The 72089-nt window shown below is 40.5% G+C and overlaps 2 protein-coding genes across 2 annotated transcripts; both read left to right on the top strand.

The window, feature by feature from the left end:
• The first annotated feature begins 50682 nt into the window (after positions 1-50682).
• On the top strand, positions 50683-54971 carry LOC121848133 (interleukin-6-like). Its single transcript, XM_042332291.1, has 4 exons — positions 50683-50793; positions 52299-52412; positions 53467-53613; positions 54180-54971. The coding sequence occupies exons 1-4, from the start codon at positions 50698-50700 to the stop codon at positions 54363-54365; spliced, it is 543 nt and encodes a 180-aa protein (XP_042188225.1). The 5' UTR covers positions 50683-50697; the 3' UTR covers positions 54366-54971.
• Positions 54972-68502: 13531 nt separating this feature from the next.
• il6 (interleukin 6 (interferon, beta 2)) lies at positions 68503-71763 on the top strand. The gene is made up of 5 exons (XM_042346972.1): positions 68503-68518; positions 68611-68813; positions 69806-69922; positions 70367-70513; positions 71575-71763. The coding sequence occupies exons 1-5, from the start codon at positions 68503-68505 to the stop codon at positions 71761-71763; spliced, it is 672 nt and encodes a 223-aa protein (XP_042202906.1).
• Positions 71764-72089: the final 326 nt, after the last annotated feature.

Below are 72089 nucleotides of genomic sequence, written 5' to 3'. Positions count from 1 at the left end.
CAAAAGAATGAAAGGGTAAATAGAAAAAATATTCAAAGGAAGTTTGGAATGTGAAACTTTATATCACAAAGAATTGTTGAAGCAGGACCTATAAGTTGTTTTAAAGGGGAAATAGATAGAGAATCAGGGTGTTTGCGTGGTTGGGGGGGGCGGTGGTGGGTGAATATGAAAGAGCATGGTGAACGCTTGCAGGAGAGTGGCTTTATATAGAAAGCAATTAACAGCTGAAACTGGTTATCCGGAAAGGTGGTGGAGTTTGGATAAAACGAACAGAAGGTGAATAGTTTATGGAACCTTCATTCATTATACAAATTGTATAGAAGCTTATCATTTTCAAAACGCTGTTCATAATTTTCCCCATTTCATTTGGCTAAATCCTGCTCCTCCTTACCTTTCTGTTGGAATTGGATGGGTGCGATTCTGCATTCTTTTCTGAACTGGCCATCTGCTGATGAAAGGGGATAACTATTATTATTGTGCAGTAAAAAAGCAAAGCTGTCAATGGCTAGACTTGCTGCAAACAGACAAAACCACATGAATCACGATAGAATCTATCAACATACATTTTAACTCAAACTGAGCTGCCTGTAATCTGACTCAGAGCTTGGAATGAGTTCAAAAAGGGCCCTTGGCAGCTTCACACACATTTTGATGTTTTAGCTGCTTGAACAATGGAAGGTAACTTCTGGCTAATAAACCTTTTTGTAATTGTGAGCTTTAGTTCCTGTGTTACGTAATGCTAAACTTATCCACACTTGTTTACTGTCATCATTTTAACCAGATATTGAAGATATTATTAGGCAAGACATCTTGTGGAAGGATTCTTTATATGTGAGGTAAGAGGTAGTGTCTTACCTACTCTAAGCCAGATCTGTCTGTCAACTGAACACAAATTAGCTCTGAAGCAGCTTTTACACCAGCTTTGCTCAGCACACTGCCCACCTCAGAGGGAGAGAAGGTGAGCAGCATCGAGGGCGAAGAAAATAGTATAATGTTTAAGGAAAGAAAGCAGAGGGTGCATGTGCAGTAACTATTTTCCTTAGGGGGTGAAGTAATCGGGTCTCTTGGAGCTTAACTGGCTCGAAAGTGACATGCTTTGGCATAGAATGTTAAATTACAGCAATTATAGTATAAAAGTGGGCCATTCCACCTATCAACTCAATCTTGGAGTTGATAGGTCAAATGGCCCTCTCTTGTACTGTGATTGCTGCAATGAAATTCTATCCTAACAATGAATTTTACTCAATTTATTACTTGTTTTGGGTCAGCCGGGTCTGACACATTGGGAAACCCATCACTATGCCTCCTAAGCATGGGCATATCACACAGGGTATACCACACAGTCATCGCAAACCAGTAGCATTAATTAAATCCATCTTCTTATTCATTATTTTGAAATTGAAAATAAGATCTCTAAATTCAAAGCCNAAAAAAATGTCACCGCTTTAGTTTCTTGACCTTTTCTTGGATATTTACAGAATTCTTTTTCAGTGGAAAAAAGACTTGAAAGACAAATACTGGTGGCAATCATAAACTTGAAGTTGCAATTAACACAGAATTTATGACTAAAGCATTTTAGACCTCATGATCTCAGCCTTAGTTGCCACTTGTGAAAAAACAATCCATATTCTGATAACCCGATGCGTGAAGAAAACTATTTTTTCTAACAACCTTTTAACTCTTCCAATAACTATCTGGCGATTTTGGTCCTGGTTTACGATATACCAAGCAATAGGAATAAATTCCCTCTTCAATCTTTTCTCCAGAATAAACTGTTTTGTAGCCATCTCCATTGCTGTGTGATACTAATGTTCCATTAAAATAATGTTCTAGTGATTGCTTTATGAGAAGCATAAATAACTGAGTGTAAATCACACTCTCAGATCCCCAAAAGTAATCATGCAAAACCCCACTGTGCAAATTACATTGATGTCTTGAATTCCCTCTGAACATCCTATTATGTTTCATTATTCTAGCAGTGAAGCTCAAAGTGAAAAGTTACAGTTATTACTTGATGCTTTCCATGAGCAACCACTACAGCTTCATGAATGGTAGATTAGCTTCACGCAGCAATGTAATTTCCACACACCGCAATGCAGTTTCCAAAGCATGACCTACTTCTGTTTGAATCATGGTACCATGTGCTGTTGAATCATCCATAACATAGCCTGCTACTGATCCAACCATAACATAACAATGACAACGAAAAATGACATTGGTATAATGTCTTTTAATTAGGAGGACCCTCAAGGGGCTAGACAGTCAGGGATTTGGACCTGAGCAGGCGGTCGGGTTCATAGGGGGGTGGAAGGCAGGAAGAGTAGGGGCAGGAGGGTGGCTGAAGGTGCGGTCCAAGAGGAGGGTCTTAAGACGTGCCTTGAAGAAGGCAGGAGCAAGGCAAAGGTTCTGTGGAATGGAATTCCAGAGAATGAGGGCAGAGAGGCTGAAAATCCGACCCCGATGGTGAGGCGGGCCAGGCGGGGGATGTGGAGCAGGCTAGAGCCTGCTGAGCGGAGGGATCATACAAGTTGATAACCTGCTATTGGTTCACCATAGTATAGTCTGCTATCGATCCACCATAGATAACATTGTTTTTCAACCAATTTTTAACACCAATTTGTTTCAGATTGGCAATTGATAAAAAAATATATTTTTGTTTGAATTTAATTTTTAAAACTTGAATTTGCAGATTTTTGTTATTTATGATTGCGCAGGTGAATCCCAAAACCCACTTGGCTGGTTCTGTAACTAGCACACTCATTGTATTCTCAGATCCAAGTTTGCATGGATGTGGGTTTCAGGGTGAACATCCATTCTTGGAACCAGCGTTTTAACCAGAAGGATTTCCCTATGCGTGCATTAAGCAGGTGTTCGAATATAAGATCCCATTTTCACCCACATTTACCGGGGTGAGGGAGGGGGAGTTTTCACATTTTTTACCCCATTTTTCTCCCATTCTCTCTTTTCACACACCTTCAGCTCTGGTGCCCAGTCAGAATTGTCAAGCACTTTAGGACATCCTCCTGACTTCAAAGGCTATATAAGTACAAATTGTATTGTATTTTAACAGAAAAAATAGTCTGGAAAAGGGACAAAAAGTACCCTATTTTTTATTTTATGAATAAAATACAACTTTAATGGTCTTGAACCACAGCACTAAAGCCTTTCAACTTTCAATGTAATACAGTAGCTTGGTTTAATTTGATTATTTTAATCATTTTGTTTCCAGCTATACAGAAATAGCTAGCAATAGGCATTGAGCCAACTTTGCCAAATCAGGAATAAATGTTTTCTTAAAATTCTGTGTTGCAAATGCAGATAGAGCCCCAGAGACAAAGCACTCTTCCTCTTGACATCTTTGCATTCCTTTAACTTTATACATAAATTACATTTGAGGCAACAACTGAATGAGAGAGCGGGTGTAACGCAACAGCTTTCAATTTCATTTCCTAGTATATTTAGGCTCTTGTTCGGAATTCAATCTAAAACCTCCTGCTCATGTCCTTTTAAAGAAATCTTGAAATAGTGCCATGATCTAATCTGGCTGTTTCCTGACAAAATGGGTGAGGGAACGTCACTGAATGCTGATGAGGCTAAGAGAATGTTATCCCAACATAGTACTCTTCTCTACAAAGAGCCAGACGATGTTGGTTCAGTTTTTTGGAAACAAAATTAACTAACTAATAAAATGAAGCAGAGGCATTGAATCAGTTGTTTTACACTTTGGGTAAGAAGGTTTTGGTGTGAGCCCCAACTCTGGAATTTGAGACTTAAAGGAATGAAATTTATAAACTTTTAAGATATTCATTGTGCAGCATTAGTTATCACATCAAACGTTTAACGTCAGAAATGTACCCCCCTAGTCTGGGCTGGCAGTACTGAAGGAGGACTGCATTGTTGGACGTACCATCCATTCAATGAAACATTAAACTGAGATCCCTTCTGCAGTTCAGTGGTACTGTGAAGATTCCATAGCATTATTAGAAGAGAAGTTTCTCCTGGTATCTGGGCCATCAGTCCTCCAGATAAATTGTTTTTTTTACCTCATGGCTATTTGTGGGATTTTGTGCAGAATTGAATAGCAGATCAAACTATGGTAGGGTATCATACAAGAGAACATTTTGCCCCAGTTCTGATGAAGGGTCGTGGACCCGAAACGTTGACTCACTTTCCTTTCTCCATAGATGCTGCCTGACCTACTGAGTGTTCCCAGTGTTTGTTTTTGTTTTCAGATTTCCAGCATCTGCAGTATTTTGTGTTTTGTTTACAAGAGAACAATTTTGTTTTTTCTGTCTTAAGTCCTAAAAATGGAAGCTCACTTTCACACAGGATCATTTATTATTCTAGAAAAGACACACTGTTATACTTTCTCAATGTACTTTAATTGGTCTAGACATAGAGCCTTGATAAAGAGAATTTCGCATTGGGAGGACATGTGAAAACACTCCACAAAATTTACTGTAAAGTGTCTATTTTTTAGTCAAATATGGCATCCGATTTACACACAGCAATATTCCACAACAACAATAACAACAAAATTACATTTGTATAGCGCCTTTCACATGGGGAGGAAGTCCCAAGGCGCTGAACAGACAGAGTTACGGACCCGAGCTGGGGGTCGGGATGGGGGAGGGTGGAGGGCAGGGGTGGGAAGCAGGGAGATCAAAAGCATGGTTGAAGAGGAGGGTCTTGAGGTGGATCTTGAAGGTGGAGAGGGAGGGGGCGAGATGGAGGGACTGCGGGATGGAGTTCCAGAGGGTGGATGCAGAGTGGCGGAAAGCCCACCCGCCAATAGTGGGGCGAGCAAGGCAGGGGACGAAGCAGGCCGGAGCCTGCTTAACGGAGGGAGTGAGCAGGATGGTAGGGGGTTAGGGGGTCGCAGAGGTCGGGGGGAGCAAGACCATGGAGAGTTTTGAAGGTGAGGACCAGGATCTTGAACTATATCCTCTGTGTGATGGGAAACCAGTGGAGTTGGGCGAGAAAGGGGGTGATAGGGTCGCGGAGCCTGGTGCGGGAGAGGACACGGACTGCAGAGTTCTGGATGATCTGCATCTTGTGGAGGGAGGAGATGGGGAGGCCGACAAGCAATGAGTTTGCATAGTCGAGCCTCGATGTAATGAAGGCGTGGTTGAGGGCTTCGGCGGCCTGCGGTGTGAGACAGTGTCGGAGCCGGGCGACGTTACGGAGGTGAGGGAAGGCAGAGCGGATCATGGCGCAGATGTGGGGTAGAAAGGATAGTTGAGGGTCAAACAAGACCCCAATGTTCCAGACTGGCTTAGTAAGGTGGAGTGTGCAACCATGGACGGTGATGCTGTCAGCGCTTGAGGTGAGGAGGCACTGACGGAAGCCAATCAGGAGAACCTCAAAATATAATCAGTAACATTTCCACAAACAGCCAAAGTGGGGGATCACAGGTCAGGACATAGGGAGAAACTTTCTACTTCCCCAGAACTTCAATGAAGTGTCAGGCTAGACCACATGAGTTCTAAATCTTCATCATAAGGTTGCCTACCTACCTCTTTCCTGGAAAACCAGTTTTAGAGGGGTGCATGTGCACAATCACAAAAACAAACAAAAAATCCACCTTTTTTGAGAACCAAACACCTAAGAATGAGCATTAATGGGATTTTCAGCTGTGCTAATGAGCTGACTGTAGGCACTGCGGGGTGTATCAGTGAGGCATATGGACAATGTTCTGTGTTGTGTTAGCCAGTCTTGCTGCTGGGCCACTTTAATTGGTCTCAGTCTCCCTGGACTGGAAATGGGACTGAAAAATAGAAAATATAACAGCTGTGGGATTATTCTATTTTAAGGCTCAAAATTACTGATTCCTTTCTCAAATCTCTAAATGGGCTGTATTTAATATGAAGGATCATCACGGTAAATGTCTTGTTAAATGTTAGAACAATGTAACAATGTAATCTGTAGCTCAGTGGTTAAAGCACTCGCCTCGCAAGTGAGAGACCTGGGTTTGGTTCCCAGTAGGGCGAAATCTTGAGCAAGTTTCTTTACTCCATACGCCTGATAATAATCCCTCAAGAAAAAAACAATAATAATTTGGTAACTCAATATACGACTCCACCTTGCGCAATTGGCTGCTGCGTTTCGCCCACAAATATACAGTCAATTCACTTTACATTATATTCTGTGAAGCGCTTTGAGACGTCTGGAAGTCGTGAAAAGCGCCATATAAAATGCAAGGATTATTATTATTAATGTTAGAACAGTAATAGAAATTACTTCTGATTTCTATCCAATTTCCAAAACTGTACCAGAAGTAAATTTTCACCTCGTCCTTGAAGTACTAAAAATAAATTGCACAGATAAAGTACACTGGTGGTGCCTGAGGTTAAATCACATTTGTGTTCCCACCTTGAGATCTCTGAGGGACAATGTGGATGGCACTTATCCTACCATTCTTACGCAAGGGCACATATACATGCCTCACTCACATCAAGACTCCAGGTGCCTCACATATCTCGACAATCTTTACTGTCTTGTGAAAGTAATCATGGAAATAACCTTTGGAATCCAGGATTATATTATTGTCTCATTAATGCAAGATATCACGTCATCTTAGCCCTGCTGAGGGTTTATTGTCCTTTGCCTCAGACAGGATGCCAATGCTACATCAGCTAAGCTTCCTCCTCCTACCTCCCTTCTCGTGTACAGGAGTCCACATCATTCGGACTGCAAAGCACCATCCAGATGTCTTACAATACCTGCATTAATTGACTATTTGGAATTTACAACAAAGGCACTTCTTGGTGATCTTCCTATTAAGATTAGAATTCGTTGGGAATGCTGGAAATTCCTTATTTTGGGGGTTTATATTACCCTGATCCATTTATATCTGAAAGTGTTATCCATGATCAGTGATATTTGAATAAAAAGAAACAATTTAAAATGTTATAACATTAATCGTTGTTTTTAACATCACATTAAAACCACAGCACTTTTAAATCCCTTCAACACTGAATCTTTTTGCCACTTTGCTAAACATGAGCAGTTTCCAAAATCCATCAATCACAATTATTTCTCCTCCTGTAGAGTTGTGGTACTGAATATTAACAAGTGTAAGTGGAATAAAATATGCAATAAAAATAACTTTTGCATATCAATAATAATTTTTGAATACGCTTTGACCTTTGTTTTATTCTTGACAGTGCACAAAATGTTAATTCTTTTCTCAAATCACTAAATGGGCGGCATTTAACATGAAGGATTATCACAGTAAATGTCTTGCTGAATGTTACAACAATAACTTCTCACTGTGCTTCGGGTTAATTCCCAGTTGTGTCATCTGATAACATTGTAGGTAAAAAAAACATATTTTTGCAGGGAAGCTATAAATTTCTCTCATTTACAAATGATCAAAGTCTAATTTATGATATTTCTAAATGAGTTTCCTTAATGAGAAATCCAAGTTGTCCAAATGGAGACTAATTTGTTGGAACTACAGCACATCCCCTCATGCCAACTTGTGGGAATGCTACTCAAATGCATTCTACTTTCGGAGCAGATTTGATGGGACTTCTAATATCTTATTAAGAATTTCCATTAAGGCATCGTGCAGGGCAGACCTTAGTGAGTTAATGATTTAGTTATTCTGTAATTTATTGTCTTAGCAGTATCTTTGCAGAGTGATTCTTTTGTGATTTACTCTTAAAAATTGTGTTACAGTTATAATAAAATCATGACACGTGTTTGGATTTTAGTTTGCGGGGCTATGTCTCACAGGTGCTCTATGTTTGGATCAACCTAATGTAAAAGAAATCTATTCTGTGTACTAAATACACAATCACTATATTTAACGGCGAAGTCCTTTGAAACACTTTGAGACATTGTTCAGACGTGAAAGGTGCAATATCAAATGTGAGGATTATTATTATTATTAAATCTGCACTGAGTCCCTGAGAAGCCGCCAATGCAGGTATTCAATTTTTATTGACTGGCAATTAGGCATATGAATTTACAGAAGCAAAAGACACTTGCAGTGGGCAGGGAGGTACACAATCACAATTAGGCACTGCTCCATTTCCATGGCAACTCTCAATCCCGAATGTTCCCTATCAGATTCCAAACCTCTTGAAAATATTGCAAAATCTTCTTGAGCACTTAATTCTGTTTTATAATTTTCTGCAGATTTACAACAATGTTAGAATAATGCATGGAGTTCAGAGTGCCACCCCTCAACTCCCTACCATCCTGGGTTTTCAATGCAAGATAGGAAATCTAAAGAAAGCACTCTTTCCCCAGACTAAACTAAGCTATAAGCAGGCACAGTACAAGTGCTTTCAGCTCAAACCTATCAGTCGACTTGCACTGGGAGAGTCATAGCTTCTACTTTTAACAATGACCTTGGATTTTTACTGGAAAATATTAATGTCTGACATTACTTTTAAAAGTACTGCTTTGAAGCACTGCAGCTAAGCCTTGCTTTATGTTAAGCTTCCGCTGTTTAATTGGTGAAATGGTAAAAATCACTGGCACAAAACAAAGAGGCATTTGAAAAATTCTGACATCCCTGGAATACCACACCTAATAATAATAATTTGTATTTGATATAGTGCCATTCCCTTTACAATGCCTCTGAGCAATTCACAGAGTTTCTATAACCCCTGTAAACATTTTCTGGATACAGTGGTTCCACATTTGTAGGGAAACAAAGAAGCCAATTTTTACGCAAAACAATGTCCCACAAACATCTGTGAAATCAATAATCATTTTTTTATCTGGAGGAATATTGGCCAGGACGCTGGGAGAAACTCCCTTCTCTCCATGGGTTCCTTCAAGTCTTTCCGCCTTATTACACTTTCGAGACGTCTCAAAGCACTTCACAGAATAATAATAATAATAATAATAATCCTTGCATTTGATATAGCACTTTTCACATCGGGAAGACGTCCCAAAGCGCTTCACAGAACACACTGTAAAGTGAATTGACTGTATATTTGTGGGCGAACGCGGCAGCCAATTGCGCACAGCAGTGTCCCACAAACAGTCGTGGATTGAGTGACCAATCTTTTTTGTTGAAGGAATTATTATCCCTGAAAAAGTGATCCATCAATCGACTAACAACCGGGTTCCTACTTACTGCAAGTAACTGCTAGGAGTTATACTTTTCTTTCGCACAATTTCCTACCGCACATCCTGTGGGGTGAGTCACAGATTGCTCCAAAGACCAAGTTCCATGATAAGACAGGAAGCATAATTCAACTTGGAGGGAAACTGCATTCTAACCCCTAGAGAAGAAACACTTTGCTACCAGCCAGTAGCCCATTTAACTGCCTGCTGATAAAACGTACCTGACCAAAGCAAGCAAGTCGAATGCTTTACTGCCTTGAGATTCAAAGACACAACTTTTCTGGTTTGCAACATTTGCATCAGCACCTATTCATAGAAATCGCAACAAATTCTGTCCAGAAGAAATTATATGATAAAATTTAACAAAAAAAAAGGTTTTGGATAGAAATTCATACATTCACTCCCTCCCTCACCTCGTCTAAGAGACTTCCTCTCAACATGGAAAGTGCTACATCACTTTTGAAACGTCTTAGTGGCATAATACGGCGCTATTCCTAATGCAAGCATTATTATTATTTATCAAACAAACTTATGGACTGTACTGAAACAATAAATAGCATAGTGAATTACTTGACCTGCAATCTCTTAGAGTCAAAACCATATCTAATGAATGTTTAGTGATGACCAATGTTGCCATTTGACAGTCTACACTAACTAGCTAAAAGATACAAAGGGGATACTCATTTTCATATAAATATCACAGTCAATTATCCACGACTAATCAATATATTTTCAACAAAATGGGTCAGTTCATTGAAAGTGCTTGTGTAGTTTGCAAATGGTGAACGTCAGCAATTTTGAGCCTTAAAATAGAAAGATCCCACAGCTGTTATATCACAACGGCTGACATTCTGGAAATAGCTTTACTCTACAGCACACTGCTCACTGCTAACTGGGGCATACGATAATTTACAAGTGCACAAGAAACCGATTCTGAAAGAATATAAAAGCCTTTGGAAAAAAGCCCAAATTAATACACATATCATCAAACAAAAAAATTGAGTTTTAAAAGTACACAACCATAAAATACATTAAGTTAAGAGGAATTATTGTTATTGCTATGTCTTAAGCAGGGTGCATTAATATTTAAAAAATAATAGGTGATATCAATTGTGATCCATTATAATTTAGTTTCATTTCTATAAATATGTTACGGTCAACTCTGTGAAATTAAATATATGTAATAGATGTGTATTTGGTAATTTTCTAGTTAGTCGGTTATCTGCTTTCTAATCCTTAAGGGATTTATTATTTGGCAATTAAAACAAAATCACTGGTGTGGTGATATTACAACTTCCTTCTGACCTCACCAGTAGGTAAATATCATTTTTACTTAACCATAGTTATGGAAATACAAGGGTTTTCTTTTTTAAAAAACTCTATATTTTTAGTATTCTTATCTGTTTCATAAGGTGAAGGTGTTGTGAATGCAAAAGCTTTTCTATTTCTGTCAACATTGCACACTACCAAAATAAGGGGTAAAACAGACACATAAAGAGCTACATAGAATGAGATGACACCGAAACAGGGCTTTTGTCCAACTGGATACTCAACTTTACCTCATCAAGATGCATTTACCTAAGACTCAAAAGAACATTCCTCAACACATCACAATATACACCAACAGTCATTCCACTGTGTCTAAGTGAGGTTGGAAGTAGGAGTAAATTACGGGCTGTTCTGTGCAGAGAGATCACATAACCATGACTCCTGCTGGATTGACACTGTCCATCACATAGGACAGTCAGCAAACAGAGAACACTTTCTCTACAAGCTGCTGGATTCTAAACCAGGCTTCAGAAGTCAATAGTGCTAACCGCCTGTACCTCGCACCCAATTAGTGATTTAATATACGTGATACGTTATAAACTGGGAAAGTGTGCTGAGAAACTAAGCCACTTGCAATATCCAATATCTATCAGTCACCTGTCAGCATAATCTGATATATATTTACCTAAAAATATTTGAACATTGGCATTGCTTGAGACAGTACGTATAACAGAGAGCAATAAATTCATTAAGTAGTTAATAACTATATTCCTCCTGTTTCACGTTTTCACGTTATTTCATCCTCCTATTTGGAATGTCACTTTCCATCTATTCCTAGCCTTTGACAATCTAATGTCACTCTTTTAGAGTATATAAGCATTATGGACTAACCACTTCTCCAGATTTTCTCCCCTAATGTTAAGGAAAGCACCTCACCTCCATCTGGTGGTTCTCCGCAGATAACCAGACTTAGGGAAACAAGTCCTCACCTAGGAAACCACAAAGGAAAAACTGTCTCCACTTCGCTGTGTGGTATATTAACACTGTGCCACCAACTGCCCTCTTGCTTTACTCTTCTTTTAATTCTATACGATAACAGACAGCAGCAGAGTCTTGCAGTACAAGTCATGCCAGAAAATGCAATAAACCTTTCTGTTCTTTATTATCTGAACTCCTCGATTCGTATCCTCCTGGGTATCTATTATTTCAAATTTAGCTCTGCCTAGTCCCCACCGGGTTACTCTCTAGCCCTGAACAACCAGCTCTGCGGTGTTGCAGCCACAACAAACCGCAATCAGCTAAATAGTTTTTTCAGCAGTAAGTAAACCTTCAGGATTTTAACCTCACATTACGTATAAAACATAAAATGCTAGACGAAAAAAGACCAAGGTCCATCTAGTTCGCTTTCCACCTTTCTGGCAGTCACATGCACATATGTCCCGAACTACCTTTGTACTATCTCCCATAATGTTATTTCCTACTAAACGATTACCAAGCGAACAATTAAACTTTGCAGGCGAACTTTCACACACTGCTTTTACACAACAATATTTTCCGTTCTTAATGCATCAGTGCATTACTAGTGCTCCATTTTTAGAATAGAAAATACCTGTACAATGTTAACTTTCATACTTTCCAGTTGCCATTTAACACGGGTTTGTCGAACAGCAATTCAGTTCTAAAGGTTTTGATTCCGTTACCAAGCATCACCCACAAACACACCCTTTCTAAATATTGACAGTGAACAATGTTGACAGTCAGCTTCCTCCTGCATATTCCACAATATCTATCAATTTTTATAAAAGCACACAAATAGCAAAATAACACAGCTCCTCCTGTGAAAAAGCTCAGTCCTGGTACATTAGAAGGTTTCATTAAAGTACAGAGCTGTATAGTTACCATATCTGCCTGCTTCTTCCTGAAATTAAATCCATTTTTTAGTAGTGAAGGAAGGTCTTTTATCCTCTGTTTTAAATGTCCTTGTTCCTTTGCATTTCTGCTCCATTTTAAAGCAGCTAAAAGTCCCACTTCTGGGACACAGAGACTGCCAGGAATATCATTCTGCTGAGCCATCCTCTCACAGCCCGTCACAGATTTTCATTATTCGTTTCTCCACAGCAATGTATTTCAGTTTATAGCCGAGCCCACTGGGTTCTGTTTGACAAGCTGCTGTGTTACCTACTCCACCCAACCATTTGCTTCTATTATGCATATAATCTGCATTCTGCATTGTACACCACATACTGCATGAGGTCATCTACAGGTGCAGGATGTCCCATTATGCACTATTTCCTCTTTTCCCACAGTAGTCCTCCTTTCCCCCCCCCCCTAATCCCTGGTGGCTCACGTTTCAATTTCTGCTCCACACTAGTCAGAAGGTTATAATTCACATTTAATAATTAAGAGAGGTGATTTTTGTGTAACACACTGAAAACCTTTCCGGTCTGGCCTAACTGTGTGTCGACAATGGAGAAAAAGATGCTTAAAGTATAAATATTCAACTATGAGCCATATTCCTGTTGAAGCTTGACAAACCCAGGATGAATTTCTCAAACATAGCATTGCAGGTGGAAAGCAATTTGATCTTTATCAGTGCTCCTCAAACCCAGAGCATGGCTATATTCTGTCGTGTTTATATATTCTATCTTTCCTCTGTGTGATTATTATTGTTCCAATAAAACTTAAACATTACAGTTGATGTTAGCAACTTTAAAAATACATATTTAATATATAGAGTCTTTGCTGTTGGCTGTGGGTGTATTGGGCATCACTGAGACCAGGTTACTGTATCTGGCAATAAGAAATGATAAGTTTTTCTCCAGTGGAAAGCCAAAACTAGTTTTGAACTACTATGTCTTCAGTACTGAGCAATATGCTTATATATACTTACCATTTGTTCCTTACCTCTGGCCCATTTCCAAGTGGCTTCTGCTGCCTCAGTCAATGGCAGGAAACAGAATGAAAATTAGCCATGCGAAGTAACCCTCGGCATCAAACAAGAGGACAACCTGAATGCTGCAAATCTGAAAGGGTCATGAAAATCTGGAACTCTGTTCCCCAAAAGGCTGTGGATGCTGGATCCATTCAAATTTTAAAGACTGAGGTGGATAGATTTTTGTTAGGTAAGGGTATCCAGGGATATGGGGCAATGGCGGGTAATTGGATTTGAGGTTCGGATCAGCCATGATCAAATAGAATGTCAGAACAAGCTCGAGGGGCTGAATGGCCTACTCCTGTTCCCATGTTCCTATGTTCATAAATACAGTGAACCCTGACAATGTACAGAACATTGTTCGGCACATTTCAGGTACGACCCTTTATCAGTACGCCACTTGAACTTTGATCCATTTAATGACTGACGAACTGGATTCACAATCTATGGCATTAGTCTGTCTTTCTAAGCATTAAACGACAGTTTGATGTGTGCTATAAAGCAGCAACACTTCAGAAGATGTCTAACAAATTTATTACAAGATGACAAAGGGGTGGTTTTTAATCAATTCTTCCTGGAAGATAATACAAGAATCAAATAAAAATTTTGGAGGTACTCCACTAGAGAAGTTTACTTTCCTACATCACTATGGGGTCAATTTTACGATATTTATTAACAGGATTTCCATGTGCTGCCATGAGGGAAAATCCTAACTGGATCTATTTTCAGAAGTGGGTTCCCTCAAAATTGACATTCAGCTACAAGAAGAAGCCTACATTCAAATTTCTTAGGTAAGAAATCATAAGCCTAAAATTCAACTTTGTCTGAGCCTGTAAGACAATTTTGTCTTAAAATTTAACATGGCACACAATTGGGTAAAATTCTTCAATTCAGTCTTAATTTGGATGCTGATTTTCTTAAAACCAAAACAAACTAGGTTCTTAAAACAAACTAGGTTCCAAATTAAGTATAAATTTAAGAATTTTCCTCAAATCTCCACAATCTTAAATTTTAAGATAAAATGCTCTTACATGCTACAACAAGGTTGAATTTCAGGCCTCATTTTGGTTTTGAAATACAGCAAGGTTGGACCCTATATTCTGTGTCTCCTCTCTTCTGGCTCTGACCTTCTCAACTTGTCTGGCTTCTCTCTCAAACTCCTTGAACCAATCTATAACTTTGCTGTCTGGTTCAATGTACAGCTTTCCTTTCTCTCTCACATTCTGTCCCTCACCAATATCATTTTCCTTCACCTCCACCACATTGCCCACCTCCACTCCTATTTCACACCCAATGCCACTGAAACACGTAGTTTCCTTCTGCTTAGACTTTTGCAATACACGCCTCACTGATGTCCTTAGTTTCACCATTCATAAGCCTCAACTCATCCAAAGTTCCACAATCCACATCTTCACCAGAACCAAACACAATGCAGCAATCACCCCAGTCCTCACCAAGCTCCACTGGCTCCCAACAGATTGATATCAAGATTCTTACCGTCACCTTTAAATCCCTAACACCTCTTATCTCTCCAATTTTCTACCACACTCCTCTGATCGCCCCGTCATCTTGGTAACTTGGGCTCGCTGGGTCTTCAGATCTTACACCCCCTAACTGCTGTAATTCCCTCCCACTATTCCCCATTTTACCGTCTCTCTATTGTTTTTATATCCCACCTTAAAACCTACCCCTTCAAAAGTGCTTACCTTACCCTCCCACCTTGTGCTTGAATTGCACATTAACGTGCACGTGGAATCCTGCAGCTCAGTGATTAGAGCACTTGCCTCTCGAGCAAGAGACCTGAGTTTGATTCCAGAGCATGGCAAAATGTTGGGAAAGTTTCCTTACTTCACACGCCTCTGTTTACCTAGCGATAAGTAGGAACCCAGTTGTTAGTCGATTGGTGAATTGTTTTTCCGGGGGTAAGAATTCCTTCAAAAACAATAATAAATTGGTCACTTCAATCCACAACTGTTTGTGGGACACTGCTGTGTGCAATTGGCTGCCGTGTTTTGCCCACAAAATATACAGTGAATTTGTTTTACAATATATTCTGTGAAGCGCTTTGAGACATCTCGAAGACATGATAAGGCTCAAGGATTATTATTATTAAACAAAACAGTTAGTCTCTGCTTTTTAACAAGCCTGAGACATTATTCTGTGCACTCACTGGCAAATTAGCTAAGAGAATCATTACCTTCCATTTGTTTTTTTATACAGATCGCTCATAATTTTACAAAGCAACTATGCTTGGAGTTATCATAACCAGATGAAACAATTATTCAGCTGCAAACCCCTGTGAAGCATGAAATGCTTAAACATTGTCATCTAAATGCAATTAATGTATTATTCATGTCAAGATATGGTCAGCAAAGCATGAGAAAATAAACAGTCTGTCGTGTACTTCCTGTTAATTATACTTGAACAGTTCCCCTTTCTGACCACCATCCAAAGCATATGAAATTCTGACAAGGTCACTAACATACAAACAGATCAGAGCATCTGCACATTGTTTCCATCTTCAACCATCTCCATTTCCGTCACTGACATAAGCCTTTAAACGGATTGCACCAGCTCTTCGTTGCACACATGTGGGGTGGGGTGGGGGAGGGTATTATTCCACTCTGTTCAATAATTGTAGTGAATCTTCCAATGTGCACTCGGTTATAATGAGTAATCTCATCTAAAATCAGCGAGAAACGGATAAATACAGGATTTAGCTCATTGCTGTTTGTGGGACATTGCCGGTGCAGCTTAGCTGACAGTTGCCAACTTAAGCAACAGCCACTACACATCAAAGTAAATCATGATGTGAAACTCTGAAGTCCTTGAAGATGTTTCAACCTGATTTGGTGATGAAATTATCAGGAATTCTTGTTACATTCCCCTCCCCTCACAGATATTTATTCATAAACTTCAGTGTGGTCACTGTAATATTTCAGTGTGTGGGTCTTTACATTTTTGCTGACCCAGACTGTCAATTTACATTCTGGGCAATGTTTTGCTGCATCCTTCTTGAACCCTTAACAAGTGCCATGATTATATTTTCCACATCAATTTTCTCTCCTCCGCACTTCCTCTCCTGAAGGCAATTGACCCCTTTTGCTTTCCACTGAAATACTGTTCCAAGGGCGCTGGGGCCATCGCAAGTGGCTATTATTTATCAGTGAATCTTAACAGTGGGTGTTGACAGGTTATTAACTGCAGAAAGGGTCACAGCCCAGCCCAATACTTATCTTCACACAAAATCCACAAACACCCATTTTCCAGTTGGAATCACTTTACAGTGATCAGGAACAGGAAATCCAGCTGATTTCCCCTTCTTAACCCAGTTGTAAGATCCTCACTATCTAATTCCAAGCTAATTACTAAGCACTCTTAAAACAAAATGTTCCAAAAATATCTTTTAAATATCCTGAAATTAGCCACAAAAAATCTCTGACTGGGGCAGCCCCGATGGTGCTTATGGACTTGGAGTTCACTGTTCAAATCCCAAATCCCCTTGGCTCCTAGCGCCCCAGGTCAGGTGTACAGCCAATACTGTTAAGCGCTTTGGGACATTCTACAAGGTGAAAGATCCTACGTATGTATAAATGTGTATTGTATTGCATTTGGGCTATGTACTGGAGAGCAACCAAACCCCATGTAACAGTTCCCCAGCAAGAGGAGGGGGTGGAGACCACATCCAGAGAAGCGTACACCAATGGGTAGAAAAATTATACAAAACAAACAAGTGACCAATTCTGGACTCCAGATCTTTCATCCAAGTGACCTTTCTTTGCATGTAAACCTAGACAGAAAGTATCCAAATATTACTTATCCTCAGGGAATCTTATTTGAACTTGACTAGGATTAGACCACCAATTGATTTTCCACACCAGAACTTAGAGTTGTCAGTGCTAAAGATCTTTCCCTCATTACACCCTTTTGAATGAGATCCAGACTCAGGGAATTTTGCATGTGCAAGTGGTGTATACGTGTTGAACTTTCAGTCTGGTATGAATATTCGTAAGCAAGGTGATGTGCTTCTGCGGGTGCTAGACCCCCCAAAAAACAAATGAGATCAACTAAAGCAGCTGCAACCTTTCTCTTCTGTGTATCCCAATACAATAACAGCAACAAAAACATTTTCAAAATAAAATACATTGTGAGGTTAATCATGAAGGATAAGGGCAGCCCAACTTTGACTCTATCTGAGCACAGACTCATTAGTTGCACCAAACTCATGTGACAGGGTACTTCCAACACACTGAGTCCTGAGTTCTGTCATGCTTATCCTGGAAGCAATAAGAAAAAAACAGAGAGTCCCCCCATTTCATTCTCAGATACCATCTGCTGGGCTGGCTATGGAGTCCAATTGCTGTAGGCCTGAAAATGGTACCTCTGCCACCATACTAGCCGGGACACAGTGGATGGATCAGAGAGAGCTAAAGATGGGAAACCAAAATAATAATAATAATAACCCTTGTATTTGATATAGAGCTTTATCATGTCATCGAGAAATCTCAAAGAGCTTCACAGGCTACACTGTAAAGTGCAGTGATGGCACCAATGGCAAGATGCCATGTTTAGGCATCAGGGCAACATCAGGGCCTGGATGAGTGGAAAATTCCTGCAGCTGAATGTGGACAAGACAGAAGCCATACTCCTTGGCTCCTGTCAATGCCTTCACTCCTGCAGATCTGAACTCCTCAACTTTCCTAAGCTCTCCTTCAGACTCACCGAACCGGTGCGCAATCTAAGTGTCCAGTTTGATCCCCAGCTGTCTTTCCTCTCCCACATCTGGTCCCTGACCAGGACCCCCTTCCTCCATCTCTGCCACATTGCCCATATTTCCCCAAATGCAACTGAAACCCTCGTACATACGTTTGTCACCTCCTTCCTGGATTACTCAAACGCACCCCTCGCCGGTCTCCCCTGCTCCACTATTCAATAAATCCAGCTCATTCAGAACTCTGTTGCCCACATACTGACTCGGACCAAACTCCGTACCCACATCTCACCAGTTCTGGCCAGGCTCCACTGGCTCCCCATCACCGAATGGATCGACTTCAAGATCCTCACACTCGTGTTCAAGTCCATTCATTCCATGTCACCTCCCTACCTCTCCGATCTCCTCACTCCCCAATCCACCACCCGGCGCCTCTGCTCAACTGGCACCGGCCTCCTGCTTGTCCCTCGCGCCCCCCACTCCACCATTGGAGTTCGCGCATTCAGTCACTATGCCCCGAAACTATGAAACACTCTCACTCAATCCCTCCGCCTTGTCCCCTCTCTCCCCTTTTTCAAGTCCTGCCTGAAAACCTTTATTTTCAACCGTGCTTATGGTCGTGGAGGACGCTATGTAAGTTCAAGTTGTTGTTGTTGTTAGGTTAAGTAACTCAATATTTGCCCAATGCGTGAGAAGCATTGGTGTGAACCCATTAGACAGGCTGAAACCTTGGTCAAATTTCCTTACTCCACACGCCTAATAATAATCCCTCCAAAAAACAAAACAATAATAAATTGGTAATTTTCAATCCACGACTGTTTGTGGGACATTGCTGTGTGCAATTGGCTACCGAGTTTCGCCCACAAATATACAGTCAATTCACTTTATAGCATATTCTGTGAAGCGCTTTGAGACGTCTAGAAAACATGAAAAGCGCTACATCAAATGGAAGGATTATTATTATTATTATATTATATTATTGGTATTAAAGTTGTCATGTTTTAGGAAATTTTCGTGCAGGCACTGCTCCAGGAACAGCCTGCTCCGAAGGTTTTGCTCCACTGATCCCATAACATGTGATATCTGCCGCCTCACAGGTTACACGACAATTCTTTCATTTTGAAAGTGCCTCAATCAAAGAAAATGTGGGCAGTTGATGAGGCAATTAAATCATTGAATCACCATGATGCCAAGGTTACCGTGTCCGCTTTCAAGAATTTAAGCCAGTGCATAAAGATGTGTGGCAAGCACAGACCTATTTTGGCTGAAAGGATTGTTACAGTGGTCAGAAAGGTACTAGCTTTGATCTCTGCATTGAGATAGTTCATCTCAGCCAGGGTACATGGTGGAGGGGTGGAGTAAAGTAGTCCTGCAATTGGCCTCATGATTTCCAAACTGGGGAGGACAAAAGAAACTCCCGAGGATAGCCACTGTTTTTGGATCATGGACTAGTTGAGTTCAATGGCCTTTTTCAGTGCTGTACAGTCTATGTAATTCTTTGTGATTCTTGAACATGATCCACTGACTCATGATTCAAAATTCATTTATATGAATACTGGAGTCCCGAAATTCCACCTAGTCTTAGCGTTTCAGATGATTTTGTCTTAAAATTTAACAACTGCCAAGAATTGTGGAAAATCCTTACATTCATTTAGGAGCTGAATTTCTGCCATTCTTAAAAAGAACCAATTTCCAAATTAAAACTGAGTTCAAGAAGAATTTTCTGTAACTCTGTTCGATCTTAAATTTTAAGATTAAATAGTCTTACTAATGAAGACCAATGTATTTCAGGTCTTGGGTCAGGAAAAGATGTGACAAGATGATAGGAAAGGACAAGGGCCAGAAATTTCTCACATTATTAGCCTTAAGACAATTGTCTTTAAATATAAGTCTGTGCACAATAATAATTTTGGATAACAATCTTAAATACATTCTTAATTTGAAGTCCACTTTTCCACAGCTCTTTAAGGGGACAGTGGAAAATTGGCTTCCAAACTGAGACTACATGTAAGACTGTTCAAAAAATTCAATACAGCCAAAAATTTAAGACAACAACTTGAGATATTTTGACTCCAAGTTTAGTTATTTTACCCGCACAATGATTAAATAACCCACCAACATCCGCTTTCTCTCACCTAATTCCACCGCTTGCTCTCTCCTCTCATCTAACTCGAGCATCAGCATCCAACATGCAAAGTACCCCAAGATATTACCCTACATGAAGGGTGCTATCTATGGGTAAGGTATGGGACAGATTTTATCATTCATAAAAGTGCAGGAGTCTTTATGGAGGGAAGAGGAGGAAACAAAAATGCAACGCCTGAGGAGGCACTAAAATGTGGGACATACGCTCAGTATAATGGGCAGATCATGCTCTGAACCATGGTTCAGCTACCAAGCTTTCTCCATCTGTTTGCAGAGCAGGAGGTTATACTTGGGGACTTCTGGTTGGAGGGGAAGGCAGCAGTCTGAGAGGAGCTAATTTTCTGGGCAGGACTGTCAAGGTTGGACAAAGTTGTCCGAAGAAAAACAACCTTAAAAAAAATAGACTCCACAGAAAACTGAAACATAAGTATAAATAGCATCATGTGCTGGATAACCACTTTATACTCTGTGTCCATTTCACATGTGTTCACACTTGCATAATTTCAGCAGTTATAGGTTCAGTTATTTATAACTTTGCTTAGAATTTATGAGAAAGGGAATGCATGACTTCTTTAACTCTTAGCTATAACCAAGCGACATTCATCATGAATAATTTAATATGGCAGATTTTTTTCTAATAAGGGTGGAGTAAAAAAAGAGAGGAGTTTTTGGAGAACAGGGACAGAGTGGAAGTCTACTTACTAGCTTCCAGAACGAAAAGTCGTATTTTAACTGATCAGCCAAAAAAAATTACTAGCTAAACCATTGGGAATTTCAGTGGTATGTCTTTCCTATATCCCAATGTGGTGTGTTGTGCTGTTCTGCTGTGCACTTTATATGGGAACATGAGGACATTGAACATGTGAATGCCTCAAGCAAGCTTCAAAGGATCTAATAAAAATAAACAATTAGAGATAAGTTCAAACCAGACTAACCATCTTCACTAATACTGTAACTCAGGATCTGAATTCCATGCATTCCTCTGTTAACAAAAGAGTTTGAAAGTAACAGAAAAATGTAGGCCTTTTTTTGTGACATAAACATTTCCTTGTTATTGGTGTAAAATGCTTAACTGTTCCTCATTAATGGGTTAGTTTCCTATTCCATCTTTTCCAGAGATTTTAACACCAGTGCCAATATATAACTGGTTGTCTTGGTATCAACAAGCTCCAGACTTGGGCACTATCTGGAACCATCGTACCAGATTTGGCGGCAGCATTGGGAACCTGCTACTTTAAGTCAAACATTCTGTTATTTCAGTTATTGCCACTTTCAGACATTAATATCTATCGCTTGGAGTTGTCGTGCAGATCAGAGGTTTCTTTCAATTTACTCCCATTGCCTTTGAGAAGCTTTTGCAATGTAAGAATCAAGTACTAATAAAAACACTGTTTAACTGCATAAGTGTTAATATGCATGACATACAGGATACCAGATTACAGTTTGCTAGATATTCTAGGAAAGGAAGGGATATGCTGAGTCTTTGATCTAACTACCAACTACTGAAAGTAGCCGTTTTGAAGTTAGAGCTTTGGAAAGTATCCAAAAATACCAGAGCAAATACTTTCTTACCATCAATTGTTCCTGATGAAGATGATAGAACAAGGGAGCGCTGCAGATTCACCTTCTATCGATATGTACATTTTTTGTGGCTGTTGGTGAGAACTTTGTCATAAGATTACCATTATTTTCATTCTCAAATCTTGGGACATATCTATATCCCTATATACTTGGTTAACATTTGCATACCTGCCAATGCTTTTTAAGTAACATAGATAAATAAAGTAAATGTATGATCAATTTTATTTAGGGGATTGTTGACCACGATACTGAAACTCCTCTCTTGTCAAATAGTACCATGGGATCTTTAACATCAACAGGTAGAGAGGGCTTTGGTTTATTACCTCATCCAAAAGATGGCATCCCCAATAATGCAGCACGTCCTCAGGATTGCATTGGAGGGTCAGGCCAGACTATATGAGTTTCAATCTTGGTATGTGGCTTAGAACTGACATTCTTCTGATTCAAAGGCAAATCTTAGGGCAAGTATATATCTCTGAGCCAAACTGACACACTGAGGGTGTCTATTTCCCACTTGCTGGAAGTTTTTATAACAACAACAACTTGTATTTATGTAGTACCTATCATGCAAGATTGTATCTCAGAGCACTGAACAGAAGATGTACATCTTTTTCCAAATATTTGAGTGCCACTATACCAGGATATATAAAACACAATAAATTGGCATTAAATCTTTCAATGTTTGGCTCCTAGAATTTCAGGCTTTACGTCCTTAATAACTGCCTTCGCTTATTTTTCTAAAATATTCTAAGAAAAATAGGAAATCTAGTATTGCACACATTTACATGGCAGATCATCTTCTCCAAAGCATTTTGCCTGTAAATATTCATACTTTATTTATTTATAAATAGGGTGATGTAAGGCTTTCCTGTTGTTGACACCTTCTAGGCTCTCAGTGTGTCAGTCTGCGTTAGATATTGGTAAATTTTTAATACCATCTTTCTACAACTGAAGCTTGCTTCATAAGTAATAAGGTATTTTTAATAAGCACATCATCCATTACCAGTGGAGGGAATCAGCACCAAACTAAACACAAATCAAACCATCTTCAGCACAACAAGAGCTTGTTCCATTATTTGAGGTCTAGCACACGAGCGGAGGAAAAAACTTTCCATTCTTTGGATCCTCAAGCTGATGATTATGATTTGATGAAGCTTATATGACTCCTGTTCCCTATCTTTAGGTAAAGAAATCTGACGGACCAACAGGATCTAAAAGCAATGAATAGAAAATCATGGCCGTCAAAGCATATCTGACCTGCATTACCATGCCGCGCAGTGACATTGTCTATATGGAAGTGTGGTGCAGTCAAGCATACAAATTACACAGAGTACTGTAGCTAGATTGGTATCTTGAAGTCCTTGGATCGCACGTATTCCAAATTAGTTCCAGCCATGTAGATGGTCATTTTGAACTTCTTCAATTTAACCTTAAACACAATGAAGGTTCCTAGTGGGTACAGTGTTTATGGTGTAAACAATTCCTAGTTACATATCCATAGTTGAAATGAGTTAGTGAGATAGAAGAAGCCATAGATATCTTGGAGGTTGATGTAGCAGCTAATGGCATTGTGCCATCCATCTGCCCCAGGTCACCCAGTCAGAAATCTTTAAACAAGAAATATTGGCAAAGCATAAGTGGTAAAACAGGACTAAGCAAACATACACAATACAATAAATTTACATTTATATAGCGCCTTTCACATTGGGAGGATGTCTCCAAGCACCTGGTAGTGCTGGCTGGGCATCTGAGCTGGTAGTGGTAGCCGAGAGGGGTGGGGGTGGGGAAACAGAGAAGAAATAATTGAGCCTTACAGAGCAAAAACAAGACATACACACAGGGCACATTACGCACAATGTTATTTTCTAGTAACTACAGTATATATCAATTATAAATAGTTATGTAATGAAGAAAACCTGACCTGTTGTGGTAGTTACTCTCACTGATTTCACATCAAATTGTATTTCACATTTCCCCATGCTTTTGTTTTACTTAAATGTTTGATACATTTTGTGCGGGCTACAGAAGTGAAATACTTTTACCGTTTAGCGTAGTGACTTTGTTGATGTGTGGTCATAATAGGATTTGCCTTTATATAAGGGATTTTCCCATTATAAATGTATTTTCAAAGTTGCCACACATTGGCAAGAGGAATTTCCTATTAGTATTGTTGAATGGATATTCACTTGTCTTTACCTTTAAGGGAATAGTTCTGATATTAAGCTTTCATTAGCAATGCATCCTAAACCATTGAATAATGGTAGACAGCAACAATGTGCCCTTTACACAGGATAGTGTCTCGGAGTGCTATAAATGGTGTTGCCTATGACGCCCTGGAGATGGGAAGGATTCAGTGCCTGAGGTGACCACCTCACATAGATATAGTATGGAAATGGGCCATTTGGCCCAACCAGTCCATTCTGGTGTTTATACTCCAAATAAGTCTTCACCCCTCCTTACTCCTCCCATACGCTTCATCCTCATTCGTATATCTAGCTTCCTCTTAAATGCATCCATACCATCTGCTTTATGACACAATGGCTTCTGGTCTAATGCAAGTGGTATGTCAGTGTCTCAACTCCAGGAAGGTGGCACTATGCTTGGTCAATTGATAGTCAATTTTTTGCTGACAATTTCTTTTGAAATCATAAAGTCGTCACCTCCAGATTATTACTTTCCTTATCTTCGGTTCTCTTTCTCTTGCTCTGACCCAGCTTCTAACAAAGAGAACACTCCACTCGCATGAGACTTGCCTTCTACTCATTAACCTAGGTAAAAGAGCTTGTGTGGACAAGCTATCTTCAATCTTACTTCTTGTCTGATTTGCAGTACATGGGGTTTCGTGCACAAAATTGCAGGTTGGCTTCTTTTAGTTAACCCCACTCCTAGTAATTAATGTAATTTGTGTTTTGCTCATTGTGCAATAATTTACTACGGTTTCCTTCACCTGTAGAACATATACATGCTTGTGGCAATTTCATAATAAGTAGGCTAAATGCCAAAATAAGCATTTTGTTGTCAGCAAGAACAGGGGTGGTAGCCATCATAATTTATGTTCTTTAAAAAAAACAAAGTCATGTTTTAAAAAAATATTTATAACCTTCCCCTGGTTTGCGGAAACCTGGTTTTAAAAGTACATCACGCAGATGAGATTTTAAACTAAATCATAAACATTTGAAATAAACATTCTTAAAGGAATTACGGTATAAAGAGAACATATGCAGTCAACTTTGGTAGTTTATTTTAAAGTTTTCTTTCATAACATGTTAGTTAGTTCTTCTGTCTTGAGATCTATCTGAACAATATGGCATTATAATAATCCTTCATTTGATATAGTGCCTTATCACGGCTTGAGATGTCTCAAAGCACTTCACAAAATATACAGTTAAGCAAATTGACCGTGTATTTTGTGGGCAAAAAGTGGCATTCTGTCTAAGGAGGCCTGTAGCCCAATGGTTAGAGCACTGGCTTTGCAAGTGAGAGACCTGGGTTCAATTCCCAGCAGGGCGAATCCTTGGCCAAGTTTCCTTACTCCACACGCCTGATAATAATCCCTCAAGAAAAAAAAACAATAATAAATTGGTCATTTCAATCCACGACTGTTTGTGTGACATTGCTGTCCGCAATTGGCTGCTGCGTTTCGCCTACAAATATACAGTCAATTCACTTTACAGTATATTCTGTGAAGCGCTTTGAGACATCTAGAAGTCGTGAAAAGCGCTATATCAAATGCAAGGATTATTATTAAGGCACTCCGAGGCATTCTCAGAGACATGCCCGAGAAAAGACTACTGCATTATGAGAAGTCCAGTGTTTTTCTGTTCCACTCTGTGTGGGAACCTTTTCTTTCCCTTGATGGGCTAATTGAAATCAGGAAATCAGGAAATGATATCCTACCCTCTGCAGTCTGTCAGATCTGTATTGGGTTTTAATAGAGGAACATACTATTTACCTTGATTAATCTGGCCAACATTGTTTCTGATCTGAAAAAAAATCTGATATGTTTTGAAGATGTACTGCAGCTGAATCAACATCTGAAAGAAAGATAGGTTATAAATAATCCTTATAAATAATCCTTGCATTTGATATAGTGCTGTTCACGTCTTCTAGATGTCTCAAAGCACTTCATAGAATATACCGTAAAGTGAATTGACCATATATATGTAGATTGAGACTCAAAATCTTTTTGAGGTTCTGTGTTTTTCCAATATTATCTGTTATTTCAACTTGTTATTGTCACATGTTGGATATGTGATCATGCTCATCTGTGACATAAAAATCCTATGAAAAAACAAGTGGTTATGTTGCCTCTATTTACCCTGCAAAAGAATCTGGGAACTGGACACAGAAAGGAAACTCAAAATCACAGAAAGGCCTGTCTATGTCTCGGGACTGCTTTCAAGCCACAAACATCGCAAAGTGCAATAATCTCTTATAATTATACATGCTGGAATATCAGGATTAATTTTCACACACAGTCAGATGTTGTGCTTCTTTGTTGTTTTTGCAGTTTCAGAACTAGTTGATGAAGTGTGGGCCTATGGTAAAGGGCAGAAGAAGATAGCAATAGCTTATTAAAGCAATTTGCAAAACCATAAAAACCATTATCTTGCCAATGCAAGAAATAATGCAAATATTGAAGCAGGTCGCCATAGACACAGTCATGGAATAGAGTAACTCTCTTCCAACTCATGGAGCCAAAGTGATATCAACGTTTCCATTAAATTTAGAGCAGACTGCTTGTTAAAGCAGTCTGCTCTAAATTATTATCACTTGAGTTTATCAAGTGATAATAAGAATAAGAATCCTTGCATTTCAAACAATTTATCATGTCATCAAGACATCTCAAAGCACTTCTATTGTAAAGTATAGTGACTGTGTATTTTTAGGCAAATGTGGCAACCAATGTCCCACAAACAGCCATGGAGTGAGTGATCAATTTTATTGGGGGATTGTTGGGCAGGACAACAAGAGAAAATTCTTTCTCTTTTCAAATAGTGTCACGGGATCTTTATGATCCACCTGAACTAGTGGACAGGACCTCTGTTTAACATCTTATCCAAAGAACAGCACCTTCAACGATGCAGCACACCTCAGCATTGTATTGAAGTGATGGGATAAGACACAATATATATTTACTTGCTTTACATACAAACGTTTATTATTCTGCTTCATACGTTGAAATATTTTAAACATTTTGATAATTTGGGATCGCAGTGAATTAGCTTGCTGCTTTATATAGGCAGGTATAAAGGCCATTAGGTTAGCTACTGTATGTTGCTAGATGTTTGATAACACCCTTAGGAAAATGAGAGTCACAAGGTGAATTTCAATTTGTATTCCACAAGATTACATTTAATTTTATTCTGTGCCCATTTTCCACAAATATCTCATTTGAATCATTATACATTCTATATATGGACTTATATCTCCCAAGATAATCATGCCTGTTCAAATTCGAAGAATCAGTCATTGTTGAGCAGTGCTACTGTTAGCCTCAGCACCTTTGATTTAAGGGGGAAGAGCGTCTTGGTCCTGATCGTGAACTGGAAACCTTTGTGCGGACATTGGATAAGAACAGGGTCGAACATAGCTGTGCTTTCTTGCTCCTCACTCCCAGTTGAATAGTTAAGTGCATTGAGACTCTATCCCATATGAAGGGCACTACATAAATGCTAGTTGCCGCTGTTACTGTTATTTAATAACCTGCTCACACATTAAAACTCACACGTGAAAAATGAAAACTCAGGCAAAGCACCATAGTAACAACAACAATAATAACAATAATAATAATAACAATAATAACAACAACAACAACAAGATTTCATTTATAGAGTGCCTTTCACGTCGGGAGGACGTCCCAAGGCGCTGTACAGTTGGGTCAGGACCCGAGCATTGGGGAGAAATGGTTCAGAGGCTGAAGGCCCGGCCACCGATGGTAGGGCGGTTGGGGCGGGGGATGTGGAGCAGACCGGAGCCAGAGGAACGGAGGGTACGGGCAGGTAGGTAGGGGGATAGTAAGTCGGAGAGGTAGGAGGGAGGAAGGCCGTGAATGGGCTTGTAGGTGAGGATGAGGATCTTGAATTCGATCCTCTGGGGGATGGGGAGCCAGTGGAGGCGAGCGAGGGTGGGAGTGATGTGGTCCCGAAGCCTGGTGCGGGACAGTACACGAGCTGCAGAGTTCTGAATGACCTGCAGCTTGTGGAGGGAGGTGCCGGGAAGGCCGGCGAGGAGAGAGTTCCCATAGTCCAGCCTTGAGGTGATAAAGGCGTGGACCAGAGTTTCAGCAGCGTGAGGGGTGAGGTAATGCCGTAGTCTGGCGATATTTCGGAGATGATAGAAGGCGGGGCCAGTTGTGGCGCGGATATGAGGAAGAAAGGACAGCTCAGGGTCGAACAGAACCCGAGGTTCCTGACTGGCTTTGAGAGGTGGAGAGTGCAGCCTTGGATGCTGATGCTGTCAGCGCCTGAGGTGCGGAGGCGCTGACGTGAGCCAATCAGGAGGGCCTCAGTTTTACGCACGTTGAGCTGAAGGAAGTTGTCTCTCGTCCAGGACTCGATGTCGGACAGGCAGCTGTCAGGACATCGGTGGTCGTGGAGTTGAGGGTAGAGGAGGAAAGTTAGAGTTGGGTGTCTGTCCGCATACATGTGGAAGTTAATAAACCTATGTCTGCGGATGACGTCACCAAGGGGGAGCATATAGAGGGTGAAGAGGAGGGGACCGAGGACAGAGCCCTGAGGGACACCGCACGAGACAGTGCGGGGGCTGGAGGAAAAGCCATTCGTGGAAATAAAGTGAAGACGGTGGGAGAGGTACGACCTAAACCACTCAAGGACAGGGCCTTGAAAGTTGAGGTGGGAGGACAAGCGGTGGAGGAGGATAGCGTGGTCGACCGTATCGAATAGTCCAATCTTCACCAGTGAATTCTACTCCAATAGAGGTGGGGGAAAGGGGTGAGGTCTGACATGCTGTACTCTGACCAGCGCCTTGGGACGTACTCCCAACATGAAAGGCGCTATACAAATGTAATCTTGTTGTTGTATCATCCAGGGGAGGAATGAATATCACCACTGCAGGACTGTTTTGATAGTGGTGAGTATATCCACAACTTTCTTTACAAAGTAAAAAGAATCTGAGGCTGTCACCAATTGTTGTTTTGGGATGAGCTTTCTGTGAATCTTTAACCTTCCCCAGATCAACAATATTCCTGTTATAAATTAATAAGAATTAAGGGCAGCAGTTCATTTGGAAAGCAGCAAACACTGCTTGAGTGATATAGGCATAAAAAAAATTGGAAAGAGATTTATTCAATAAAGACATAAATAACAGCAACAACTTGCATCTACGTAGTGCCGTTCACGAGCATAATATCTCGGATCGTCCATCTATGAACATATGCGCACTTCATATAGTGCCTTTCACATCAGGAGGACGTCTCAAAACACTTCACAGTATTCACTGTAAAGTTTAGTGACAGTATTTGTAGGCAAGTGTAGCAGGCAATGTGTACACAGTAAAGTCCCACATAAAGTCATCAAATAAATGACCAATCTTATCTTGGGATTGTTGACATCCAACTGAACAGACAAATGGAAGCTTGGATTAAAGTCTCATGTGAAGCATGGCACCTCCGACATCCTAGCGCACCCGCAGCACTGTATTGGAGTGGCAACTTGCAACATGTTCCAAATTCCAACATGGGGCTTAAATCCACAACCTTCTGACTCGGAGACGAGAGTGCTATGAACTGAGCCATGCTGACACCTAAAAAACAGACACAAGTATAATATTTGATTACCAAACATGACAGCAACTGACTTGGAAAATGTGCATACATTTAAAGTGCCTAGTTTAAAAGAACTACAGTTTTAAGTAAAGCTGTTTTTTCTAATCCCCAGAATGGCTCTGTGTCCAACTGAGTACTGTTTCCCCTGGCAGCCAGGAATGCTGTGCAATCTGGAGCTGATATCAAATCTCCCTCTCAAAAGTTCTTTGGTCAACTACCTCTCTTTAGAAAACACTGTTCTTTAAATAAAGCAAGTCTCTCTCTGATGTTCATTCCTTTTGGAATTCTAATCTGACTTCTGAACAGGTCAGCTTGTCAAAGTAAAAATCCTTTGAAGGAGGATTTTAGAACCTCTCAGGTTGTAAAAACAGAATATCTGATCACATTTCATATGTGAATGGAGGGAAATTACATACCAGAAGATTGGAGAGTGTCTAATGTCAAACCCATCTTCAAAAAAAGGGGATAAGGCTAATCTGGGTAAATTATGGCCAGTTACTTGGATATCTGTAGGGGAAAATAATGCAATATACAATCAAAGACTCCATTATTGATTTTATTGATGAGGAAAATATAGTTAGAACAAGTCAACATGGGTTTCAGAGGGGAAGATCCTGTTTGACAAACTTAATAGAATTTTCCAAGGGGATAACAAAAATGATTGATGAGCTACATGCAATAAATGTGGTGTAGGTGGATTTTCAAAAATGTTTGACAAAGTACCACACCAAAGACTTAAGGCTAAATTCAGGGTATATGGGATTGAAGAGAAGACAGCCAAATGGATCAAGAATTTGCTACAGGGGAAAAAGCAAAGAGTAGGAGGTTAAATGCAATTATTCAAGTTAGATAGATGTGGTAAGTGGTGTCCCAATCTTCTGGTATGTAATTTCTCTCTATTTACTATGAAATATGGTTGCAGGAGAATAAAGTGGAGGGGTATGAGGACTGGGACTAGTGATGGAATCTAAGATAGGCACTTGTATGAAGTATAAGCACCGGTTGAAATTGTTTGGATAAATGGCTTGTTTCTGAGCTGTACTTTCTATAAATCTTGCAGGAACAGGAACATAACAGGAGTTATGAAGGATATAAGAGGATATCAACATGAGATTTATTTATCAGTGCATACAATATCTAATAAACCAACAAACCTACACAACAACAAGAACTAGCATTTATATAGCGCCCTTCGTGCGGGGTAGCATCCCAGAGTGCTTACTCCCTCCCATAGCCTTCTCCCTCATGAGTACTCTCAAATGCATCTATAGCAAGATTTAATAAGCTCTTCAGGCAGTGATTTCTGCATTCTCACTATCCTCTGTGTGAAGAAGTTCCTCCTAAATTCTCTATGAATCCCCAAGTCACTATTTTATATTTGTGAGAGGTTGAAACTATTGTTTTTGGTCAGCCATGCATCTGACGTATGTGAAAACCTGTCACGATGCTTAAGAGTATCCAAACCAAATTGAGAGTTCCACATATGCCACCTACACATGGAAATTCCCGTATATTGGAATGCAATGTGCACTCTTCCCCTGGAGGATTGCATCCTACTTATCTAATTCCAGAGAATATTAGGCGCAGACTGACAAGAGACAAGGTTTGGGGACCGCAGAGTGTGTGTTGTGCTATCGCTGGAGTTTAACCAAATAAAAACCGAATAGCTTGCCATTGACATCACTGCCTGGCAAGCTTTCCCATTGCTTGTCCAGCTAGGACCACTCTACGTATTAGGGCTTTAGCTAGCAGGGTTAACACGAGCTGAGTGGGATGATTTCCCTGCCCCCAGTATGTTGAAACTATACCCTACAATTATAAAGGCTTGTCTTGTTTATCGTTTAACTGCACATAATAGAAACAAACTGCCACTTATAAAAGAAGAAGTTCAAATTTCTCACATATATAAAATGAGTTTTATAGCTTTTACCAACATTCAAAGGTAACAAGAGGTCAGAAACATTCACAAAGAAGGATAATAATAATAATAATAATAACAACAATGACAATAATAATAATAATAATAATGATAATAATAATGATAATAATAATAATCCTTGCATTTGATATAGCGCTTTTCACGTCAGGAGGACGTCCCAAAGCACTTCACAGAACACACTGTAAAGTGAATTGACTGTATATTTGTGGGCGAACGCGGCAGCCAATTGCGCACAGCAATGTCCCACAAACAGTCGTAGATTGAAAATGACCAATTTATTCTTGTTTTGTTTTGGAGGGATTATTATTAGGTGTGTGGAGTAAGGAAACTTGTGCAAGGTTTCGCCCTCTGCCTGGAATTGAACTCAGGTCTCTCACTTGCAAAGCGAGTGCTCTAACCACTGAGCTAGAGGATCTCATTTCTTAGCTGTATCTAGGCTCTAGGATCGACTACATCAACTCCGGGCTTGTTTGCCTTCCCAACTCTTCCCTCTACAAGCTTCAGATTATCCAAAACTCTGCAAGTCGTATCCTCGCCCGCACCAGGCCCCATGACCCTATCACCCCCACCCTTGCCCGGCTCCACTGGCTCCCCATCCCCCAGAGGATAGAGCTTGGAATCCTTGTCCTCGCCTTCAAGGCCCTCCACAGCCTTGCTCCTTCCTACCTCTGGGACCTGTTAACCCCATATCAACCTGTCCGCTCCCTTCACTCCTGCTCCACTTACCCCGCCTGACTCACCCCACTATTGGCGGTGAGTCCTTCAGCCACTCAGCCCTTTGGAACTCCACCCCACATTCCTTTCACCTCCCTCCCTCCTTTGTGCTTTAGTCCCCCTCCTACCCTCTCTGCAACCCAACCCCAGCATCCCCCCCCCCACCCCCTCGCGCCCCCCCCTCCCTTCTTGGGTCCAAATCCCTGACTGTCCAGCGTCCTCCCGATGTGAAAGGCACTATACAAATGTAATTTTGTATTTGTATATTAGAAATATTTACCAACTCCTTCCATGATAGTCCAAAAGGGTGACGGGCTAATCAGGATTCCAACCCAGAAGGTGTTAATAATAAGAATCCTTGCATTTGATACTGTGCCTTTCATGTCAGGAGAATGTCTCGAAGGGTTTCACAAGATTTACTGTAATGTGTAGTGACTTGACACATGTGGCAGTCAATTTGTGCACAGGAATGTCCCACAAATCACCATGAAATGAACAAACAATTCTATTTGGGGAATTAAAACAGAAGTCGCTGGGAACACTCAGCAGGTCAGGCAGCATCTATGGAGAAAGGAAAGTGAGTCAAAGTTTCGGGTCCATGACCCTTCGTCAGAACTGGGACATGTTGGGATGGAGAGGCTTTTAAGGGCTAACAGAGAGGGGGGAGGCAGGACATGGAAGACAAAGGAGGAAATGGGGTAGAGGACAAGGAATGCAAAACAAAGGGGGGTATTGCAACAAAGCAGGGGAATAGAGGTGTTAATACTGCAGAGCAAAAGGAGAAGCCTGCTTGTAGACAGTAGAGATTGACAGTACAGAAGGATCTTCCCTTCTGAAACCCATGTTTCAATCCCCCCTTTGTTTTGCATCATTAACACCTCTTTAACCCATCATCCCCTGACCTCTACCCCATTTTCTCCGTTGTCTTCCTTGCCCTGCCTCCCCTCTGTCTGTTAGCCCTTGAAAGCCTCTCCCTCCCAACATGCCCCAGTTCTGATGAAGAGTTGTGAACCCAAAATATGGGCACACTTTCCTTTCCGCCTGACCTACTGAGTGTTCCCAGCGACTCCTGTTTTTGTTTTCGGATTTCCAGCATTTGCAGTATTTTGCATTTTATTTGAGGAATTGTTGACCAGGACTAAGGGAAAAACATCTCTCCTGTTTTCGAGCAATGCCATGGGATCTTTAACATCCACCTTGAATAGGCAGGTGGTTAATGTCTTGTTGAGCTTAGTTCAATTGACCAAGTGACCTAAGAGAATAATAATAATCCTTGCATTTGACATAGCGCCTTATCACGTCTTCAAGACGTCTCAAAGCACTTCACAGAATATACTGTAAAGTGAATTGACTGTATATTTTGTGGAGCAGCCAATTGCACACAGCAGTGTCCCACAAACAGTCATGGAATAAGTGTTTTTTTAAGGAATTATTATCCCGGGAAAAGCGATCCATCAATCGACTAACAACCAGGTTCCTACTTACTGCTAGGTAAGCAGAGGTGTGTGGAATAAGGAAACTTGCTGACCATTTTGCCCTGCCGGGAATCAAACCCAGGTATCTCGCTTGTGAGGCGAGTGCTCTAACCACTGAGCTACAGGACAAGATAATCAGTGGATACATTTTCTAGCAACATTTTCAGATATTAGAAAACAAGGTTATCCTTATGAGATATTTTGAGGTGATTTTCTGACATTGGTGGCGACTCTGCATTTGTCAGTAAATTTATAAGCTCACACCACCAGACGTGTGCAGATCAATATTGTGAACAGATCAATATTTTCTATATATTGTAAGACAAGAAATTTCCACAAATGTTTTTTGCATTCAATTACATTCCCAATACACCGTGAGTTTAGAAATAGACGGCGTCAGAGAAAAAAAGCTGAAACATTCCCATATGAGGACACTGAGCACCCTCTGCTGGTCTAACTCAAACATGTATTGTGAAGGGGATAATATAACAGTGAGTGTCAGTCCCAACATGTTATATCATAAAGTGGTAGGACCTAAGTTCATGTACATAGTCTTTCACAACTGTATCATTCATCTCTGCCACTTCATAACGGAGAGGTGCCTAATGTTCCCCAATTAGGGAAGAGGAAAGAATGATTCAAGGAAGAAGTTACTTAGGTCATGGAGATGTCTCAATTACATAATAAGGCACTATATCAAATGCAAGGATGAAATATAAAATACAAAAAATACAAAACCTATCCTACCATGAATATCAATCTGCCCTGGAAAAAGATCTGTAGAGATAATACCTCATTGAATATGAAAACATGAAGCTTGAAGGTGTATGGGAATATGGCAAGTGTTGACTGCAAGTAGATTAATCTTATATTTACTTCAAATAAATTCCTTGAAGTTTAACTATTTATAATTTAAGATTTTGGACACCAAGGTAATAAGCTCATAGATTCAGGTGGTCCTTCAATAATCAATTTTATTAAAGAAACCTTTTATATTGCAATGTGTATGAACAGAAAGATAAAATTACCAATTTGGGAAACAATGACCCATTCTTCAGTGCCTCATCTTCTTATCACGCGGCCTGTATACAAGTTTACGTTACACATGTCATCACATCAGCACACTTATTGATATCCTTCCTTCGAGTAACATAAACAGAAGCTGAACAGAATTCAGTTAGTCCAAGTGCCTTACAGTTCTTTAGGAATTCGCAAATGATTAATGTAGACAAAAAAGCTGAAGTTCAAACTTGTCACTTTTTGAACAAGTGTCCTGTCACCAATGTACTTCGAATTTCAAAGTCTGCATTCAGCACACAGCAGTGGTTTTGATTCATAGTGACCATTGGTGTGGTTTGGTAAAGGTAACCACTTATGTCGAATTATTTCAATGTATTAGCTGTTGCGTTTTACCCATCTTCTTTAGTATTATACAACAAGATAGCAAGCACATGCACATGATTCATGTGTACTGTGCCATGCATTATTAAATATTATGCACTATTGCCAAATCAGAATACGCATCTTTTCCATCAACAAATAAGGAAGTGACACTGTTAACTCATGTACATGACAAAGTGTTTCTGTCTATAACCTATGAAGAAATATTCAATCTTCTTACATTTTTTCTTCTTGAGAGTAGTTACCATAGACAAATTGTAGATTGTTGGCTACTTTCCATAATTCTTTCTCTAATTGATACCCAATTATCTTTGTTTCCTTACCTTGTTAGCTTACAGGACGTTGAGTCCTGTAGCTCAGTGGTTAGAGTGCTCACCTTGCAAGCGAGATGCCTGGTTTTGATTCCTGGCCGGGCGAAACATTGGGTAAATTTATTTATTCCACATGCTTCTGTTTATCCAGCAGTAAGTAGGAACCAGGTTGTTAGTTGATTGACGGATCGCTTTTCTGGGGGTAATAATCCCTATCTTAAAAAAATTTGTTCACTCAATTCACAACTGTTTATGGGACACTGCTGTGCGCAATTGGCTGCCGCATTTCACCCACAAAATATACAGTCAATTCACTGTACAGTATATTCTGTGAAGCATTTTGAGACATCTAGAAGATGTGATAAGGCACATTGTCAAATGCAAGGATTATTATTATTATATTGTTCATATGTTTTTAAAATCCCAGGCAGACAGGTTATTTCTTAAAGGAACATACAAATATTGTGCATTACTTTAGTAGGTGAGTTGTCCTTAAAAAATTGCAAACTCTATCTTAATTATACATAATTGTTATTCCCAACATTACAAACAAGCTTTTTTAAAAAAAATGCTCTCTTCTTTTCTGCAGTTCTTCTATAAGGATTGAGTTCTGAAAACTCCGATCATCATCTGTTGTCGCATAACACTGTCAAACATTATTCACGTATAACATATCATAATCAATTGTATTCAATTCAGAATTACAAAATTACACAAGAGCGCCTTAAATCCAAATTTGTCAGGAGCTACAGAAACATAAAAAAAGGGTTCATTTGTTCTGTAGAGCTTCACCTAGTCAACATGAAAGCAGTTGTCAGGCTCATTTTGCTTCTTGTATACTCCTATAAATCCATCGCATACAGTGCTAACCGGGTCGGCTACTCAGATTATTTAGGTCGAACCAAAATCAGAGGTAAGAGGTTGTCCCAATTTTTACTATTTAGTAATATTAATTTCCTTAACATAAGATGGTTCTGTTAACAGAGTAAATATCTGCTTTATTTCACAATGCACTGTTTTTCATTGGGAAAACCTCTATCAATGTCCTCACTAGTCATCCAGTCAAGGTGTAAATGACCTCTTTCAACCTTTTGTGCTGCTTTTATATTAAGAGTTTGCCTCATAACTTTTTAAATCGACTGAGCGGGCTGGACCCAAGGCCTCCGATCAATAACAGTTCATGTTCAGCCGAGGAGTGAGAGAATTTTGACCCTCCTCAACAAACTAATACTGAAAAATAAACATTTAACATAATGAAATTGTAGCCTGATGTAATGCCTAAAATTTAGAAAAGAAAAATTGCTCAGCTCAAATTGAAAATATGGCAGGAGCTAGAGGCTGAAAATGATGGAACTGCTTACCTGGAGACAAGTGCTGCAACTTGGTCATTTACACTGATGTTAAATAAGAAGCGCAGTACATTTTAACCCATTGCAATACACATCACCTGACATTCATTTACATTAAAATTCATTATCTGTCATCTCTCAGCCTATTTGTTTAATTGATTCAGATTATTGTAATATACCACCTTTCAAGTTATGAGGATGCCTCAGATCACTTCACAGGATTTAAACATATTTTGTAATATTACAAGGAATTCTCTCTTCCAAGTAATTTATGAATTGTGTAAACAAAAGAGGAATCACAAAGAATCCTTGCATAACAGTTTCACTGAAAAGATGATATGGTGAGTATTCTTAAAGGATGATATCAAATGGGCCAAAGGGTATTCTTCACCCAAACCTCACTTGTGATCTTGTGATGAACAGATAACTAATCAATGCCATTTTTGCCGTCATTCACTCATCTAACTTTAATATAGAACATTTAATGAAGATTTTGTTCAGATTTTCTGAAGCATTTCTCCTGAATTTAGATTACATTTTATTCTACATTTTTTTATTTAACATTATTTTACATTTTATTCCCAATGAAATCTTTATTAGCCTTAACACATCAACATCGCCATGGTATGACTTACTGAATATTGGTTTCCTGTACCCTCTCCACCTTCACGTAATATAGTAATAATAATCTTTGCATTTGATATAACGGCTTATCATGTCTTCAAAACGTCTCAAAGAGTTTCACAGAATATACTGTAAAGTGAAATAAAACTGGAAGTCGCTGGGAACACTCAGCAGGTCAGGCAGCATCTATGGAGAGAGGAAAGTGAGTTAACGTTTCAGGTTAATGAGCTTTCGTCAGAACTGTAAAGTGAATTGACTGTATATTTTGTGGGCGAAATGTGGCAAGCCAATTGCGCACAGCAGAATCCCACAAACAATCGCGGACTGAGTGACTAATTATTTTTATATTTATTTTTTGATGGGATTATTACCCCTGGAAAAGCAATCCGCCAATCGACTAACAACCAGGTTCCTATTTTCTGCTAGGTAAACAGAGGTGTGTGGAATAAGGAAACTTGCCCAACGTTTCACCCTGCCCAGGAATCAAACCCAGGTCTCTCGCTTGTGAGGAGAGTGCGCTAACCACTGAGCTACAGGACTCCACTCCATAGTATCCTGATTTAGCACAGTAAATCACAGTGTGATATCTTATCTCAATATTTAAGATAAACACTTTTTTCAAAACTTATTTTTAAAAGTAAAAGTTTTTTTTCAAATTACTGTGGTGGGTTCAAGTACCAAGGGAAAATTGTAACAGTTCACTCAGAAGAGTGGGTAAATAGTTCAAAAACATAGATTAATGTAGAAAAATACTGTAGTATAGATTTACATGGAACATGTCAAGGATTGTGTGTTAGAGCAAATAAAGATTTGAAAAAATAAGGCTGTGTATAGAGGTTTAACATTTTATTATGTTGGGTCCATTGGCGGTCAGGCCTTCAGTATCTCTGCCACCACCCTTTTGAACTCCACCCCACAGTCCCTACACCTCTCTCCCTCTCTTGGCACATCTCAAGACCCTCCCTTTCGACCGCACCTTCCGTCACCCTCCTACCCCTACCTTCCATGCCCTCCACCCCTCTTGATACCAACCTCCAGCTCGATTCCAAATCTCCCGACATGCAAGGCTCTATACAAATGTCATTTATTGTTGTTGTTGAGAGGAGATCTCCTAGAGGTGTTCAAAATTCTGAAATATTTAGAGAAGATAGAGAATTAAAGATTATTCTCCCTGGATGGTAAATCGGCAACAGGGGAAAATAAAATAAAATAAACAATTATTGTTCTACCAACTGATCCAAACTCCATCATAGAATCAATAGGCCTCCTTCTCTGCTGTAATGTCTATGATTCCTGCTCTATGATATTGATGTGATTAATGTGGCCACAAAATAATTAAAGCTTCACTGTGTGTTACATGATTTAGAAACTTAGACCGAATTGCGTTATTCAAGTAATTTCTGCCATCAGGAATATATTCCAAGATTATTCGTTACATTGAAAAGCATGCAATTAATTTGACTTGCTTATTAAGTTACACATCTTTTAAATGAGATTTTAAACCAGGGTTCAAGATCTTGTGACACTTGGAAAAGAGAAGGGAGTTTCCCACCATATCCTGGTCAACAATCCCCTAAATAAGATTGCTCATTCACTCCATGCCTGTTTGTGGGACATTGCTGTGCACAAATGAGCTTTGCATTCACCAGCAAGACACACAGTCACTCAGCTTTACAATATAGCCTGTAAAATGCTTTGGGATGTTCTCCAGATGTGAAAGCTGCTGTACCAAATGCAAGAATAATTATTATTATTAACATTTCAGTATAGTAAGTTTTGACCACTTCCGGAAAGTTCCAAGCCCTGTATTTGCCATTCTTTCTACCTGAAATAAATCATAGATTACCTTGACTTCCATCTTGACTTGAAAGTGTTAAAGAGCCCAGTAGTGTGGTTGGAATGATTGGATATTGGCTGGGATGCAAGTAATTAATCCAAGGGATTTCCATTTCAACCATGTGTATTAACTAGGTCCATCCATTATTAGAAATGATGGAGAGAATAGTCCAGCTGTTAGTAAATTCTCTACGTGTTCTGTGGAAAGTTGAGTGCTCTACAGCAACAGCAACAACTTACATTTATATAGCACTCCTCACACAGGATTGGGTCCCAGATCGCTTGACAGTGGAGGAGCATGGCACCAAGCTGGCAGAAGAGGAGAGTTGACCGTAGGCACGGTCAAAGAGGAAGGTTTTCAAGCACGATCTGAAGACGGGCAAAGCAGAGGGATAGAGAAAGAGTTTTCAAAAGTTTTGGGGCGTAAGGGCTCTAAGCTAAAGGACTCCACAACCACTAAGCTACAGGACTTCACTTTTATTTTACTGGGGTGATTGTTGGCCGCAACACGCAGAAGAAACTTTTTTCTGGTCAGCTGAGTGTCTGACACATCCTATCATCATGTTTCAGAGCATCCAAACCAGAATAAAAGTTACAATAAGTCCCCAAGATGATTGAAAACACAGTTAAAGAGAAATGAAAATTATTTGTAATTAGTTCTTACGGAATTTTGGTTGGTCTATTTACAAATCATATGGTTTTAGAAAAATTCTTCTGAGATGCAATCACATTTCCTTATGATGCTCAGTTACCAAGATTAGGGAAATACCAGAGCATGACACAGTTTGCAAACCCTTCTAAAAATTAGGAGCCACATTTAGGTATTAGAGTAACCAACAGATATTTGCTATTACATCTATCTTGCTGGAAAGGGATAAGGTGGGGGGGTGTGGGTGGCAACCTGCTCTGAAAGCTATGAAGATAATTCTATGTTGCAAGTGGCTAAAACTTTACACTGTCAGTCACCATCTTTCTATAAATTTGGTGTCAGCCTGGTACAGTTGGTAGGACTTGCACTTGAGTCAGAAGATTCAAGCCCGCAAGTACACAATAACTATACCTTACAGTAATGGTGTACCCGACTATCCTTTCTAGCCCGCATCTGTGCCATGTCCCGCTCTGCCTTCCCCCACCTCCGCAACATCGCCCAGCTCCACCACTGTCCCACATCGCAGGCCGCCGAGACCCTCATGCACATATTATAAGATCCAGGCTCGAATACGCAAACTCCCTGCTTGTCGGCCTCCCCAGATGATCTCCATAGGCTACAGATCACCCAGAACTCTGCAGCCCATGTCCTCTCCTGCACCAGGTTCCGTGACCCTACCACCCCATCCTCGCCCAACTCCACTGGCTTCTCATCACATAGAGGATACAATTCAAGATCCTGGTTCTCACATTCAAACGCCAGCTCAGGACCGAAACACTGATTTTCTAGCACCTTGGGACATCCTCCTGTCTTGAAAGGCATTATACAAATGTAATTTTGTTGTTTGTTGTTGGTCGTGGTGGCCAAACCATGGCCCGCGGGCTGGAGGTGGCCCACAAGGCCATCAAGTCCTGTAGCTCAGTGGTCAGAGCACTCGCTTTGCAACCTGGGTTTGATTCCCGGCAGGATGAAACCTTGGGCAAGTTTCCTTACTCCACATGCCTGATAATAATCCCTCAAGAAAAAAAAACAATAATAAATTGGTCATTTCAATCCACGACTGTTTGTGGGACACTGCTGTGCGCAATTGGCTGTCGCATTCGCCCACAAATATACAGTCAATTCACTTTACAGTGTGTTCTGTGAAGCGCTTTGGGACGTCCTCCCGACATGAAAAGCGCTATATCAAATGCAAGAATTATTATTATTATTATTCTGTGAAACGCTTTGAGACATTGAGAAGACGTGAAAAGCGCTATATCAAATGCAAGGATTATGATTATCAAGAAGTGGCCCACAAAACATTCGCACTAGTCGAGGTGAATCTGTTTCAAAACTATATTTTGTTTCCATTTTTTTCTCGATTATTGGCATTAATCAAGAAATATTCAATCTAGAAAATGTATTTTGTTGGGTAACCAACAACAACAACCACAAAATGACATTTGTATAGTGCCTTTCACATCAGAAGGAGGCCCAAAGTCCTGGACAGACAGAGTTTCGGACCTGAGCTGGGGGTCGGGATCAGGGAGGGTGGAGGGTAGGGTGGGAAGCAGGGAGATCGAAAGCACGGTTGAAGAGGAGGGTCTTGAAGGTGGCAAGGGAGGGAGCGAGGCAGAGGGACTGTGGAATGGAGTTCCAGAGGGTGAGGGTAGAGTGGCAGAAGGCCCGCCTGCCAATAGTGGGGTGAGCGAGTTAGGGGATGTGAAGCAGGATGGTGCCCGCTGAGCGGTGGGAGCGAACAGGATAATAGGGCGTTAGGAGGTGGCAGAGGTAGGGGGGGAGCAAGACCATGGAGGGCTTTGAATGTGAGGACCAGGATCTTGAACTGCATCCTCTGTGTGATGGGAAGCCAATGGAGTCGGGCAAGGATGGGGGTGATAGGGTCACGGAGTCTGGTGCGGGAGAGGACACAGGCTGCAAAGTTCTGGATGATCTGCAGCCTATGGAGGTAGTAGTTGGGGAGGCCGACAAGCAGGGATTTTGCATAGTCGAGCCTCGATGTAATGAAGCATGTATGAGGGTTTCGGTGGCCTGCAGTGTGAGACAGTGGCAGAGCCGGGCAATGTTGCAGAGGTGGGGGAAAGCAGAGCAGGTCATGGCACAGATGTGAGGTAAAAAGGATAGTTGAGGGTGAATCAAGACCCCAAGGTTCTGGACCGGCTTAGTAAGGTGGAGTGTGTAACCATGGACGGCGATGCTGTCAGCGCTTGAGGTGAGGAGGCACTGACGGAAGCCAATCAGGAGAGCCTCAGTCTTGTTGATGTTCCAGAATAGGGTGAAATAGCTCAGGTTGAGTCTGAATGATTATCAAAAACATACTGGAAGGCAATTTGCCACCGCTGCCTTACAGTAATTCCTGTGAAGTGCACTGAGACAGGTCAATGACTTGATAAGGTGCTGTATCAAATAAAAGTATTATTTTTAGAGTAAACACTGGTTATATTCCATGTTTTTCTACCTACCTGTTTATCATGAAACATGCATTGACAAAAGCTATTTAAGAGGAAATAAGTGCCAAAGTAACTTTACACAAACATTTTATTGAAAAAAAGAAAATACGGAAATGGGAATTGGCAAGACGTTTTCCAAAACAATTTTGAAACAAATATAAACTGTGTTCAGATTAACCAGTGTGAAAACAAAGCCAGTGCACTGCAGACACTAATTTGATTCACTTAGGCAACTCGTAACTTTATATTCTGTTGAGACCTATTATGGTTATTCAGAAATTGTAATTTGCAGAATTTGGTTATGATTAATTTAAATTAAAAGATTTTCAAAAGAAGAAATGGATCCAAAAAGCTTTGTCAGTAAATCATGAACAGTTTTAGACTCAGGTACACCACACTCAGTTTAAGTGTATGGGGAGAGCAAAAATGACAGCTATATTTACTGACCAGGCTTCTTTATATCATTTTTAGGCTGAAATGGCCGATTTCTATGTTAACCGTTTGGGTTTAATATTCTCTATTTTTGATAAACATTCATGCTCAACCTGAGCTACCTCACCCTTTTCTGGAACACTATACTGTGATTATTCATTTTCATTTCTGATAAGCAGGTAACATTAAACATTCTCATTTTCTACTGTATGTGTCATATTTGGTTTTGGTCATCCAGGTGTCTGACACATGCGGAAATGCATCACCATACTTAAGAGTATCCAACCCAAGCTGACCGATCCATGTATGTCATCTCCTCATGGAAATTCCTGTGTCTGGAATGGAACTCAATCTCTCTCGCTGGAGGGATGTACACTGCTTACCACATTAGGCGCAGGTTGGCAAGAACCAAGGTTTGCAGATCCCACAGAATGTGCGTTGGGGAACTGCTGGAGTTCAACCAACTAAAATTACATAACTTGCCATTGAAAGCACTGTCTGGTGAGGTTCCCACTGCTTGTCCAACTAAAACAAATGTCATGTTCTCTTTGAAGGTATCAATAAAGTGCAGCATTTCCTCTCTACCCTCGAGCCGGAAGAGTGTTAAAAAGCCACAAGAGATTCGACAGGATTCAAAGTGTTTTATAACTTCCAGCAGGAAAATATAACGACAACAATTTTTTTTAAATAAAGCAACACTTGCATACATTTCTTTGTTTCGTTTGGGGGGAAAGCATGGGAGGAGATAAAAAGAAGTTCTGGAGAAAATGACTGCAGAACAGTGCTCAAATTGAGAAGTAAGGGTTATCAGTAGTTATGAAGAATAGGTGGAAAATGGGATTAAAAGCTCTGTGATGTAATAAAATTGGGGAGCAAGCTCCATGGTTTGTAACATTTGCCAACAATAAACACTGTTCATGGCCCAGTATATCCTGTGAAGTGCGTTGAGACATCATCCCTACATGAAAGGAGGAACATCAATAATTTGTGCCTTTCAGGTAGGGATGACGTCTCAATGTGCTTGTGTTTATATAGTGCCCGTCACACGGGATAGCATCTCCGAGCGCTTCACAGTGCTGTAGTTTGACATCGAGCCGTAAAGAGAGGGCAGGTAACCAAAGGCATGGTCAAAGAAAAAAGTCTTCAGGTGTGATTTGAAGGTGGGCAAAGAGGGGGCAAAATGGAAGGATTGGGGCAGAGAGTTCTAGAGATTTGGTGCACAGTGGCTGAAAGCACAGCTGTCAATTGTGAAGCTGAAGTACCACGCTGAGAAGTGGGAAGGGCACTCTGGTCATGCTCATCCTTCTTAAAGGACAGCAAGGTCCCAATGCAGGTCAGGCTTGTGGCATACAAGATCTGTGTGCAAACAGTCCTGCTTTATGGATCTGAGCTCCTGGGATATAACAGAGAGGCTTCCTCTGACCCATCTGCAAAGTACAGGATCAAGCAGTGAGGCGGATTTGTGGCGAACACGGGAAGCAGCTACAGGGAGGAAGGGCTCTGGCCTAAACTGTCCTGTCATTGAACATCCTGAAGGTGGAGGTGGTTTCACAGTGGGCATGTCTATTTGCCAAGGCCCCTTTGAGGACCTAGATAGAGCAGCTGGTGCTGAGTAAGTCTGACACGCCTCAATGGACTTGGACCTCAAGAACATCAAGGAGCAGAGAGGATGAGGGAAGTGTAGCAGACCTGAGATAGCTGAACGAAGGCAGCAGGTAGTGAGTGGGTGTGAGCAGATCAGAGAGGAGGGAGGTGACAGAGCGTGAAGACATTTGAAAATGAGAGAATCTTGATATCAATCCATTCTGCAACCAAGAGCCAACAAAGCCTGGCAAGAACTGGGGCGATGGGGATGTTGATCCAATCAAATTACATCAAATACCAGGATTATTATTATTTATTATCAATTGCCATGAAGATCATTTCAAAGATTTCATGAAATAAATACAGTATTCACTCTATACTATCCTTGTTGAGCGAAACCTTAGGCAAGTTTCCTTACTCCACACGCTTCTGTTTACCTAGCAGTAAATAGGAACCTGATTGTTAGTCGATTCATGGATCGCTTTCCGGAGGCAATAATAATAATACCAAATAATAATAATTTGGTAATTTGGTCACCCAATCTACAACTGTTTGTGGAACACTGCTGTACACAATTGGCTGCCACATTTCGCCCACAAAATATACACTTTACGATATCTTCTTTGAAGCTTATTCAGATCTCTCAACACTGTGATAAGGCAATATATCAAATGCAAGGATTATTAGTATTGTATTTTAAGAGAGATCTTTTGGTCTAAACCCGCATTGCTTCTTGGTGCACCAAGTGGTTATTCTCCCCCATTGGCTCAAAGAGGAAATGTACAGAGATAGATGGTGGTAATTTAATTTCCAACAGAAAACTGTAAATTATTTATAATAATAATTCTTTGATATAACATTTGATATAACAACAACTTGCATTTTATAGTGCCCTTCATGGAAGGTAAAGTTTCAAAGTGCTATTCAGGGCTGGACATCAAGAAAGGGAAAAGTGAGAAGGGAGGTGACTATAAGCGCAGTCAAAGAGGTAGGTTCTAAGGCAGAACTTAAAGACGGATAAAGAGGGGGAAGACAGAGGGGAGAGAGAGGGAATGCTGGAGATTCAAGATGTAGAATCTGAAGGCTCAGAGAGGGAAGGGGACTCGCAGCAAGCCCGCGTTAGCAAAGTGGAGGGTTCGAGCAGTGCTGGGGGGCTAGGAGATGGCATAAACTAATATTCATACTGGAAAGTACTGCCAATTACTGATCCAAAATAATAATTACAATCCTTACATTTGGTATAGCACCTTTCACATTTGAAGAACATCCCACAATATCCCACAAACAGAGGATTATTATTCCCAGGAATAAACACAAGGGTAAAGGACTGGAGATGGTTATAAATCCTATTGTTTCTCTAAAACATAGTAAGAAACACATTTTAACATGAGATCTGTACAATGATAATACATTTTACAAGAAGTTATCTCTTAACCATCTTAGAATCATTTTTGAAGGAGTTGGATATTTATAAATCAAATAGTGCCATGAGATCTTTAACATCCACCTGAACAGTCAGACAGAATCATGGTTTAACATCTCATCTGAAGGATGGCACCTTTGACAATGAAGTATTCCCCTAACACTGCATTGGAGGGTCAGCTTTTCTTTCCTCATTCAGCTGGGTATCTGACACATGCTTATCCAAACCAGACTTGAGAATTTCATGTGACTCACCTTTGCATGGAATTTCCCAAGGTATTTACTGTAATACAATGTACACGCTCTCCCTGGAGGGCCACACCCTGCTTACCCAAATCCGGAGAGCATTAGACACAGGTTGGTAAGAGCCAAGGCTTGAGGACCCTAAAGTGTGTGTTGGGGGATTGTTGGAGTCTAACCAGCTAAAACCGCAGTTTGCCATTGATAGCACTGCTTGTCCAGCTAGGACCACCCTACCCGTTAGCGCTTTGGTTTGCAGGGTTAACAAGAGCTAAGATGACTCCCTGCCCTCAGTGACTGGTCTACCCTATAAGACGACAACCTTTGAACAGAATTATATTGATGTATAAATCATTCCCATAAAGTTGGGAGACTTAAGCAGATTAAAAATGCGAACACATTAATACAATATTTTTCCAAATGGCAGTTTTTTTTAAAAAAAGTATATATATCATATATCTAAACAAAATACAATACAAAATTACATTTGGATAGCGCCTTTCATGTCGGGAGGATGTCCCAATATGTCCCACCCCTTCCAAACCATACAAACTGAGAGGTGCAAACATGAATTTATAATCCCCCAGATAAAACATTCACTTCACGGATGTGGGACTTGATTTGTGAGGCATTGTTGGGCGCAAATTGGCTGCCATGTTTGCCTACAAATACACAGTCACTACACTCTACAGTGAATCTTGTGAAGCATTTTGATATATCCTCCCGACGTGAAAGGCGCTATATGTAAGGAATGCAAGCATTATGATTGTTATATTATTATCATTATGGTAAGATAAAACACCCTCCCATGTGCTGAACATGATCGGAATATTTTGTGGGCTGGCATGAACACTTTATGGGCGCTGAACCTGCCCTGACTGATAAGATAAATATTCTGTTTAAAATAATAATAATCTTTGCATTTGATATAGCGCCTTATCATGTCGTTGAGACGTCTCAAAGCACTTCACAGAATACATCGTAAAGTGAATAGACTGTGTATTTTGTGGGCGAAACTCAGCAACCAATTACGTACAGCAGTAGCCTGGAAACAGTTGTGGATTGAATGACCAATTTCTTTTAGGGATTATTATTAATTTATTAATTTATTAATTTATTAATTTGTTAATTTATTAATTTATTAATTTATTAATTTATTAATTTATTCATTTGTTAATTTATTAATTTATTAATTTATTAATTTATTAATTTATTCATTTATTAATTTATTCATTTATTCATTTATTTATTTGTTTGTTTATTTGTTTGTTTGTTTGTTTGTTTATTTGTTTGTTTATTATTTACTCTATTCCCTTAGCATTGTAGAAGATCCACAATTAGGCAAGTCGCTGAATTCAGCCTTAACTTTGAATTGTTTTGCTGCAGTTCTCAGAAGAACTTATGGAAAATGAACTTCAAAATTAAATCTATCTGCACGAACGTGATAAATTCTGGACACTCTGAGATGCTGAGAAAACAAGAGGAGACCCAGTCCCGGGTGGAATTTCTCCCAATATATCTGTGCTTTGGAGCCCGTGCAATCGTGGTCGGTCTGTCGTGCGGGTTGCAGACAGATGTTGTTGAGATGCAATTGTATTTCCTTCCGATGCTCAGTTGCCAAGAACAGGAAAACACCAGAGCTTGACAAGGTTTGCAAACCCTCCCACACACAGGGAGCCACGTCTGGGCATTAGCATCAATGTGTTACACTTCGAGTGTCCCGAAATCACTCCTCGGCAGCTCCCGCAGAGTACCCGCATCTCGAGATGCGTTTTGCTATTCCATATTATTTGCAATATCTTGTGATTACATCTAACTGATCGGAGAGGAAAATATACGACTCTGATCAAACACTTTAGTGACTAAAAGCATGAGTCAAAGCCTGAGAGAGTTACAGCTGCTCCGCAAGACGTCAACTGACGCGCCTGTGGCTGTTTAGTAATCCCGTATCACACAGGGAGAAGCTGAAGGGATATTCCCAGAATTTAACCACTATTTCCTTCCTAATTATATACGGAAGTCGGAAATACACAATCCAGTGTACTCTTCCAGCACCTATTGCATCTGTCCCTGGTTCTGACGAAGGTGCGAGGGGAGAAATAAGTTTTGAGAAAATTGAATTTTCTCAATTTCCCAGATTCTTACCTTAAAATGCAGATTTTTACCTTAAAATGTTTTGAACGTGGCGGCCAATTTGTACACGGCAATGTCCCGCAAACAGCCCTGGAGTGAATGACCAATTTGATTTGGGAGATTGTCAGCCAGGACGCCAGGAAAAACTACTGACTCTTTTTGAATAGTATTTTTTGGGGGTCAATCAGATGTCTGACCCATGTGGAAACAACAACGACTTGCATTTATATAGCGCCCTTCACACAGGATGATTTATTGCGTATCCAAACCATACAGCAAGGTCTACAAATGTATGCCACCTATATCTGGACGTTTTTCTGGGTCTGGAGTAAAATACGCACTCATTCTCTGGAGGGACACACCGTACTTGTATATTTCCGTAGGGTGTTAGGCACAGGTTGGCGAGACCCAAAGCTTGGGAATCCTAAAGTTTGTGTTAAGAGTAGTGCTGGAGTTTAACCACCTAAAACCGCATAGCCTGCACGTGCAATTGACAAGCCAGGCTGGCTGGTCGTGAACAGCAGTGCTCTATCTGGGTCAGGAACTGAACTACTAAGACCGCCACAGAGTGTTGGTCAACTCTGATATCATGTATCCAAACACACTATCTTGGAGTCATCTTAGGTTCAAAGAAATCCTTCTTAACTCTCCCCATGGAGGACGTCACCAGTTGCTAATTTGCTATTTGGCAGGCGGGGGTTTGAGCCCTCAATTGGTGGGTAGCAGCTACCAGGTACTTCCTGTGAGCTTCCTGGGTGAGCAACACATCTCTGCATGAAACACCTTTTCAGGTGGACATTAAACATCTCATTAGCACTGCTTGAAAAGAGAAGGGAATTTCTCTCAATGTTCTGGACAAGAATGCACCAAATAAAATTAATATCATGGGTGTTTGTGGGAAATTGTTGTGTGCAAATTGGCTGCCTCTTATGCCCACAATCACAGTTAATTCACTTTGCAGTATATCCTATACAATATAAGTAGAGTCATGTAGCTCAGTGGTTAGAACACTCGCCTCGCAAGGGAGAGACTTGGGTTCAATTCCCGGCAGGGTGAAACATTGGGCATGTTTCCTTACTCCACAAGCCTCTGTTTACCTAGCAGTAAATAGGAACCTGGTTGTTAGTCGATTGGCAGATCCATTTTCTAGGGGTAATAATTCCTTCAAAAGTAAAAAAATGATAAATTGATCACTCAATTTACAACTGTTTGTGGGACACTGTTGTGCTCAATTGGCTGCTGCATTTCACCCACAAAATATACAGTCAATTCACTTTATAGTATATTCTGTTAAGTGCTTTGAGACATCTCAAAGACGTGATAAGATGGTGATCAAATGCAAGGATGATTATTATTATTATCCAGTGAAGCTCTTTGAGACATCATCCTAACATGAAAGGTACTATATCAAATGTAAGAATTATAATTGAGGAATACAGTGCTCCCCTAGCACTGTAATGGAATATAAGCCTAAACTGTAAACTCAAAATCCAAAAACTGAGGCTTGAACTCACATCCTTTTAACTCAGAAGCAAGAGTGCTTGCAACTGAGACAGGCTGACAAAAATGCAATTTCTTTAAGCAAAAATACAACAACTTGCATTTATATAGCGCCCTTCACGCAGGGTAGTATCTCGGAGTGCTTGGTTACTACTGTACAAAAATTCACAGCAGTAACTTAATTATGGACTGTGTTTTAAAAATAAATGAACATGAAAGTCTTCACATATCAATAACACAAAATGAACAAATGCCCACAATTGTGAGCACAGAACTGGAAACTTTGACCACAAATTTACCAAACTCCCCCGAATCTCATGTCCTTAATACACAGTAGAATATTACAGAGTGATCCAGTCACGGGCTTATGTGGCTTCAATCTTTAATTTGACATACAGGTCACGATTAAGTTACCTTTCATTTATAACAATAAATATAATAATAATCCTTGCGTTTGCGCCTTATCACATCTTCAAGACATCTCAAAGCGCTTCACGGAATAGACTGTAAAGTGTAGCGACAGTATACATTGTGGGGGGAAACGTGCCAGTCAAGTATGCACAGCAGTGTCCCACACATCAGTCTTGGACTGAAGGGACCAAATGATGATGTTATTGTTGGAAGGGTTGAGTACCCCACAGTAAAGCCATCCCTGGTGAGCGATCCTGGTAGTGCTGGTGGGAAATTGCAAAATGGCATTTCCTGTATCGAGTATTAGTAATCCCGGTGAGGAGGTTTGCTTTGGTGACATATCAATAGGCAACAATCAATCCTTGACGTTGGCCCAAAAAAATGATAGGAAATTGCAAGTTTGGATTTTCCACAGATGATTGGCAATCCGGTGATAAACACAGGAGTAAAGAGCTGAAGGGTATAAAATGCCACTGTTCCTCAGCAATACAGTAAGCAACACATTTTAACAATGACTTCTGCACAATGTTAGTATAATCCACAAGGAATAACTTTGTGAAAAACAATTTTCTTGGGAGTGGTTGTTGGAGGAGCTGGTGTTTATAATCCTCTGGTCTCTCTCTTTGTCTGCAGATTTCTGCCAAGTTTTCTTGGCGCTGTTCGGATGTTTTGCTGCTTTCCCTGTGAAAGATTTGACACGAAAAGCTGATGTTATGGCCAGAATTTCCCGATCAGCTCCAGGCTTTGGTGATTCTGAGTCTCTGGCGCTGCAGATCCGGAGCACAGCGGCAGAGCTGCGGTTCCAACAGGTAAGAGGGACTGACTGACTCTCTGTAGCCTCTCACTGTAGTCTGTCTGTAGCCACTCACTGTAGTCTGTCTGTAGCCTCTCACTGTAGTCTGTCTGTAGCCTCTCACTGTAGTCTGTCTGTAGGCTCTCACTGTAGTCTGTCTGTAGGCTCTCACTGTAGTCTGTCTGTAGCCTCTCACTGTAGTCTGTCTGTAGCCTCTCACTGTAGTCTGTCTGTAGCCTCTCACTGTAGGCTGTCTGTAGCCTCTCACTGTAGTCTGTCTGTAGCCTCTCACTGTAGTCTGTCTGTAGCCTCTCACTGTAGTCTGTCTGTAGGCTCTCACTGTAGTCTGTCTGTAGGCTCTCACTGTAGTCTGTCTGTAGCCTCTCACTGTAGTCTGTCTGTAGCCTCTCACTGTAGTCTGTCTGTAGCCTCTCACTGTAGTCTGTCTGTAGGCTCTCACTGTAGTCTGTCTGTAGCCTCTCACTGTAGTCTGTCTGTAGGCTCTCACTGTTGTCTGTCTGTAGGTTCTCACTGTAGTCTGTCTGTAGCCTCTCACTGTAGTCTGTCTGTAGCCTCTCACTGTAGTCTGTCTGTAGCGTCTCACTGTAGTCTGTCTGTAGGTTCTCACTGTAGTCTGTCTGTAGGCTCTCACTGTAGTCTGTCTGTAGGTTCTCACTGTAGTCTGTCTGTAGGCTCTCACTGTAGTCTGTCTGTAGGCTCTCACTGTAGTCTGTCTGTAGGTTCTCACTGTAGTCTGTCTGTAGCGTCTCACTGTAGTCTGTCTGTAGCCTCTCACTGTTGTCTGTCTGTAGGTTCTCACTGTAGTCTGTCTGTAGCCTCTCACTGTAGTCTGTCTGTAGGTTCTCACTGTAGTCTGTCTGTAGCCTCTCACTGTAGTCTGTCTGTAGGCTCTCACTGTAGTCTGTCTGTAGCCTCTCACTGTAGTCTGTCTGTAGCCTCTCACTGTAGTCTGTCTGTAGGCTCTCACTGTAGTCTGTCTGTAGGCTCTCACTGTAGTCTGTCTGTAGGTTCTCACTGTAGTCTGTCTGTAGCCTCTCACTGTAGTCTGTCTGTAGGCTCTCACTGTAGTCTGTCTGTAGGCTCTCACTGTAGTCTGTCTGTAGCCTCTCACTGTAGTCTGTAGGCTCTCACTGTAGTCTGTCTGTAGCCTCTCACTGTAGTCTGTCTGTAGCCTCTCACTGTAGTCTGTCTGTAGGCTCTCACTGTAGTCTGTCTGTAGGCTCTCACTGTAGTCTGTCTGTAGCCTCTCACTGTAGTCTGTCTGTAGCCTCTCACTGTAGTCTGTCTGTAGACTCTCACTGTAGGCTGTCTGTAGGGTCTCACTGTAGTCTGTCTGTAGGCTCTCACTGTAGTCTGTCTGTAGGCTCTCACTGTAGTCTGTCTGTAGGCTCTCACTGTAGTCTGTCTGTAGGGTCTCACTGTAGGCTGTCTGTAGGCTCTCACTCACACCGCCAGCAGTTTGGCTGCTCACACACTCTCATCCCCCACTTTGCCTTATAGTTGTGTGACTACTTCGCCCAGTGTGACGGTGACTGGAGCAAACTGCTGAGCAACCAGCTCCATCTGCCCCAAATACAGGCTGAAGACCGGTGTTCAAGGACCAATTACCACAAGGTAAGTGCCCCTGATAGTTATTGTTTGATTGTTTTAGAATATATTTCTTGTAATGCAATGGTCCAGGTATTACCATAGGGTCAGTGCAAACGTGGTTAATGGCAGTTTTAGTGCAAAAGAAAATCATAATCTTGCGTGTTTGTGTGTGTGGGGGGCACAAGACTTCTTTCTTTTAATGTGAGTCAATCTCTCATGTGATAGGTAACCCTAACAAAACTTCAATAGATAACAACTGTAGACTGTAGATAATAGCTTCAAATTGTTATCTAACATCCTCCACAAAGTGTAACATCTGGAAGGGTTTTAGGAACAACAACAAAAAAAATTACATTTGTATAGCGTCTTTCACGCCGGGAGGACGTCCCAAGGCGCTGGGAAGACCTCCTAGCAAGAAGGGAAGGAGGGAACGTGAGGACAATTAAAAAAGCAAATTGCACTTAAAATACACTTTTCTAGTTCATTCATGTTGCAAAGTGCTTTACAAAGAAAATGGGGATCACCAAGCAAGGAAGGGGTATTTGAGGATTCTGACCAAACGTACGTGAAAGAGATAAGGTTTGAGAATGTTTCCAAGGTAGAGAAGGAGCAAGGTGAGGAGATTGAGGGAGCGAGTTCCAGAGGGCAAGTGGTTAATGGGTGAAAATTCAATAGTGGGAAGGAGAGAGTGAGAAACCATTTGTAGCCGAGTATCGGAAGAACTGAATGTACAGGCAAGAGAAGAATGCTGGATTATATTGCTGAGGTAGGATGAAAAATGTCACAAAGCGATTTGATGGTCAAGCCGAGGGTTCTTGACATTGATCCACCAAGGAGTTGTGAGCCAATAAGACTGGCAAGCATGGGGTTAATGGGTAACAAGATTAATAGAGACCAGGAAAAGTGGCAAGCATGGGGTTAATGAGTAACAAGATTGATAGAGACCAGGAAAAGTGAACTCAAACTTTCCAAAGTGCAATTTACTGGCTCTCAGTGTTTTCTTGAAATTATGGTGCAATGTCAAAGAAATATACCTTGTCAAAATAGCTTGTATTTAACACTTCCCTTTATTCTTCAGCAAACATGCCTGCAAGCGATTGTCACTGGCCTTATGAAATACAAGACAAGTTTGTCAATGCTGGAGAATTCTTTGGGGAGTCCAAATGATAAAATAGTGAGGATGAACTCCAATGTCCAGCGTCTAACTGAGCTTCTCACACATCAGGTAAGTGCAAATGGACTTTTGCTGCAGAAACTACTATATGTAACAACTTGTATTTATATAGCACCTTTCATGCGAGTAGCATCTCAGAGCAGTTAACAACAATAACAACAAGATTACATTTGTATAGCGCCTTTCACGTCGGGAGGACGTCCCAAGGCGCTGGAAACAGTGGCGGAACTTGATGCCAAGTTGGAGAGAGAGGTGAAGTGACTATAGGGACGGTCACAGAGGAAGTTTTTCAGGTGCAATTGGAAGATGGGAAGGGGGTGGCAAGACAAAGACAAGGTAGATGGATTGAACCAAACAGTTCCAGAGTTTAAGGGATTGATGGATTTGTAGAAGATTGGAGGCAGCTGAGTGCAGGGAGTGGGTAGTGGAATGGTGTATAAGCAGGTTGGCGAGGTAGGTTTTCAAGAATGTGCCTGCAAATATCTTGTTATCTGCCCAGGACCATGAAATATGTAAACTTTGCTGAGCTCAAAAAGAAGAGGGGAAACAGCAGACATAGATTTACAGCTGCTCTGGAAGCCTGAGACACTCATTATCCTGTTTTTTTGTTATTTCAGTTAACAACCGAGGTTGGCAGCACTCAGCTGGCTATGAGTGAGCAGGAGGTTTCCGCCGCAAATCTGACCTCTGGAGTAGAGTGGGATACCCAAGTGAAAGTCCACGTCATCCTTAGAGACTTTACTATTTTCATGGAGAAAACATTCAGAGCCATTCGATTCTTTAAATCAGCACCAAGGTTGTGAATTTACCCCTGGGTTGTGGTGATTTTGGTGCTGGTGTTAAGTAAGTCCAGTTGCGCTACAACAGACCTATGACTGCATCCTTGACATCAAGAAAGAGAATTATGCAACGTTGAAGGGTAGAAGAGCTTGCGAAGGTTATTGTACAGATTGAAGGCCAAAATGATCCACTCAGTTGGAAGGAAGTGAACTCCACACTGCATCACTTTACTGATAGGAGGGCAACACGGTATTAATGCAGTATTATCCCTTTGTGCAACTCATAAAAGGCAACCTTGAAGATATTGATTGGAAGACATAGGGACATCCATCCCAAATGTTGATCCTTATCAGTATCTGGGGATTGTGGTGCACCACAACTTTTGCTTGGACACTGTCCTGTGTGACCGTGCTGAGAAGAAGTAAAAAGCACTCTGGTTGTTTTTTTGGTCATCCTGGTGTCTGACGTATGCAATACCGATTACCATGCTTAAGAGTATCCAAACTATACTGAGAATTCTATGCAAGCCACCTATACAGGAAATTTCTGGGTATGAAATGGAACAGTCTTCGGAGGGGCACACTCTGCTTAACTAATTCCTGAGTATTAGGCACAGATTGGCAAAAGCCATGACTTGAGGACCCCAGAGTATATGTTGGGGTACTGCTGGAGTTTAATCAGTTTGATCAGTGAAGTTATTTTCAATGACAGCAAGATCGCAATGCAGGTTAAGTTTGTTGTGTATATAATATGTGTTTAAACACGCAGGGATGTTTCCATTCAGCTCCGTTAAGCCTGCAAATCATAGCCCTAAAGTACATTCCTCGCTGAATAGGCAGCAGGAAGCTTAACAGACAGTAAACTCAATTGCAAGGTATTCTATTCCAGACAACGGGAAAATCCCATGTGTAGGTGGCACGCAATATGAAACTCTCAGCCTAGTTTGGATACCCTTGTACTTACTCTTGGTAATGACTTTTAGTATGTATCAGACACCAAGCTGAGAGCAGTTGTCATTTAGTGAAGTTATCGTGTCTCATGAGTTTCAGTGTCTGCAGAGAATTAACATTATTTATTTAATAATTTATTTATTTATCTGGATGAGTGAATTCAGTGTTAAAGGCCTGCTTCCAACAGTAGAGTGTTTCAGAGCAGAGCACTAAATTTGTACAACCCGGTACCGATTGCTCTCACAATGGGCTGAGAAGAGTTTTGGTCTTTCGAGGTCTGAAATTCCATCTAATATTTCACCCATGAGATGATTCTGTTCTAAAATGTAAGTACAAAATTGTGAAAACGTTTTCAAATTCAGTCTTCATCTGGAACCCAGTTTTCTGCAGTACTTAAATGAAACTGGCTTTCAAATTAAGAATGAATTTAAGAATTTTCCACGATTCTGTGCCATCTTAAATTATAAGACAAAATGATACTATATGTAGGTGAACTGGTTGGGTTTTCAAGCCTAGCACAGCTATACTTGTTAATATTGATACTGATGTTTTATTATTTTGTATGTTGTTAAAAAGGTGTTTGTATCACCACCTGTTGAATAAGAGTAGTAAACATTTTCTGAGTGTTCATGGACCATCCATTGGTGTGCATACAACTTTTAAGGTGGTCAAGTTTACATAGTCACCCACTGGAAAGATATATATTAGCTTGAACAGACTGTATTTGGAGTTCAGATTTTAGAAAAATGTCATATTTTCTGTAAATGGTGTTATATTTATTTTAATAATTTATGTATTCTCTGTCCCCTGGCTTGTAATATCTGTAAGAAAGGGAGGCAATTATCTAAATGTATGAATATTGAACATTTCAGAATATCTGAGAAAAAATTGCTATCGAAGTAACTGAATGTTGTTCTGTTCAAGAACCAATGCTATCTAAGTGCAGTGCACTGAGCTGCTGAAACATCTCCTTTAGTTTATCACAGGCAAAGTTTGCAGTTATATTGACAATATTGTTTAACAATTTTGAATTTTTTATTGTTTAGTATTTATTTCATTTTATTTATTTTTTGAAATTTGATAAGTAATGTGATATTTATGCACTATAATATTTTATTTATTGTTTGCTCATAAAACAATTTTTTGTAATATTGAACTATGTAAAATGATTTTTATGCGGCAGTAATACTGCAATTGCCAATTCATTGTGATACTTACTGCAAAGTTGTTTTTATTGTCTAAATAAAGGAAGGCTCTGCACATCTGAACCTATATTGGATGCACAGAGTTCCTCTACCTGGCACTGACTGCAAGTTAAGTATTAAAGACATCAAAGAGCAAGTGCTCTAATAATATTAAAGGCAATCAAGTAGACTGCCTGGGAAATCTTAATCTCAAAGTATTTAAATTTAAAAGTTATGCTACAGCAATGCATGTTTAATTGAATCTGGAAGCACCCTTTTATAGTTGGTTATGTGAGCTGTGCTCCAAACCAAATAAATCACTGTCAGTTCCTCTGGATCAAACAGTTATGGAGGGTGGGAGTGGGCTGGGCGGAGTAGTAGAGGTTTCGATAATTATAACGTTCAACAGAATAATAAGGGGAAAAATACATACATTCCACCCCTTATTATTCTGCTGTTGTAATTCAGTGTAGAAACTATGTTGAATCAATGCAATATTGTGTGTAGAAAAACTTTTCTTGCTAGTATTTATTTCTACGGTACTTTTATTTATTTTTTATAAAATGTACTCGTTTATTTATATATTTTCTATAAATGGTGTTATATTTATTTTAATAATTTATGTATTTTCATTGAAGACTTGAATTATGGATATAAGTAAATAAAAAGTATTTGAAACATTATCGCCTGAGAAGTACATTTAATATTCACAGTTACTAGGTTTGAGTTTGACTGGAGCAAATGGAGCCATATTTACATTCTGTAAATTCTGTCAGTTTCTGAAAAAATCTTTCAACAACATATATGAAAACAAAACAATGACATTGGCAAATTTCAGTGCATCAAGTAATTTCTTACCATCAGCATCTGTTTATTTCTTTTCATAAAATTACTGCAACAACAACAAATTGCATTTATATAGTGCCTTTCACATCGGAGGATATCCTAAGGCTCTGGACAGTGAGTGGTTTGTACCTGAGCTGCGGGTTGGGTTCAAAGCAGGGTGGAGTGCAAGGTGAGGGGGAAGGAGGGATGACCAAAGACACGGTCGTAAGGGTAGGTTTTGAGCTGGGTCTTGAAGGAGAGGACGAGATGGAGGGATATATTCAAGACTGAGATAGATAGATTTGTTATTGCAAAAGGGATTAAGGGATATGGGATAAGGCAGGGTCAGGTTATTAGCTGGAGTTAGATTAGAAGATCAGCCATGATTGAATGGCGGGGCAGGCTCGAAGGGCCGAATGGCCTACTCCTGCTCCTACATGTTATGTTATGTTATGACTCCAGGATGGAGCTCTAGAGGGTGGGTGCAGACAGGCTGAATGTCAAATCGCCGAGAGTGGAGCAATCAGGTGGGGGATGTGAAGCAAGCCAGTGCCTGCAGAGTGGAGGGAGCGGACAGGTTAGTAAAGATTTAATAGGTCGTGAAGGAAGGATAGAGCATGGAAGGCTTTAAAGGTGAGGACAAGCACCTTGAACTCGATTGCAAAACTTGACAATAGATTTCACTTTCAAATCCTGCAACGCACTGCAATTGACCGCAGCCTACATGAGTGGGGAGGGGTAAATGAGCGAGAGTTCTCATCCCAGATTACTATCTATTAGTATTATTATTATAGACATCTGCTGGATAATGCAGATGTGTGGACATCGTGGTGACAACAGGATAGGGATGTACCATCACACCCTCTGCAGCCAAATAACCTACTGACACTCACTGTCAAAGATCACATATTAATAATGACAGCAAGTTGCATTAATATAGTATGCTTCATTTAAGATAACATCTCAGACTGATATAACAACAACAACAACAACAAAATTACATTTGTATAGCATCTTTCACATCGGCAGAGTGGCAGAAGGCCCGTCTGCCAATAGTGGGACGAGCGAGGCGGGGGATGTGAAGCAGGCCGGAGCCCGCTGAGCAGAGGGAGCGAGCAGGATTGGAGGGGGTTAGGAGGTCGGAGAGATAGGGAAGAGCAAGACCATGGAGGGCCTTGAAGTTTGAGGAACAGGATCTTGAACTGTACCCTCTGTGTGATGGGAAGCCAGTGGAGTTGGGCAAGGATGGGGGTGATAAGGTCGCGGAGCCTGGTGCAGGAGAGGACACGGGCTCAGAATTCTGGATGATCTGCAGCCTGTGGAGAGAGGGGTTGGGGAGGCTGACAAGCAGGGAGTTTGCATAGTCAAGCCTCGATGCAATGAAAGCATGTATGAGGGTTTCTGCAGCCTGCGGTGTGAGACAGTGGTGGAGTCGGGCAATGTTGCGGAAGTTGGGGAAGGCAGAGTGGGTCATGCCACAGATGTGGGGTAGAAAGGATAGTTGAGGGTCAAACAAAACCCCAATGTTCTGGACTGGCTTAGTAAGGTGGAATGTGCAACCATGGATGGTGATGCTGTCAGCGCCTGAGGTGAGGAGGTGCTGATGGGAGCCAATCAGGAGAACATTCAACTGAAGAAGGAGCGAAGCTGAGAAGCAACAACTTGTTCCAGGACCTATACAAGGGCAGGGTTGAAAACCAAGCAAGGGAGAGGGGGAGGGGAAGTAGCCACTGGTGTGTTCAAAGAGATAGGATTTGAGGTGGAATTTAAAAGCAGAGAGGGTGTGATGGAGGAATAGAGGTTAGGACTCAGGTGTGTAGGAATTGAAGGCTTGGCCACCCATGCTGGTGCAGAGAGGGAAAGCAGGGAGTGCACTGAACAAAAGTGCACTGAGCTAGCTGAACAAAAGCTAAACTAATTTTAAATGAAAATTTTAAACGAAAAGCTAAGTGAAGCGCTTTGAGACGTCTAGCAGACGTGAAAAGCGCTATATCAAATGCAAGGATTATTATTATTATTAAAAGGGACATGGATACTAAGGTAGGAGAAGATCAGCGAGATAAGGAGGTGATAGGGAGTGAATCTGAGGAACTTGAAATCGGTCTGTTGGGAGCTAGGGAGCCAGTAGAGCCTGGCGAGGATTGAAATGATTGGTGTGCGGACTCTGGTGTGTGGTGAGGATGTGGTCAGGGTCGTTTTGGTTAAACTGCAGCTTGTGGCGTTTGGGAGACCAGCTTGGAAAAGTCTAAATGAGATGTAACAGAGACATGAATAAAAGTTTCAGCGGCAGTGGGTGAATTAAGCTGTCCAAGATGCTACCGCACATATACCCTGGTACATAAATGCAAGTTGTTGTTTTAAAGCCAATTTCATTGGAGGGCACCAACAAACATCTATCAAACTCTCGTGCCTAAGTTAATCAGAAGTGATCCCATTCCGGCCTCATCGTTAAATGTATCATTTGGTCCATAGATTCCTATGTTGTTTTTATGCTGTCATGTTTCTCATTATATGTGTCTAGAGTGAAATTCCCGGAACTCTTGAAAAACATTACTGTTAGACTGTATTTATGCAGCCACTAGATGGAGTCTGAATCCTGCACATTTATGGAATTGTCACGATAATATAACACAGCAAAGATTCTGTGTCCAGTGCTGCTATTATGTGAGATTGTTGAAAAGTTCAACTGTAGCTTGCAGCAATTTATTTCTAATAGGGAAGAGAGAGGCATTGTGTTCTCTTGAAGACCATATGTGTATGGAGGAAAAAAAACACAAAAGAACGTTTGTGGAGTTTACCCCATGTCTGGGATGACATTGCCGAGAGGGGCAGGAGGAAAAAACGTTTGTGGAGAAGAAGTGATGACCATGAAGCAATGGTTATCACTTTGTCTCCACAAACATTTTTTCCTCCTGCCTCTGCAGTCACCTGTGGCGTATCCCAAAGCTCAATCCTTGGCCCCCTTCTTTTCCTTATTTACATGCTCCCTCTCGGCAATGTCATCGCAGACATGGGCTAAACATCCACATGTATGTGGATGACACACAAATCTACTTCTCCTCATCCAGCTGTGACTTCAGGTCCACTGATGTCCTGTCAGCTTGTTTGTCAAAGCCTGATTGAGTGCAAACTTCCTGTAGCTGAACGTCGACAAGACAGAAACCATAGTCCTCGGCTCCCATCAACATCGTTTCTCCTGCGACTCTGACCTCCTCAAACTCCCCAACCTTACTCTAACACTTACCAAATCTGTACATAACCTAGGGGTTAGGTTCAATCCCCATCTGTGCTTCCTACATCTCCGGTCCCTAACCAGTAGGCTAAGGAGAAATTACCCAAGGTTCCTGCTCCTGAATACTGAACTCCACTGAATCCTGCTGGAAAATCCATATTTGTGGATGTCAGATGACGATAGGACTAAGCTCCACTGTGACAGCCCTCTTGATTGAATAGACAGTCATTATTTAGGCTCAACAATGATGAACTTACTGCTTGAGTGAGGTATACATAAAGGTAACTCAGCAACAGCCAGCATTTTCAGGAGAAGGAGAGGGAAAGACGAGGAGGAGAGGGAGAGGGGAGGAAGTAAATTGGCAACAAAGAGGTATCAATGTTCCTAGTAACACTTGAAAACATGAAAAAAAAATGGCAACTCATTCCTTGTGTTATGTCATCTCCTTATTCGTATGAAGTACAAATTTAATGAGGTGTGCAAGGCTGCAAGTTCAAATTGGACAACTAGAAACATAATTACACATATATTCATGAAAATATTAATAATATTCATTAACTTCAAGCAATTTAATCACGCAGCTTGAAAAGCTAATGTTAGAAGCGTGGCTTCTTTTTAGAACTGTCCCTTTGTATAATAACAAGTATCAATCACGATGCTCTGGCTGTCCAGTTCAAATAACCACATTTTTTTACCAATACTAAAACAGCTCTCGGGCTAAGACCATGAGTTATCAGATAGCTTAAACCCCAGCAAGCTTTTATGCACACAGCTATCTGGGAACATTCCAGGAATTCATGAGATGCCAATCAACTTGAGTAAATCATTTGAACAATAGTAATACAATTTCACAGGAAGGAAATCTCATAATTTCACACAATTTCCAGCAAGATAAATGGCAAGAGATTCTCTTATGATCTAACAACAACAACAACAACAAAATTACATTTGTATAGCGCCTTTCGTGTTGGGAGGACGTCCCAAGGTGCCGGAAAGGGGTAAATATTAACTTATGTGGAGTAGCACTAGATCAAAAAGAATACAAGATTGCAGATTTGAACCCAGGTCTGTCCACACTCAGCTGTGGGTAGTAGTTGGGGAGTTAAAATTGCTTCAGGTTCCCTGGTTTAGGGAGAGGGACATCAGTGAGGATTTCCACTTCTGGTCACTCTCTAGAGTTGCTGGAGAGTTGTGCTTGTATGTTTATTGGTTGAGGCCGGAACCCAGCTTGGCTATGATGTTCCCAGTAGTTGAATAGATTGTTAACACTCATTGTCAAAGCTCACACATGAATAATTGTTACTTGAGTTCCCATCCTTTCAGATGAGATGTTAAACCGAGGTCCCATCTGCCTGTTCAGGCAGATGTTCAAGATCGCATAGCACTATTCAAAAAGAGAAGGGAGTTTCTCTCTCCAAGTGTCCTGGCCAACAAATGCCGCCAAATTTTAAAAAATGGTCACTCACTCCATGGCTGTTTGTGGGACATTGCTTTGCGCAAATTGACTGCCACATTCACCCACAAAATACACACAGCATATCCTGTGAAGTGCTTTCAGACATCCCAATGACATGATAAGGCACTACATCAAAAGTATAAGAATTGGTATTATATTATTATATTGTGTGAAGAAGTACTGCAGATAGCAGGTAAAATGGGATTGATGTGGCAGATTTAGTGATCAGATTAGGAGAGGCAAGAGGAGTGATGGTTTGGGTGGAATACAGTGCGAATCCACCAACAATTTACACTGACATTATTTCGAGTCACCACCATCATACTGATTAAAAACTCAGTTCAGATGAGAATTTAACTTGTGGGATTTTTTTAAAAAAGCAACATTGATTTTGCACACAATTCCCTTTGTTTGATGATGAGAGAGGATCAAATTAAATAGGCCCTTAAACCCATTTAATCTTGGAGTCCTGTAGTTCAGTGGTTGGAGCACTTGCCTCGCAAGCAAGAGACCTGGGTTAGATTCCCAGCAGGGCGAAACGTTGGTCAAGTTTCCTTACTCCACACGCCTCTGTTTACCAAGCAGTAAGTTGGAAGCTGGTTGTTAGTCAATTGGCATATTGCTTTTCCGGGGGTAATAATGCCTTAAGTAAGTAAGTAAGTAAGTAAGTAAGTAAGTAAGTAAGTAAGTAAGTAAGTAAGTAAGTAAGTAAGTAAGTAAGTAAGTAAGTAAGTAAGTAAGTAAGTAAGTAAGTAAGTAAGTAAGTAAGTAAGTAAGTAAGTAAGTAAGTAAGTAAGTAAGTAAGTAAGTAAGTAAGTAAATAAATAAATAAATAAATAAATAAATAAATAAATAAATAAATAGGTCGCTCAATCCATGGCTGTTTGTGGGACACTGCTGTGCGCGATTGACAGCCGCGTTTCACCCACAAAATATACAGTCAATTCACTTCACAGTATATTCTGTGAAGCGCTTTGAGACATCTTGAAGACATGATGAGGCGCTATATCAAATGCAAGGATTATTATTAATATTATCTTATCTCTCCAGAATACCAGTCCTACCATCTTCTCAATAACATCAAATCTGCACATTTTATACAATCAAAGAAATTTAGCACAGAATAAGGCCACTCGGCCCATAGTGTCTTTGAAAGAGTAATCCATTTAGTCCAATTTATCTGCCTTTTCTTCACACTCTATAAGGCATTTGTTTACAAATACAGTCACTTCACTTCACAGTAACACACTTTACAGTGTATCCTGTGAAGTGCTTTGAGGTATCCTCTGCTATGAAAGGATCTATACCAAATATAAGTATTATTATTAATCATTTTAAATATCTATTCAGTTCCTTCTTGAAAGCTTATATGGATCTTACCTTGACCACCATATCGGGCAGCACATTCCACATCCCAACAACTCTGAGTAAACAAAACACCAAATCGCCCGCTTTGCCCCGTGCTAACTATTGCTCCAAATCGTTATTTGTGTTTGTTTATTTATTTGTTCATTTGTTTACTTGTTTATTTTTATTTTATTTATTCATTCATTTATTTTATGAACATTTCTACTTGTTCTTTGCAAACAAAACCCATCACAGTCCATTCAAGCGCATCACGTTTTAGGTAATGGTTGTGAGCCATATAAGCCTTCAAGAAAGAACCGGATAGATATCTAAAATAATAATATCTGAATAATAATAATAATCCTTACTCATTCCCACACATCTGCAAACATCAGCCTTCCAAAACAGACACATACATTTACAAATGGCAATTGTAGCAGAGGTTTGCAATAGTAAAGTGAAGTCTGATCTATGCTCACCCTCTGTGTTTCAACCCCCCCCCCACCGCACACACACACACACCCACTGCACTCTTTCTGACTATCACAATTCAAGTTTAACAAATGGCAATCGGACACCATGTGAACTGTTAATAAAATGCACCAGCTTGGATTTTACTAACTTGGGTGAAATACATGATCCGGTAAAATAATAGACAATGATATAATAATGCTTGCAAGTTTTCTCTTTTGTAGATACTTGCACTTTATCTGCAAGTACAAACACAGTGACTTTCAGTGCAACTCAGAATAGAATTGCCCCCAAACATCACTGCAGATGAGTCACAGATTTCCTGTCCATTTTGCTTGTACTGCAGACAAAGCTAACCAAAGTACTGTCCTTTTTTATAACTTATACATATTTCGAATTATTCCCTCATTAATGTTCTCGTTTTCAGGAGCAACAAGAGAGTCATACGATCTTGTGAGGGATTAGGTTTAATGCCAGGCTTACACAATGTAAAGCTAACGCAACTCAGTGAGTTCTCTATCCTCTCACCGAACAGTGCAGAGCACTCCTTATGTCAACTAAACACACCCGCTAATTTGGCATATCACATAGCCAGACAGTGAATGATCTATTCTTATTCTTATTATTAATAACTGAGAGATTGTTGGCCAGGACAACAGGAGAAACTCCCTTCTCTTTTCAAGTAGAGCCATGTAATCTTTAATTTGCATCTGAACAAACAGACGGGTCTCAGTTTCATGTTTCATCCAAAAGGCGGCACCTCCAGCAATGCAGTCCTGCACTGGAGTGTCAGCCTACTGTGAGCTCCAAGTCCCAATATGAGACTAGGTCTTGCAATCTTCTGACTCAGAGGCAAGAGCTCTACCAACTGAGCCAGGCTAGCACCATATCAGGAAGTTTGTGAGAAAATGAAGGTAGTTTGTAATCAGAGCAGATAGAACAGAAATATTTAACGTTTTAATATTTGTGTCCGAATTGTAAATTAAAACAACACAGAGCACAACACAAACTGGGAATGTGTAAGTGGGAAGGATTCTGCCTGCCATTGTAATAGCTTGATGAAAGCCACTAATGCCTCAAAAGAAACTCCAGAAACATGAAACTGAGGTCCCTCCCGTTGAATCACAGGAAGTTGGGACAGACATGCTGAGTTATTTGCGTTAAACCATGACTGCTCTAATTGAATCCTCAAACTCTATACAGAACTGCTTTAAAATAGAAAAAAAAAGTCACTAAAATAAGAGGAGAAAGAACCTGGTAATAAAATCTCTTTAAGAGAGCAGTTAACGTTGTTCTGAATCAATCACAGTGCTACTTCCTGCATCACCTCCTGTTCCTTTGGTGTCTGTCTGTGTTCCGGTAATGTTCCTTGACAGCATGAGAAATGTACAGACTCTCTTGCCCAATCTGCTTACAGTTACTGACCACAGTTGATACTAATGTTTCACTATGTAGGAATTCCCAATGGCGTACACAGCACTGCATTAATTAGTATTGTACCTGAATTACAACCAAAGACAGATTAGATAGTTTTCCCGTCTCAGTTCAATTTACATTTCTGGTACAAACATTAAATATTTCTGTCTGCTTTGCTTGTAAACAGTTGTAAACATTGCCGTAAACAGTTAAAATGACATTAAAGAGGAATTTGCATTCGTAATCTCTCTGTAAGAGAGAGAGGTGGTTATCGTAAGAGCAAACACTATCACTGGAATTGATGGGTATCCGGGAAGGAATTTCAGAATAAATCTATGCATTTACGGGGGTAAATTTAGAATTAATCTACGCAAACACTATTTCAGTGAGCGAATAGTGAACCTGTGGAACAGGCTCCCTAGAGAGACCGTTGAAGCAGGATGCGTTGATTCTTTCAACAACAACAACAACAAGATTCCATTTATAGAGCGCCTTTCACGTCGGGAGGACGTCCCGAGGCGCTGTACAGTTGGGTCAGGACCCGAACAGGGGGGAAATGGTCAGGGTGAGGGGAGGGAAGGGAGGGACACAAATTAGATAGTTTTCTTTTAAGAAATAACATTATGGGATACAGTACACAGGTAGTTTGGGACAAATGTGCATGCGACCGCCAGAAGGGTGGAAGGCGAACTATTTTTTTCTTTGTCTAGCATTTTTTATGTTCTTATGTTCTTATATATAGTGGAATATAACTGAATTCTGATTATATAGGTACAGTTTATCTAAATCTAAATCATCACTTTTGAGATTAGGTTTAGCACAAGTTTTTGTATTTACTAAATAACAGTGCTTGCATTTGATACAGCGCTTTTCCAGTAGCTTCATATGAGTCACTATAAACTGTAGTAATTGGACTTTTGTGGGGTATTTAATTTTTTTGTAAGAATGAAGGTAAACTGTCCTTTAATATAACTTTTGAGGGAATTCATAAGAACATAAGAACAAAAGAAATGCTAGACGAATAAACACATTTTAGACATTGAATTGCTCTGTATAAGATTTTTGTTTGGACAAGTGGTCCATTTCATTTTGCTCACAGTAAGCTGTGGATATATTTCCATAGGAATCCAGATCCAATCAGTGCATTTCTTGGCAAACCATTTAACCCGATTCAACTGAGAGGTTTCATCTCTCTGTACAAATCTACAAAAAACATAGGTTTGAATGCTTCAGGGATTGCACATTTCAAGTGAAACCTGTCTTATTGTGCCCATCTCATCTCCACCCAGTTTCTCATTTAGGTGAAGCTCCTTCTTTCAGATACTGTATATTCCTTTCCATCAAGACAAATGACCTGAGCAACCTCGGTCAATCTCCCCTTCACTGCTATCAGTGCACCACTTCAACTCACTAACAATTGTATGAGCTACCATGACTAAACATGACAATATATCAAATGCAAGGATTATTATTATTATAAGGTCCTTTGGTCATGGAGTCCTGTAGCTCAGTGGTAACAACAACAACTTGGATTTATGTAGCGCCCTCCATGCCGGACGACGTCTCAGAGCGCTTCACAGTAACGGATCCCGGGGCTGAGCCAGGGGGAGGGGTGGGAAGGTGACCAAAGGCGCAGTCGAAAAGAAAGGTTTTCAGCAGAGACCTGAAAATAGGAAGAGGGGGAGCGAGGCGAAGCGAGTGAGGAAGGGAGTTCCAGAGCCTCGGGGCGTAGTGGCTGAAGGCACGGCCGCTGAGGGTGGAGCGGAGGATCGGGGGACAAGGAGGAGGCCAGACCCGGAGGAACGAAGACAGCGGGCACTGTTTTGAGGAGCGAGGAGATCAGAGAGGTAGGGGGGGTGCAGAGGAGTGGAGGGATTTGAAGATAAGGGTGAGGATCTTGAAGTCGATCCTCTCTGGGATAGGCAGCCAGTGCAGTCTGGCAAGGACTGGGGTAATCGGGGAGCGGAGTTTGGTGCGGGTGAGAATGCGGGCGGCAGAGTTTTGAATAATCTGGATTTTGTGGATGATAGTGGAGGGGAGGCCGGCGAGGAGGGCGTTAGAATAGTCCAGCCGAGAGGTGAGCACTCGCCTCTCAAGCAAGACACTCAGGTTCAATTCCCAGCAGGGCGATACCTTGGGCAAGTTTCCTTACTCCACACGCCTAATAATAATCCCTTAAGAAAAAAACCAATAATAAATTGGTCACTTGAATCCACGACTGTTTGTCTGTTTGTGGGACACTGCTGTGCGCAACTTAGCTGCCGTATTTTGCCTACAAATATACAGTCAATTCACTTTACAGTATATTCTGTGAAACGCTTTGAGATGTCTAGAAGATGTGAAAAGCGCTATATCAAAATGCAAGGATTATTTGACATCCTTCTAGAACTATTTATCATCTTCCCATTGCAGCAGGAAACTGATTTTTAAATATGTTTACTGTACTAACCTCAACAACCCTTTCTGGTAACCTCTTCCAGCTGTTACCTTTGTGTAAGAAAATAATTTCTGGTGTCTATCCTAGAACTTCCCTTCATAACCTGAACCTATGCCTTCTCATACTGTTACCTTAGCACATCTGAATGAATTATTCTTGATTTGCTCTCTCAATCTAGTTTAGTATTGAATATACCTCTATAAGGACTCCTCTGAGACGACCCTTTTCAAGGCTGAAGAGATACAGCTCTTAAAATCAATGCACTAACATTACCAAATACAGATATGTGTATTTTAATCAGTTATTTACAGGAATCACTTAAAAGAAACAACTTATTCCACTATTGAGGAAGACATGGTGTCTGACTGAACTGTCCAATTCTGAATGGAGGGGATATGGGGACTAAAAAGTTCATTCACACTCACCCTTACAACAAGTTAAATTTCCTTTTTACATACAGTATCACCGTAAATCACATTAATTAAATATTGACTTAGATAAGTTTTCACAAACACAGCACTTTCACTCTGATGGGGAAGTTTTCTCCTAGTTTCTTTATCAAACTCCTGGTGAAATCTTGGGGAAACTATTAATATGAGCTTTGTAATACTGGGCTGGCCTATCATGTAGACCTTACGTGTTTTTCTTGTTCTTATTTTTAAACAAGCTGGTGAAATAGAGACCACGATTTAAAGGGGTTTCCACCGGGAAAGCCAGAGAGCGATCCCCAACAAAATAAATAGCCAGGATGCCCTGTGGAGACCAAACTCTTTCTTGGACACCATCAGAGACGGTCCTGAGACAGACAGACAGACAGACAGACTACTTGCTAATTCTCAGCCATGCCCTCTTTACCATGTTAGTATTAACCACCAATGTCTAATCTTTACAGCCCAGCCTCTCTGAACAGACATTTGCCACTGACTGACTCTCCTTGTGTTTCTTTCCAGCCCTTTGCCAGATTGCCCTGGTGTTGATGCTGAGCCTGGGAACCTTCCTGCCTGGAGCCGCTGCTTCCCCCCTGCCTGACTCCTCAGAAGTCTCTGTGGACTTCTCTGGAAATGCTGGATTGAGCTTTCCTTCTGGAAATGAGAATTTGGAATCTCTGGCTCTGTTTATCCAGAGTATTGCCACTGAACTGCACAAAAAACAAGTAAGTCTGAACTATGAAACTTTAAACTACAATTAAAACAGGCTTAGTCAAAAGCTGCAGTACTGTAGAGGAAATAGGAAAAACTAATTACTGTGTTAAATGTTAAATTATCAGTTTGTATTACTGCAAATTGAATACAATTGAATTATTAGAACACACTGGAAATCTTAAATATTAATGACAGGAATTTTGGAAGCCATTAGAAATCTAATAATAACGATAATAATCACTATATTTCATGTAGCACTTAATTCTGTTGAAATGACCCCAATCATTTCACAAAGTTTTCTGTAAAGTGCAGTGACTGTCTTCAGGCCATTTGCACAAAGCATTGTCCAACAAATAGCCATAAAGTGAATGACCAGGTAACTGTTTAATCTGGGGGTTTGCTGGTCATGACACCAGGAGAAATTCTCTTTTTGAATAGTGCCGTGAGATCTACCATCCAACATCTACCTAAAGACACAGACAGGACCTCAGTTTCACATCTCATCCAATTGATAGTATCTGTGCCAATTCAGAACTTCCTTAGCACTCCATTAGAGTATCACCCGCATAGTCGGTGGGTGAAAATATTCTTTGGGGGTGCTGAGCTGAGCCATGTTCACCTCATACATCCTAACTGCGCTTTGTTGAAGACTGGAAAATGTGTGTGTGTCTCTAGTTGTGTGTGTGTCCCGGCATGAGATCCAACTCCTGCTCACTGAGCTCATTGACGACACTCACTTTACTTCACGTCTCGTTACACAACTCAGAGAGAGCGCCACAACATCCCTTTAGCCAAAACTGGAGAAAAGTTGTTGAGCTGGTAGACAGATTTGGGGTGGTGGGGGGGGCTGAGCTCACTCTAGTCCTAGCTACCAGCCTGCCATCAACTAAGACTATGAAGTCCCGACATGGGGCTTCGTTCCACAATCTTCTGACTCAGAGGCAAGAACATTACCAACTGAGCAGACAGACACAAAAGTTAGTAAAGTGTACTTTTCTTCCAGTTGCATGATTTTTTTTCCCTGTCTGACCGGAATATGAGCTCTCTGCTGCTGTTGCCTCCCATGGAGCTGCCTCAGATTAGAAAAGAGGACAAGTGTTTCCAGAGGAGATTCCGGAAGGTGAGGCATTTAACTACATGTGTAACAGTCGCTACATGCTGGTGAAAACTAACATTAATCTCCAACAATCGTTACATCAACTTTTATTACATTTATTTACCAATTGATATTATCAGTCTTAGTCTGAAATCTATTTTGTCTTAAAGTTTAATAATGCACAGAATGTTTGAAAAATTCAAAATTTCAGTCTTAATTTTGAAACCAGTTTTGTAGTTCTTAAAATGAACTGACTTTCAAATTATGACTGAACTTGGCAATGCAACAGTGACAATGCAAGCACCGCGGTAATCTTAAAATTTGTCTTTTACACACAGGGTGTGAAAAAATGTCTATTTAATAATTCAGAGATTAATAATTGTTTGAATAATAGAATTTGCATAAAAGAGTTCACCCATTGCATATGTCAATATCTGAAGTCATGTTGAAAATACACGTTGTTTGCAGGAAAAATGTTTCTCAAAGATCATCAAAGGATTTCAGGAATACAAAAAATATCTGAAGTTTGTGAACCAATGGATCAATGATGAAAAGCAGCAAGTGGATATAATGCTGAACAGCATGAAGCTTCTGTCTGACTTCCTCCCACTGGAGGTAATTATTGCACAGAACACAACCTCTGGTCACTCTATTTTATATATATATCAGGGACCAGCTCAGTTTCTTCTTAAAATATGTCAGACCATTGAGAGTGGTCCTGTAGCTCAGTGGTTAGAGCACTCGCTTTGCAAGCAAGAGACCTGAGTTCAATTCCAGGCAGGGCGAAACCATGGGCAAGTTTCCTTACTCCACACGCCAAATAATAATCCCACCAAAAACAACAATAAATTGGTCATTTTCAATCCACGACTTTTTGTGGGACATTGCTGTGCGCAATTGGCTGCCGCGTTCGCCCACAAATATACAATCAATTCACTTTACAGTGTGTTCTGTGAAGCGCTTTGGGACGTCCTCCTGACGTGAAAAGCGCTATATCAAATGCAAGGATTATTATTATTATTATTAAATGAGCCTGTCCAATTATTCAATCTAAAAAGATCTCCAGTGTGGACTAGCCAATGGAGGTTATCAAAGACTAGCAATACCCCTCGCACACCAGTCATTGAGAATAACACGAGCACGAGTCTTCACAGACTAGTTATTCAGAAACACTGCAGTAGGTGATCAGTGCAAAACAGCTCAAGCTGGAACAGGTTTCTACACACAAGCATTCTCTTCAGAATTGTATTCTGTTCAGATTATAAATTAAAAAAACATTCACCTACACACTAAGATAGATCGATGATCTATCTTCGAACTCAGGAGTTTCAGACATGAGCAATTATTTATGGATCAATATACCATACACTTTACATTGGCAGCGAATTAGGATTAGGATAGATGGATTCATTGGAAGAACAAATACTGACACGTTATACAGTGGATCATCCTACAGTGTTGTAATTTTCTTTGGTTCTATGTGTTATACAATTTAGTTCTATTACTAAAATCACACCTTTTACTTATATCTTTCACTTAAATGTATATATAACTAATGTACATCTCAGGGCAGACAGGCCACTCTGTACAGCTGTTTTTTATTTTATTGTGCTTTTTTTTTAGATTGACACTTATCATTCACCACTAAATATTGTTTTGTGTTTCTTTGTTTCAAGAGAAAGACTCGTAGAAGAATTCCTCAGTGGGATGAAAGTAACCAGGAGGCTTTGAACCCGGACATGTCTTTGCAAACAGAATGGGATAGGCAAGTGAGAGTTCACGTGATCCTCAGAAAATTTGCTTTCTTCATGGAGAGCACGGTTCGAGCCATTCGATTCATGAAATCGATCCCTGGAGCTGTGTAATAATAACAGCAACAACTTCAATGTATGAATGTTTTAGTTCAAACATGTTCCTGGATAAAATCTGCTTCTGCGGTGGATGTCGATGCTGTTCTATATTCAGAACCAAGAAAATGAATTTCGGTTCAGTTTTGTGAAACTACAAATAATATAATGAAGTTGGCTATTTATAATATGTTAAATTAATAATTATATATTTAATGAAACCATGAGTTAACTGTTGTTAAGTCCTGACCCAATTTTATAATGTATTTCTCCCATATCTTCCAAATTATTGCTGCCGGAATCAAATTTAAATGAGTTTCAATAAATTATATTGCATTTTAAGT

The sequence above is a fragment of the Callorhinchus milii genome, unplaced genomic scaffold, assembly GCF_018977255.1.
Source record: "Callorhinchus milii isolate IMCB2004 unplaced genomic scaffold, IMCB_Cmil_1.0 Scaffold2, whole genome shotgun sequence".
NCBI classification, from domain to species: Eukaryota; Metazoa; Chordata; class Chondrichthyes; order Chimaeriformes; family Callorhinchidae; genus Callorhinchus; species Callorhinchus milii.
The sequence above is the reverse complement of the archived record's forward strand: the minus strand, read 5'-3'. Positions and strand labels throughout refer to the sequence as shown.

Excerpts from the sequence above, each read along its gene's own strand:
- il6 (XM_042346972.1), top strand. Across the intron at positions 68,814-69,805 it reads CTGAACTGCACAAAAAACAA|TTGCATGATTTTTTTTCCCT; the intron begins GTAAGTCTGAAC and ends CTTTTCTTCCAG. Across the intron at positions 69,923-70,366 it reads TCCAGAGGAGATTCCGGAAG|GAAAAATGTTTCTCAAAGAT; the intron begins GTGAGGCATTTA and ends CGTTGTTTGCAG.
- LOC121848133 (XM_042332291.1), top strand. The coding sequence starts at position 50,698 with ATGGCCAGAATTTCCCGATCAGCTCCAGGCTTTGGTGATTCTGAGTCT. Across the intron at positions 52,413-53,466 it reads CAAGGACCAATTACCACAAG|CAAACATGCCTGCAAGCGAT; the intron begins GTAAGTGCCCCT and ends TTTATTCTTCAG. Across the intron at positions 53,614-54,179 it reads CTGAGCTTCTCACACATCAG|TTAACAACCGAGGTTGGCAG; the intron begins GTAAGTGCAAAT and ends TTGTTATTTCAG.